We start from the raw sequence: 72,089 nt of genomic DNA, 5'->3' as shown, positions 1-72,089 counted from the left end.
AAGGTTATCGACAACAGTGGGACAAGCAGCGCATGGGTAATGGTGGATAACTCGCACCCTCTAAGGCCCCTGTTAACATAGGTGAAAGCTGCATTGGCACCCATGGGTGGTAACCTGCCAAGATCACCAGGACTCAGGGATATAAGAACAGAAGAAAGAAAGAGGACACTTTTCTCCTCTCCCTCATGTACCTCAGGTATTTACTAGGAAAAAGAAGAAACTAGGGATGCCTTGCTCCCCTCTTCTTAGGTGGGTAACCAATCATCTGCAGCCCATATTTCTCTTGATTGCCTCCTGAATCACTAGGACTCCTCTGAAAAAACACCTCCTTTCTCCTTTTTCCTCCTCTGTCCTCTCTTTGTGGGTGGGTCATTGTGTCTCTGTACCACAGGACACTCCCTTCGGATGCATCCCTTAAACTGGGAAAAGTTAATTTCCCCAAACCTTAAACTGCTTGGCTCAAAACTGAGCATGAAAAAGGGCAACTCAGAAGCCTGGTACGCCAGCAAAAGGGTAAAAGTTCTTACCAGGTCCGGGTGCAGTGGCTCACGCCTGTAATCCCAGCACTTTGGGAGGCCAAGGCAGGCGGATCACGAGGTCGGGAGATGGAGACCATCCTGGCTGACACGGTGAAACCCCGTCTCTAATAAAAATAACAACGACAACAACAACAACAACAACAACAAAATTAGCCGGGCGTGGTAGCAGGCACCTGTAGTCCCAGCTACTCCGGAGGCTGACGCAGGAGAATGGCGTGAGCCTGGGAGATGGAGCTTGCAGTGAGCAGAGATCACACCACTGCACTCCAGCCTGGGGACAGAGGGAGAGTCTGTCTCAAAAAAAAAAAAAAAAAAAAGTTCTTACCAGTCAGACCTCTGGCCTCCCTCTCCCTGTGCAAACCAGTTGAATAAATGATAAAATCTCTGTTTAAATCACTGTTTATATCCTCTCTGAAGTTCTGATAAATAGAAAAAAAGGATTTATGAGGCTAGTCTTAAGCTGTAGCCAATGTAGTGTGCTTTGTGTGTCTTTCTGTATAGTTCTATCATAAAGAGGGGTACCTTAGGATAGAATGTAGGCCTAGGACCCCAAAAGTTTGCTGATCAAGCCAGCCTGGCAAACTGGTCAGTAACAAACCTTGCTGCAGTTCTTCATCTTGTTTTATGTCCTTAGGAGCTTGACCTTGTAACCACTTGATAATATAGGGAATGAGTATATTTTGGCTATTATCTGTGTGACTTTTACCATTTGCTGATTCTCTTCCCCTCTACAAACAACTTCTAGCTTCCTTTCTTAAATCTTCCTTTGTCTGAACCAACTTTAAAGATCTTAGATTCTGTAAAAACTGCTTAGCACCTCTTTGAAAATAACTTTTACACTTACAGTTAAGTCATAACCTTAGTTGAGGCTTGTTGGTTTCACCTGTGAGGTTATTTTTAATAAAGTTCAAAAGCCAGAAATATTGGCTGCTCGGCATGGCTAAAGTTGGGTAATAGATTTGAAACGATTTTCTTAGAGCACAGCTGAATTAAAAGTGGATATCCAAGTTATAGGTATATTTAAAGGCCTTTAAATTTTTCTCTGCATGGATCTTGTTTTTCTGGAAAAAGGTTCTTTCTCTGTTGAATGATTTTTTTTCCCCATTTTGTCTTGTCATTCAGTGCACACATGAGAGGCTCTAAGATAACTTCTGATAGCCTGGGGCTCCTGGGAAAAAACAAAGAAGGTGCCGCAGACCCCATTTTGGGGAAAAAAACACCCTCTGTTTTCCTCATGAAACCCCAGGAATTAAAAGTGGATAGATCCTTCTCAAAATCTATCTCTGTCTTCCAGCTATGCCTGTTTATTAGGCCCTAGAAACTGTATGCTGTCCTAGGCCCTGCTCTTGAAGGGCTTCACCCAGAGGCCAATAATCTATTCAGGAGATTGGCAAACGAAAAATCTTACAAGTACTGAATTTGCTTTTGTTCATCTGTGTAATTTTATATTTCTTATGGGCATGATGTTTATATAAAAAAGCTCTAGGAAAATAAGCACTTAGATCAAATATTTTTTGAAGAAAAATAAAAGCTGTAATGCCTTTCGAGTTCACATGATTATAATCTTTAAAAAATAAAGGCAGTTTTAAAAATAATTGGTAAAATACAAATGTCTTTAAAACGTAAATATGTGGGCTGAATCATGTAGGTCAGACACTAGGTTAGCTAAATGCTTCAAAGTTATTAACTGCTTCTTTGGCTTTTAAGAACTATTTGATAAAGTTTGGCTCTGTGTCCCCACCCAAATCTCATCTTGTAGCTCCCGTAATTTCCATGTGTTGTGGCAGGGACCCAGTGGGAGATGATTGAATCATGAGGGTGGGTCTTTTTATGCTGTTCTCGTGACAGTAATGGGTTTCATGATCTGATGGTTTAAAAATGAGAGTTTCTCTGCACAAGCTCTCTTTTTTGGTTTGCTACCATCCACATAAGATGTCACTTGCTCCCCCTTACCTTCTGCCATGATTGTGAGGCCTCCTCAGCCATGTGGAACTGTAAGTCCAATTAAATCTCTTTCTTTTGTAAATTGCCCAGTCTCAAGATTGTCTTTATCAGCAGCATGAAAATTGACTAATACACTATTCAATTTTCCTGCTTCACAATTAATAAGTCCATGGACATATGGAATTAACCACACCCTTAATTATGCAGGAAGGAATCAGACTTTATTTATGCCTACTACATAATTAAAGCAACTTGCCAGGTTTTACATTAAAGTTAAAAATTGCTAAGAGTTACCATAATAACCTGTAATCGAGATAATGAAAATAGATTTACATATAACGTAAGTAAGGAAAGTAAAATATATTTTTAGTAAAAGATTATAAGAATACATGAAAATGTAAATTTTTGCCTTGGGTTAAAGGATTGTTTTGAATTAGATAAGATAAAGCTGAAGGTTTAAACAAATGGTGAAATGTTTGTAAAAATCAATCTTGCAAAAGAAATTGTGTGAACATATTGACTAATTTCAAAAAAGTATTTTGTTTTTGTAAATTGAGCATTGAAATAAAAGCACAACAAGGTTTTCTAAAGGCACTGATACGCTCTTTAACAACAATTTGTAAAGGGTTATAAAAGTTTAAAAAAAATCTCACCTCATGGTCAACCTAGATAAGATTAGATATAATTGTCTATAAGTTTTCATTAAAAAAATTGGGGTTGATATCAGCAGTAGACTAATGCAAGGATGAAATTAGGCTTTCACTTGAACAGGATTTCCCTGTAAAATTAATGACAGATTGTTTGGAAAGCTAAGTTTTCCCTCTTACTGTGAATATGCTTTTGCGTTGTTTTAAAATGTTTGAGTCATCATTTTGGCTAAAATAAATGACATATGGTAACTTGGAATTCATTTTATAATATCAAGTGCTTTGAACCTCTAACGTATTTAACAGGCTTCCCAAAATCAAACTTCAGTTTCAAAACTGTCTTTCCTGGTCCCTGGAACATCCAAAAGAGAAGAAAACTGGATTTTTTGAAATGTTTAGTTATATGGTATTTCCAAAGTTATATTTAATCTGCTTTAGGTTATATTTTAGTGAATAATATTAATATGTTTCAAAATTATATGAGATTTCTAAAATTCTAATGTCTGAGTATATGCTATCAATCATAATTAAGGTTATTATGTTTCGTTATTGTAAACCCTAGAAATAACTAAATTTCTTTGTCAATTGTATTCTTGACAGTAACTACCCTGGACATTTCATCATTCACAGACAAATGACTTGTTTTGATCCTACTCAAAAGATGATTTATAATCAGCTATAGGATTTTGACAAGTGTTCTCAAATGCAAGATTCCATTAACTCTGGAGATTATGACATTGAAAAAAATACAGTACTCATGAAGAACTGAAATGTTCATGAATATCAAGCAGAACAAGAGAACAGAATGGACTGAACTAATAGAAAACAAGTATTATTTTTAACCTTTTTGCTTAAAACTTTGGTGATCCTTGCTTTGTTTTTCTGAGTCAAGGATACTTATTTTGAACTATTTAAAGCCTTTAATAATTGAGTAAACTATATGCCTGTGAACAAAATTTGAAGGACGTTTGTTTCTCTCTGCCTGGCTTTGCCAGAATTTGGAAACTATTTGTGAGAATATTTAATTTATGGCAATACAGTTATTTTCATCAGTGCAATAAGAATACATTTTCTTTTGCAACAGGACACGATTGAAGAAACTGGTGGTTTTACCAAGGCTTTTACTGGAAGGGTATATGTTCCTTTAAGTAATTAAGCTGGACTTGCCAATAAAAGTCCCTTGGGAAAACTGGCTACATACCTTGTCAACACAGTCCTTGTACAAGGTTCCTAACCCGTGGGGAGTAAAGCATGTCACTTTTTAACAGGCCTAGGAGCCTGTTAAAAAGCTCCTGGGCCTGTTAAAAAGCTTGTTCTTGGGACATCAAGAAGAGAATGATTTACCAAACTCGTAGATATTTGAGGATGGAAACCCAAGGCTGGGCTTGGCCTTAAAAGGTCTTAACTGAGATTCCTTATGGAACAGAGTTCCATCAAAGCCAATTTAAAAGCCTATGGGAAAAATAATTATTCTTGTTGCACTTTATGCAATAAGACAAGTATAAGGCTAAAGGTTATTTTTCAAACAACTGAGTCCTATCATGATTTGTTTTTGACAAAAATGAGGACTGGAGAGAGAGAAATTATGTTTCAAAACTTATTCTACATTTGTCATTACATTATAATCCCATTAGTTGTTTTTAAGTTTTTGCCTACTTTTTAGACTACCCTGCTTATTCCTGTGGACCAACCAGCAATGTATGGCTGCAGCTCAAAAGAACCAAAGAGATGAGTAATATAAAAAATCTGGATCAATATTTTAATTCTGAACAATTATCCTGCAAATCCTTCCAGGTGATAGGAGTAAATACGTGCCCATAACCCGGAGGTTTCTTTGTTTGGGAAAATAAGACCAAGGGAGCTAATCAAAGCCAAGCCCCATGAATACAAACCTTAGCAGGCATAACTATAGCCACGAGTTATCTGGCTGTATTGGCAGCCTTGAGATTTTTTTTTTTGTTTTATTTTGAGCTGTCCTTATCCCTTTGTTTCATTTTGAATATGTCTTCTAATAACCCAAATTGTTTCTTCTCACTTAAAGGCCATTCAATTTCAAATGGTGATGCAAACAGAACCACTCATGAACACACCGTTCTCTTTGGGGATCCTTAAACTGACCTCAGGAGGAGCCTTAACTGCCAGTTTCCCAAAACAGCACCCCTTGTCGGCAGGAAGCAGTTAAGAGCAGTCGTTGTACACTTTCCCCAACAGAATTTGGGGTCTCCACTCCTGAAGGGAGGAATGAAAGGAGTCAGCCAACTTGCTTTAGGGAGACAGTCAGGAAAGGGTCCCCTGGAGAACCTCCTACCCACCCCCTAGGTGCTTATACCAAATATTTTGTGCGGATAAGGGTACTTGCTAAGGGAGCTTGCCTAAACATGCCCATAGTGGAAAATTTCGTTCCTTAACATATGTGCATTAAGGGAAATAAATCAATATGGAGCGGCACAGACTAAGGGCCCACATAACTCACCGGAAAGATGGAGTGGAGCAACCAGGAATTCACGTCTCATACAACCAGGAATTCACAGCCCGATCAGCTTGTATAAAAATGTCCTTGTTGCCAGGTGCGGTAGCTCACACCTGTAATCCAAACACTTCGGGAGGCGGAGGCGGGCAGATCACTAGATCAGGAGTTGGAGACCAGCCTGACCAACATGGTAAATCCCATCTCTACTAAAAATACAAAAATTATCCGGGCCTGGTGACGTGTGCCAGTAATCCCAGCTACTCAGGAGGCTGATGCAGGAGAATTGCTTGAACCTGGAAGGCAGAGGTTATAGTGAGCCGAGATCACGTCATTGCACTCCAGCCTCGGCAACAGAGTGAGTTTCTGTCTCAAGAAAAAAAAAAATGCCCTTGTATTCAACCATTAAGGGGGCAACAAAGAACTTGACATCAGGACCCCTCTCTTTGCTGAGAGCTTTCCTTTCACTAAATAAATTCTACTACACTTACTCTTTGAGTGTCCATGTGCCTACTTCTTCAGAACTTAGGCCTAGCTGGGCTAAGGATCAAAAAACCCTGCATCATATCTCAAACTCAACCTTTAAGTTTTTGTCCCACTAGTCTCCTTAACATTTTGCAATACATTAAAATTGCTTCAAGGTTTTTTCAAAATGTGTTTTTGGTAATTCTGCTAATGTATGCTGTTTAAAACATCCTGGCTGAATGATTTCAAATAAATTTTATAACATCTATTTCCATTTTTTTTCCACTCAGTACATATGAATCCACTGTTTAATCCAAATTTAAAGTAACAATCATTAAAGTAAATTAAAATGGAGTCCAGGCCTGAAGAATTTCTGAGCAGACAAAAGCAGTTAGGCATCATAAGTGATCTAAACCTTGATTGATCTACAGATATAAGGGAAACTTGAGCTATTCTTATCAATTTCTATGTTAAAGAAAAACAGAACTTAAGTTCAATCAATCAGAAGTAGCCAACACACCTAATCATATAACTGAAGACTTTCCAATGGGATAGACCTAGTAAGGTACAACTTTGGTACCAAATAAGGTACAAATAACTGTACAACTATAAATAGTCAAACATTATCTTTAGTTTTCTTCTGTGCCTGTCCTCTAAAAGCCTCCCCCTGTGCTCCCTCAGTGGAGCTCTTAAGCCACTTTTATGGTTTGGAGCTGCCTGAGTCATAAATCATTGTGTAAATAACATATTTAAACTTTTATTGTGCCTTAGTTTATCTTTTAACACAGTGGTCCTCAACCCTTGGTAATGAGCTATGGCTAGTTAGGAATCAGATCATACAGCAGGAGGTGAGTGGCAGGTGAGTGAGCATTACCACCTAAGCTCTGCCTTCTGTCGAATCAGCTACAGAATTAGATTCTTATAGTAATGTGAACCCTATTATGAACTGAGCATGCAAGGGATCTAGGTTGTGCATACCTCATGAGAATCTAATGCCCGATGATCTGAGGTGGAACGGTTTCATCCCTGTATTAGTCAGGGTTCTCCAGAGGGACAGAACTTATAAGATATATGTATATATGAAAAGGAGTTTATTAACGAGAATTGACTTGATACTTGAGCCCAGGGGTCTGAGACTAGCCTGGGTAATATGGCAAGACCATGTCTCTACAAAAAGTAAAGAAAAGTAGCTGGGCCTGGTGGCACACACCTGTCATCAAAGCTACTCTGGAGGCTGAAGTGTGAGTATCACTTGAATTCAAGAGGTCGAGGCTGTAGGGAGCTGTGTTCCAGCCCCCTCACTCCAGCCTGGGTGAGAGCACAAGACCCTGACTAAAAAGAAGAAAAAGAAAAAAGAAACATTATTGAGGAGAAGAGATAAATAGAGTCTTAGAAATTTGAATTGATACATGAGTAAAGAATGACCCAATTATTTTATACTGGGAATGGGAAAATAAATTTTATACAAGTCCACAAAATAGTTTTTAAAGGATAGACAATATAATACAGGGGTTGGGGGCATGGTTACAACAATGTTAGAAATGCTGAAAGAGCAAAAGAGGCCTGCTACTCCAGATGATGAGCAAATGAAGGAAGCCACTTCCATCCTTAACTGTGAAAAATGAATAGGGGAAGGTGGTGCATTCTGGGTCCCATGATTCCAGACTGACCATTGGCCTTATTTGAGTGCAGCTGCTGTTAGGCAGAAACTCTGGACTCCAAACTCTCAGTAAAACTTCTGAAGACACTGCTGTTGCTATTGCAGCTGTCAGCACCATTGATTCAGCTGAGAAGCAGCCCAGAATATCACACTGACACCCACGCTGTTGGTTGTGTTTTTTGAACCAGATTGAAATTAATATCTATTGTATGGTTCAATTTCTATGAAGTTCAATGTCAAGCAAATGTAATTTATAAAGATAAAAGTAAGAACAGTGGTTGCCTATAGTAATGATTGGAGGTTCACAACAGAGACTCCTGGATTCTAGTAATACTCAATTCATATTCATGTAGGTTGTGATGACATTCTAAAAATGTTTAAAGCTATATGCTTAAGATCTGTGTCTTTCGCATGTTCATATCGTATTTCATATTCCAATTAATAAATCAGTAAAAAAAGTTCCAGTTCAGGATACAATACTGTAGAACAATCCAAATTATTAATTTATTCCTAAAGTTTTTAAAATATTAGAATAAATACACAGCATTTTGTTAAAACAATATGGTAAACCTAAATGTAAAAAAAAAAATTAAATTGAGTTAGGAGTTTCAAAAAGACATTTCATATGCCTTTTCAACTTTCAATTTCATATGAAAGTTGAAAAAACTTGAAATCAGTAAGTGTGCATGTGTATGTAAAACAAATTACTGCATATAAAAACTTCTTTGAGACATCTAGAAAATATTTAGCAGTGTGCCATAGTTTAGAGGCATTTTAAAATGCTTTTTAGTGGTACATAAAAAATTAATTAATGACAGAGTCTATGAAAAACAAGTAGAGCAGCTTGAAATAATTCACATATTTTTCACGTAAAACTTTTAGGAGAAGTCCAGTGATGTCACAATAGCTCTACAATGTTGATTTATTTTGTTGCTTTTATATGCTTATTTTATATATAAAATAGCTGAAAACAGCTATGAATTCTAAAGCATGGTAACAGGGGTAAAAGGTCACACACATTTCTTTTAGATGCTGCAAATATTGCTTCTGTTCACATGTTATGGTCCAAAAATTAGTTACATTGCCTCATCAAAGTGCAAGGAGGCTGGTAAATGTACTCTAATTTGCTAAATGCCTTGCAAGATATAGGGATGTATATTGAGAAGACAAAGAATGGAAGTGAGAATTACTTGTAATTTTGACTTCCAAGTATCGGAGAACATTCCCAAAGAAATATTATACTAAATTTCTGCCTGATTAATTATTTCAGCATCTCTTTCATGATCTTTGCTTAAGGGCAGTGCTTCCAGCTGAGGCTGCATAGAGTCTCATATTCCATAGACTAACTGTCTAGGGTAATTCAGACTTATAACCTAAGTTTATGTTACAACTTTTCTAACTTATGTTCCTTTGATGGAGTTTATCCTCATTGCCCCACCCCCCAACTGGTTTACTAATAAAGTATAGTCTAAAACAGAGACATTATTCTTTTTATGTTCTTTAATCTCCATTGAAATAAACATAATTTGTAGAATTATTAACTAATAGAAATTAATTGAAAAGAAGCATCTTTCTTTTATATGAACAATGACACAGTTCAAATTTATCTTGAAAACAGTTTTAAGCACAAGTAATTACCCTGAATATGTAAATAACCCATTTATAAGTAGGTCAATAGGAAAACCTTTCAACCAATTTCAAACATGGTATCATTTCTAGATCTTATGAAATAATGGAACATGTTTTGGAAGATAAGAGAAGTTTACTCAGCCAATAATAACAGGTCTCAATAAATTATTTTTTAACAGCTAGTTTATCCCTGGATATACCTTACTATATCCTATTTTTAGATATGGCATTTGAAAACCTCCAAGAATATAGAGATAATTTAAATTGAGCTATTATGGTTAGTATTTATTTTTAAAGTTCTGAATTTTCTTAAAAAATTCAATATTCTATGGTATATTAACAAGATTGATTGGAATAATGCATTTTTTAATGTAGTGGGTTGGTGATATGTTTTTCTGCTGAGAAAGAAGGCTGTTCATAATCTTAAATTATATTAGGTTTTAGAAACAATGAAAATTGTGGGATTCCCTTAATGGCTTTCTTACACTTGAGTTCTAAAATATTTATCAATCTGAAATATATTTTACATTATGTTGAAAAATGACTATTAATAGTTTTTGCTAAAAAAAATTATCAACTTTTTGTGCATCACCATTTCAGAGTTGGGCTTATAAAAATATCAGTATCTGTCCTACATATATACCAATGTTTTTCAATTTTTAGTCAATTAAATATGTTTCATTGATTTTCTGCTGTGTGCCTAAAACTGTGCATGATGATATTACAGAAGGTACTGTGAAAAGGCTTAAAGCAGTATATTTAACCACTGCCTACCAGAGTAGTACATAGAGAAGCAAACCTAATCTATAAGCAACAATGAGAGCATGCTACAGATAACTTTTAATATTGTAAATATATATGATACGGATGATAAAATCTTTATGAAATAATCTATAGGAGAGGTGAAATGGGTCTCTGCCAGGAGAATGCAAAGGCAGTAAAAAATTAAAAACCAAAATATTGAGAATTATTTTGAGGAAAGTGTTAGTAGAATTTAATAATACATTTAATAGAAACATAAGATTAAAAATGCAAAGATGAATTCAAACTTGCTTACATTCAAAAATAACTCATTAAATGTACAGTGTTTTAAGCACACTTTTGATCTATGAAGAGTATAAATATGAATAAGACATAGTTCTTTATGCTAGACATAGAGAATATTTTTTGTACAGAAATAAAATCTAGAGTATGTAATATTAGGGGAAAGAAAATGCCCATAGATGTCAATAAACCTTGTTCCCTCTATTTTTTTTTACTGGTTTCATTTCCTGTAATAATTGTGGTAACAGTAATACTGAAACAATTAAACCTCCAAATCTTAAAACAATAAAAGTTATTGCTTGCTTAAATAATAGGAATGCTATTTGTGATTTCCCGCAGGGTCATTCAAAGATTCATTATTTTCCCATCTGTGGTTTTGCCATCCTCAATACACAGCTCTTGGGGGTTTTCTGTGGATTGTTTTAATGTTAGCCAACCAGAGAGAATAAAAAGAGTATTAAAAATTATTACTTGTGGGTCTATGTGACCCTGTAAGAAGGCTATATCACTACTATATACTTAGAACCTAAATTTCTATGCCAAAATATAGGCAAATATAGCAAATATTGTCCAAATTTACAGGGAAAGAGAAAATGAATTGTGTCTTCATCTTACAGTTTCTAATAAAATCCCCAACATTGAACTTAAATGACTCTCCAGTTGTTCATTAGGAGCATATGCTGTTGGTTGACTGCCAGCATACATTATCTCACCTTTTCTTTCTAAGATAGAACATATTCAATATATCCAAGGCTTCCAAGGCTTCAGTACTTCTCTAAGTTTACTGTCTCGTCTTCAGATTCAGGTATGATGTGATTACTCTAAGTATAGCCTGATTCTTTGCCAAAAATAAGAACAAAAATAAACATATGACCCAATTCAGTACAAAGGCAAATCAGGGCAAATTACCTTAAGAGTTTTTAAAATAAATGTTTCTCTTGGTGTCTCTTTCTTGGTCTTCTGGGTAGAGTTGTATCTGAATATGATGACCCTAAATGTCTGCAGACATTTTTGCAGCAATGTTAAGGGTAAAAGTGACACAGCCAATAGCAAAGAAGTGCCAGAAAATACGTAAGAAACTGTGACCTATTTTTACCTCTTGATTGACTTTTATGTTAAATAATGAATTTACCTTATGCTTGAAAGAATTTGAAATAGTATTTGGCAGTGAAGAATTTACTTCTCCCATATTTTCATTCAAGAGAAATTTCCATGAGGAGGGTTGTTGGTGCGTTACCTCCAACTCAACCACTTCAGAGCTACTACAGTGGTAATGCATGTTGAAGAAAAGAGTCAAACTCCGTGAAATATTTGAAGAGATTTATTCTGAGGCAAATATGAGTGACCTCAGGAGATCCTGAGAACATGTGCCAAGGTTGTTGGGCTACAGCTTGGATTTATACATGTGAGGGAGACATAAGACATCAATCAGTACACCTAAGATATACATTGGTAAAATCGGGAAAGGTGAGACAACTCAAAGCAGGTGGGGGTGGGGTGGGTGAAGGCTTCCAGGTTAAAGGTGAATTCGAAGATTTTCTGATTGGCATTTGACAACTGGCTAAAATAATTTATCTAAAGACAGGAATCAATAGACAGGAGTGTATGGGTTAAGATAAGGTGTTTTAGAGACCGAGGTTCTTATGCAGATGAAGCTTGCAGGTAGCAGGCTTCACTGAGAATAGATTGTAAATGATTTTTATCAGACATAAAAAGGAAAAAGGACTTGGAATCAGGAAAAATCAGGAAAAAGACTTGGAAAGAGAACGGGATTCTCTACAAAATGGAGACTTTCCCCACAGAAACAGCTTTGTAGGGCCATTTCAAAATATGTCAAAGAAATGTATTTTTTTGGTGAAATACTTTGATTTCTTTCAAGGCCTGCTATCTGTCATGTTGATATCTTATTGCTACGAAGAGTCTATTTTGTCATTCTTAAGTCTCTACTTTAATGTTAACACTGTTCAGCTATGCATGAATTCCGAAAGGATGAAAGTAAATAACGAGGCATGTTCAACCACCCATTTCCATCATGGCCTCCATTACTGTTTCAGGTTTAGTTTAAAATGCCCTTGGCCAAGATAAAGGGCCCATTTAGTTGGTTAACGGACATTGAATTTTATTTTTGGTTTACATGCAGGTGCCATGCTCTCCTTAGGTTGCTCCCTGCCAATGCTGAGCAAGGAAGATATTACAGGGCTTTTCATTCTTGTCCCACATGGACTCATCTAAGGGTCAAAATTCACTTTGGTGCTCTTTCAGTCTGGCTGACAATTTCTCAGATCTGCACTCTTCTCTGAGGCTCCTCCTTTCCAATTATCTTTCATGCTCTCTCTTCTTTTGAGGTGCCAGGCTTGCATCATGATCTGGAGGCTCTTGCAGGCTCCTTTTGCTCTATCTTCTCTTTATTCTTCAAAGGCGTTTTCTCTGGTTACTCTCTTATATGTGTAATTCCATCTTGGTGTGTGATTCTTGGGAAACCCAAACTGGCTTATAATTTTTCTTACTTTCAGTAAAAGCTTATTTGCTGATGCATCATTCATTAATTCATTAAATGTATTGCGTTTTGTATGGGAAAACAATGATGCCAAAGTGTCTATAGCTATATAGTCTGATATGTGCTATAATAAGAATTTGGAAAAATTATTATTGGTTCACAAAGGCAGAAATTTAGGAGGTTAGATACATTTAAAGTAAAATTTCATTAAGAAGTGTGAACTTAAATAGATGAAGATAACATGGGGTGTTTGTAAAATATATTAGTAAAATACAATGACATACCCAAAGTCCTGTTAAATCAAATTAAATATGGCCTGAGAAAAACGCCATACTTCTATATTTCAGTCCTTGTGAGTGAACTGCAACCTAACTCAATAGGTACACAAGACTAAAACCTAACTTAGGAGTATGTGCCTGTAACAATCGCTGAGTCTTGGCCAAGTCCAGCAGCCATATTTCAACTAGTCGCATACAGCTGAGTGTTCAAATAAGGCAAGTGCCAAGCCGTAACCAATCCAGCTGTTTCTGTACCTCACTTCTGATTTCTATACGTCACTTTACTTTGTATTGTCTATAAATTCGTTCTGACCATGAGACACCGCTGGAGTCTCTCTGAATCTGCTGTGATTGTGGGGGCTTTCCAATTTATGAATCATTCATTACTCAATTAAACTGTAAATTTATTTTGGCTGAAGGTGTTTTTTTTTTTTTTCTTTTTTAGCAGTCCTCACCATGATGATCCATACATGTGTCTAATATAATCTTTCTAGCTTTCTTTTTTGGTTGTGTTTAGTCATACTGTTGCTGATTCAGCTTTGTACAAAATGTTGGAGCAAAATGACTATCAATAATATAGAGATCTGCAAGGATTCCCACACAAGTGAAATATGCATGGTGGAAAGAGGCAATTCTTAAGGCAAAGAGCCAAGCATGTACCAAACACCAATGCCCTTGCACACCAAAGCTAAAGATTCTACAATTTGCCAAAGATAAGAATGTACCTTTCACAACAGCAAGGACCTCATATATTGTCTTATTATATATCCCTAAAATCTAGCACAGTGTTGAATAAGAGGAAGTAGAAATAATTTTGAGAAGGAATTAAACATGAATTTGTAGAAGTCAAGTCTTACCCATTGAAAAAATATCTCCCCCATATTTGTAATTCATTAAATTGTTTGGAAGGGAAAAGAAACTAAAGGGAATACTCCATAGAGAAAGTTGTTTCAGAAATTATGCAAATTTATTCTAATAACTAAGAAATAGTGAAAATGTATTAGAAAGGTTAGGTAGAGGCACATTTCAGATTTAGACTAAGGTGCAAATGGCTTTCTACTTAATGATAGAGAAAAGCGTAAATAAAAGTACATTGTATACATGAAATGGTTTTGTTTGAATTGGGTATAGAATATCAAATGAGAAATATATAATAAAGAATTGAATATATGGAAATACAGATATAGACGGCCAGAGCACCTACTTGTAGCTCTTGATAGCAGAATTATCAGTCAACTGAAAAGATATTTTAAGACCTCCAAGAATAAGTAGATAATTTCTATTCTGTATTTTGTTAATGAAAGAAAACCAGGGTAATAACTGCTTGAATTTTCATCACTAGCATGTTTCCTACATACATAAACATAGTCAGTAGTGAGTATATTCACATATAAATTAACAAAGAATTCTAGTAAACCCCAACATCCAATCGGGAAAAATGTTGTAACTCTATATATTCATTAAATTGTTCACAAACTGACATCTTTTAGCATATAATATGGTTTCCTTTAGCTTGTTAAAGAGAATGGACTCATGACTAAAACATAAGAACACCCAATGAAGCTCAACTGAATCAATTCAACTATGAAAAATAAAATGACTAGTGATCATCTCTTTATTATTATTGAAAGAATAACTTACAAGTAAAAACATTTAATTTTTGAAAACAGCTTTATATTTATTGAATTTATGCATATAATGTTAGTTGCATTTCAAAATAAAATGGCTGCCTTAAAAGTGATGCAAAATTACATATTTATACGTTCTCTGAATTAAGCAGGATTAATTGAAAAGTGGTTATGAAGGCATGACTGCAAGCTACAAATTGAGCCTATTTTTAGTAACTTGCTCTAGCTGAGATGTTATATGTTCAGATTTGTTGACATGAAGCTTTATTGAGAAGCATTACTTATTCCCAATAACTCAAGGAGGAGCCTGTTTTGGGAGGAAAAACCACATCAAGTATGTTTTGTTGAATCAAGAGGATTTTATTTTTAGAAAACTACTAATGATTTTTTCTGAAAACGTGACTATTTTGAAATCTAAGAAAAGTCAAATATTTGATACTTAACGTAATTTGGAACTTGTCATAAAACTACTCAGTTTAGTTGGTCATAATATACTCATTCCTAACTTATTCCACTTTACAAAAAAAGTAAAAGAAAAGCATAAATAAATACATAAATAAATAAGGAAAGAGAAACAAACAAAAAAAACATTGGAAACTGACTAGGTAACAATTTATAGAATCAAGGATTAATTTCCACCAATTATGGCATGAATAAAATTAATCAACTAAAATATATTTTAAAAATCAAGAAGTTAGTAGGAAACCAGCTCCCTGAGGACCCCTGGAACAGTAATTAGGCTGGCACTCTGTGCCTGTTAGACATTACCATTTTCTTTAATGTTTGTATGAAACGACGCCAATTTATCTTTAAGCAATTTATCTTTAAGTTGCTAAAGTGATGCAAACAGCTGTCATGTAACAATCACCAAGAGAGGACCCATTCTAGTTCACAAACTGCCCTGATGCTTTTTATAAAAAACAATCCACTTCAGGATAATGTGTTGTTCCTGGTTTCTATGTCTCTTTAACTTCTTTAAATAAGGAGCATTCCATAGTCCTTCTTCAACCTTCACAGCATCCTAAACATTTTTTGAAGGTAATATTCCAATGGATTCTATTTTTAGAATGTCTCCCAATTTCGATTTGTCTGGTGTTTTCTCATAATGAGATGTCAAGACATGCATTATTGGCAATAAAATCACCAACATGATGCTATGCTCTTCTTATCATATTTCTTCAGGTTATATATGAAATTAATTTTTCCCATCAGTGGTGATTTTAATTTTGATCATTTGAAAGGTAATGTCTTCCAGGTTTCTCTACTGCAAAGGTACTCCTCATTATATTGATATAACATGACAAAAAATCATATTTTATATATAGACTATCTATTGTATACATGTATATATACATGTAATTAATCTAAAATTAAGTGTTTTGTGGAGAGATACTTTGAGACTGTGAAAATATCCCATTTCTTCTCCAACATTTACCCACTAGGTTTAGCATCCATTGATGCCTCAAGACTCAATCAAATACAATGTGAAGATTTTCAAATGATAATTTTTTAACATACAATATCAACCCTTTTCCTTTTATTGGTTGGCACTCTGTGGGAAAATAATAGTGCTTCCTTCTTTTATTCATTCATTAATTCATGGATTTATCTCAAGTGGACCCATGGATTCCTCTTTCTTTCAGTGGGCCATGATCTGTTCCTTTACTTATTTTATTGATTCAGTTTTGCTAATTTTGCTAGTAGGAACTATTCAAGTTTCTCAGCTCTTTTAATATGTCTTTCTTAGCATTTGAGCACTCCCTTATTTTCCTTGTTTTTTTTTATCTCAGATTATGAATGGTCATTGCAAATCTATCAAAATATACTGGATTTCTGTATATTATATCCTGTGATCTAGATAAACACACAATTTTACTAACTTTTTTGCAAATATCATTTTTATTTTCTGCACAGAATAATATCTGTGAAGAAAGACATCTTTCTTTCTAAATTGTATGTATTCTTACTTCTCTCATTGCATTGCTAAGACGCGTAGTATAAGCTTCAAAAGAATTTATCAGAGCAAGCATGCTTGTCTTTTTCTAGGTATCAGGGCAAAAATATTCAGTCACCTTAAAGTTATTGGAAAGTTAAGGTACATAGTATAAACCTTAGAGCACCCAACAGGACAAAATAAGCAAAAACATATGACTAATAATCTATTAGTTGAAATAAAATAAAATTCAAAATTAAACACTTAATCCAAGATAAAGCATCAAAAGTGGAAAACATTAATAAAGAACAGATTAAATTTTATGGAAAATAAATTTTATGATAGTAGATTTAAGGCCAAAATATACATAACAATATTAAATATAAGTAGTGTAAAACTACTATTTAAAATAAGAATTTTAAGACTAAATTTAAAAAGTAATGTTAAATCAATATAAAGACAAAGATTGGTCAGAAAAAATAGGTTGAAGACAGCTGTACTTCACCATGATACAGTAAGAGGAACTACACTAAATTCTTTACAAAACGAACAAACAAAAAACAAAAACACACACACACAAATAAAAACTAAGTGCAGACAAAATATAATCAACAGTGATTTTTTAACCATTGACAAGAAGCTGAGGATGCTGATCCCTGATAAAAGAAAAAATAAAATCTGACTTATCCCAAGTTTTCTCTCAGTTTCCAGAAGACACAGTGAAAGGATAATCCAAAGAAACTATAACTCTCCCTGTATATTGAGAAATTGGAGATTGGGGCTTAGAAAGGAAAATTTAGCTAGAATTGCAGAGCTAAATAGAAGAGAGAGAGCATTTGCACAGAGATGGTGATATGGTATGGCTTTGTCCCCACCCACATCTCATCTTGAATTCCCATGTGTTGTGGGAGGGACCAGGTGGGAGATAATTGAATCATGGTGGCATGCCATCCCATTCTCATGATAGTGAGTAAGTCCCACAAGATCTTATGGTTAAATAAGAGGGAATTTTTCTGAACAAGCTCTCTCTTTGCCTGCCGCCATCCATGTAAGATGTGACTTGCTCTTCCTGGCCATCTGCCATGATTGTGAGGTTTCCCCAGCCATGTGGAACCATAAGTCCATTAAACCTCTTTCTTTCGTAAATTTCCCAGGCTGGGGTATGTCTTTATCAGTAGCATAAAAATGGATGAATACAGGAATATAGGAAGTGTCTGCTTTGTCCTGGCTTTTACCTTTGCCTGTAACATTCCACCCCAGAGGCTCACATGGCTTCTCCTTTCTCTTCAAGTCTTGCTAATCATTCCTTGTTGATTCCTTAAAATCAACACATAAATATGTGTATCCCTTTCTTAAGCAAGTGATCCCTTTCATCCTTTACCTTTCTGTATTTGTTAGTAGAATTAACCATCTGCTAGCATACTATAAAATTTACTTATGTATTGTATATATTATCTATTCTAGTGATATGATTTGGCTCTGTTCCCACACAAAATCTCATCTTAAATTATAATCAGATTTATAATCCCCATGTTTTGGGGGAGGCACCTCCGGGAGGTGATTAGATCATGGGGTGGTTCTCACATGTTGTTCTCGTGATAGTGAGTGAGTTCTCATGAGATTTGGTGGTTTTATAAAAAGCTTTTACCCCCTGCACTCTGCAGTTTTCCTTCCTGCCACAATGTGCAGAAGGACATGGTTTGCTTCCCCTTCTGGCATGATTGTAAGTTTTCTGAGGCCTCCCCAGACCTGTAGAATTTTGAGTCAATTAAGCCTCTTTCCTTTATATATTAACCAGCATCTAGCAGCTCTTTATAGCAGTGTGAGAACAGACTAATACAACAAGTGAACAGGTATTTTTGCTTATTGTCCATTGTCAAAACCACTTATTGATTTTTACATTGACTATTGTCTATCTTCTATGGTTTGTTACCTCCAACAATAAGGTAATCAAGGGTCAAAATTTTTTGTTTATTCAGTAAAATGCTCTCAGTGAATTGGGCATTGGGTGGCACAGAGTAAGTATTTAATGTATCTATTAATGTATATAAATGAATAAATTTTCTAAATTTTGCTAATAATGTTAACAGAAGACCCAAAAAGTATAATCAGTAAATTAGTTGTATTTTGAAGAAAAAAATTAATCTATGTAACAAATTAATGTAAAAATTCTCAGTATATACACTTGAGTAATAATCACTGTAACATTTACCTATTTAAAAAGAATAAAATTTAACAGTGAATGCGCCTGAGTCTGGAATTTGTTTCCCCTAAGAAGGTATTAAATTAAAATTCAGTATCTTTAATAAATCTAAAGATATGAAGAAATTTTATTTATTCTTGAGTAATTGTAAAGATTATTTTGCTAACCATAGAATTTATTCAACCATTATCAAATTTATTGGCATAAAGTTTTTATAATTTAAGTCATTATCATTTTGATATTTGTAGTATCTTTACAACACCCACCATCTTCCCAACCTTGCCCACTTTATTTCCTGAAAGTGGTAGCTGACAGATTTCTGTCTTTGTATCTTTCTCAGACTATCTAGAATTTAATTCATTTCATTCCTTTTATCAAAGAATCAGTTTTAAATTTCATCTTTTCCTTTTGTATTTCTGTTATGTCTTTATAAAATTTTAGTTTTTCTCTATATTTACTTTCTACTTCTTCTTGTTTAATTTGGTTTTCTTTTCACTTTTTCAGGTAGACATTTGTGTCATTAATTTTAGACATTTCTCCTTTTTCTAATACATACATTAAAAACTTCGTATTTCTCCAAAGGAATCCTGAAGTTGTAGTGTTTTTATTTTTATCCAGACCAAAATACTTTCTAATTTATCTTTTGATTTACTATTTGCTACAAGGCATCATTAGAAGTTTATTATATCTAAATATTTGGGGATTCCATTGTAGTTTTGGTTTTGTTTTTTATTTTAAATTTAATTCCATTGGGTGAGAGAACATACTCTCCATGATCTAATCCTGTTAAATTTGTTGAAACTTTATTATTTGTTGCCTAACATGTGATGAATGTCAGTGCACTTGGAAAATAAAATGAGTTTTTGCTGGTGATGAGTATAATATTCTATGCATCCTAGAACTTGTTAGGTTATAATGTCATTAAATTTGTAGATATTTTCTTTAAAATTTTTTATTTACTTGTTTAATAATATCAGAAAATAGTTTTCAAATCTTTAAATATATTGTGGATTTGTATATTTTTTTGTTCAATTCTGTAAGTTTTTGGCTTGAGTATTTTAAATGCAGAATTGTTTGTTAATGTGTGAAAAAACATTTTGCATTATCAGGTTCTCCTGATGAATTGGACCAATTATATTGATCTTTATCCTGCTAAAAATGTTTCTTGATTTGTGGCCCATTTTGTCTGATATTAATAGAAGTCTTCAGTTTTTATATACTTAGTGTTTATACCATAGAACTACTGCCAACCTCTTATCTTAAAAGGCTCCAGAAATTTGAACTTTCATGTAAAATATTTTCAATATTAATTTATAATATTTTATAACATTACATAGTAATTTTGAAAAAATATTTGTTATTTACATAAAAAGCCTACTGAGGTTTTGACTGATATTGCAATTAATCTAGAAATCAATTTAGTAGAACTACCTTCTTAACACTATAAAGCATTCAAATTATTGAACTTGGTTTCTCTCTCCATTTATTTAGGTCTGCCTTAATGTCTCTCAGCACTGCATTGTAGTTTTCTAAGTATCGAACAGAATGGTTCATAGTGGATATTTCTGCATTCTTTCTTATAGTAGGAGGAACCATTTGGTATTTCACTATATTAACTATATTTTTAGATATGTTTATTACTTTTGAAATAATTTGTTTCTCTTGACTACTTTTCTGTAAGTCTTTATTATGAATACATGTAAAATGTCATCAAATGCTTTCCTACTTTTAATAAAATAATCCTATACAAATTTTTTAAATCAAAATGTAGGTCTGTAGTTTTCTGTTAATCTCTACCTATTTTTTTCCTTTAAGGGTAATCTGTACCTCATATAATGTGCTGTTAGGGTTGCTTCCTCTTTTATTTCTGTTTTATTTTTATTTTATTTATTTGCATAGAATTGTTACCATTTATTCTTTAAAGATTGTGAGAATACAAGAGTGAAACCTTCCTGACCTGGAATTATTTTGTGTGTGAGTTTCAAATTATAGATTTAATGTATTTAATAGTTGCAGGATTATTCATGGTGTCTCTTTATTTTTAAGTGAATTTTGTAAACTCTTTTCTCTAAAGTAATGTGTCCGTTTACCAAACTTTTAAAATGTATTTGCATAAAGTTTAAACATTGTGTGCTTACTATCGTTTTATAACCTATAGTATAATTAGTGACAGTCTTTCTTTCATTACTGGCTTTAGTATTTAGTATTTTTTCTCTTTTTTGTTGAGCATAGCTAGAATTTTTTCATTTTTTAATAAATTAGCTTTTTATTTTATTGATATTCCATTTTAGTGTTCTTTCAATTTTTATTGATTTTTGTTCTTATATGTATTTTATTATTTCTTTGTACCTTAGTACATTTCGACTGCAATAGAAAAAATACCTTTTTGTTGTGGCTTATAAACAACATAATTTTATAATTTATAATAATATAAACTTATAAATTTACCTCTCACAGTTCTGGAGGCTGAGAGGTCAGAAATCAAGGCACTCAAAGATTTGATGTCTGGTGAGGGCCCATTTCCTGGTCCATAGATGTTTCCTTCTCTCTGCATCCTCACGTAATGGAAAGAGCAAGGTAGCTCTCTGGGGTCTCTTTTGTAAGAAAACTACTCATTTACTATCCTTAATGTAGTACTAATTTAGTACCCTTATAAAAGAGCCCCAGATCTCTACTTTCAGGATCTAAGCACCTCCCAAAAGACCCCATCTCCTAATACCATAAATTTGGGAGTTAGGATTTCTACATAGGAAATTCGAGGAGACACAAACATTCAGACAACAGCATTCTGTTTTGTTTGGGTTTAATTTGCTTTAGGAACTGATTAGATTCTTTTGTCTTTTCTAATGTAAACACATGGCACTATTACATTTATCTAATTTTTTATTTCTAAAAAATTTTTAATTATTATGGATACATAATACTTGCACGTATGTATGGGGTACATACGGATACAAGCATACAATGTACAATTATCAAATCAGGATTCTGATATTCATCACCTTAACATGTATAGTTTCTTTGTGTTAATATTGTTTAGTTATCTTAATAAATTGACCCCTTTATAATCAGTGAGTATATTTTCGATCACTGGTAATATATTTTGTTCTGAAATATATTTAGTTTGACATTAATATAGTAACTCTAGTTTTCTATAAATATTTTTTCATACTACACACACAGATATCTATGTATTTATATTTATAGTAGAATTTTAGTAGACAGAATTAGATTTCTGATTTCTCATTGATGTGTATGAATGATTTACATGTAATGTAATGTGATTATGAATAAGCTTAGTTTTAAATATACCTTCCTGCTATGTCTTCTATTTATCTTATATGCTCCTTGTTCAATTATTTATCCTTTTTTTTACATTTTGTAGATTAGTTAAATATGTACTTCATTATTTTTGTTATTTCTACTATTGGTTTACTAATGTACTTCTTTTTTAGGTTCTGCTTTAAGGTTTAAAATATAAATACTTCTGCTTTAAGGTTTAAAATATAAATACTTCTGTTTTAAGGTTTAAAATATAAATACTTCTACTTTAAGTTTTAAAATATAAATACTTAGCTCATCACAGCCTACTTTCAAATAATAGTATATCACTTGATATGCAGTATAATACATTGCCAGTTTTTTCTGCAGACACACATATACATCTCATAAAATTTTACTTCTGCCTTAGGAATCTTTCTTATAAATGACAATGGAAGATGGCTGACAATGAAATTCTTCAGATTTTGTTCAGTGCTGAGACAACATTGAGATGAGCAAATTACCTCTGGTGAAAAACTTAATGAGGCACTCTCTCAGGTCACACAAGGCACAAGTCTTGCACTCTCAATCTCAAATATATAACCCTGAAAGTGAGTAGCTCTTTAGGTTTTGGGACCTAGTTGTGTCATTTACTTTACCCTAGTTCCAAACCTATTTTTAATTTTCTAAAAATAAACGAGCCCTATTTTACTTTAGTGCTTAAAATTTTCTACTTGTTATAAAAATGTAGATTAAGCTGTTTTTTCTTAGTTATTTATGATTGCTCCATTGTCTCCAAGCTTTCATAGTTTCTGAAGAAAATTGCCCGTATTTGTGTGTGTGTGTGTGTTTCTTTTGATGTGGATTATTTTTTCATCTCTGATGCCTTTTAAGATTTTTCTCTTTATCACTGATTTTCAGAAATTAGACAATAGTTTACCTTGCCGTTTTGTCTTTATTTGTGATTCTAATAACATTTTGGCAATCATTTCTTCGAATTTTTGGTTTTATTCTTCTCTACCACATACTCACACACATACATCCACTCAGTCTTCTTCTGGGACTCCATCTCTTCTTGTATTATGCTGCTTGATATTGTCCAACACAGTGTGGTAGTATTTTCAAATGTGTCTATGTTTTCTGTTTTGGATAGCTTATATTGTTATGTTATCAAAATCACTGGTATTTTTTTCTACAATGGTTAAAGTGCTGTTAAATTTATTCATACATTTTTAATCTAGTCTACTTATTTTTTCTGTTTTAGGAGTCTGCTTGTTTGTTTTTATTTCTTCCATTTTTATTTTCTCATAATATACATATTTTCCCATCTTATTTGAAAAAATAAAGCATATTTTTAACACCTGAATTAACATGTTTCAACACTAATTATTATGTTCATCGAAACAAGATATTGTGAATTCTATATTGTTTTGTGATGGATTTTGTTGAATTCCTTTTGTATATTTGTATTTTGTTCTCAAACATAGTTAAATTATTTGGAATCAGTTTGATGCTTTTAGAGATTGCTATAAAATTTTCTTAGAGAAGATATAGAGTTGCTTTAGGTTTAGGAATGAGTGAGTTCCATCACAAAAGCAGGATTCTTCCAAAGATTCTCCCCAATAGCTCATATATTACCCTGTCTTCTACTTTGGTTTGTGGCAACAATAATATTTGCAGAGCTTTCTGAGCTTTGAGAATTGTTCTTCAGACCCTTTGTGTTGGCATTTTACCCCAGGCTTCAGTTATTTTCTCTCATGTATTCACAGTTTAGTATTCAATGAAGGACTCAATAATTTCCTAGGAAGGTCTGCAGGCACACGGTCATCTGTATTCATTAGCATGGGCTGCTATAACAAAATGCCATAGACTGAGCAGCTTATAAACCACAGAGATGTATTTCTCAGTCTAACCTCACATGGTGGAAGAGGGAGGGGTCTCCCTGTGGCACCTTTCATAAGGGCTCCACTCCCATGATCCAGTCATCTATCAAATGGCCCATTTTTTAATATTATCACCTTGGTGGTGAGAATTTTAATATACAAATTTGGGGAGGTCAATTAGACTACAGCATAATTCTTGGCAGATAAAAGAAGCCATAAGAAAGCTGGTGTGATCAGACCAGAATGAGCCAGAGGAAAGTTTTAAGATACAATAAAATATTAGGCTAGACTATCACAGTACTTTGTCATTACAAATTATATCTTTCAGGTGAAATCTACCCAGTCCTTGCTTGTACATCTTGCTAAAGTTTTAATTTTTCCATTGATTTCATTATATTTTTCATGTCTTTCCTATCAATTTAATTTTCAATTATCTTCACTTCTTATACATACTGCTATATATTATTTAATCATTCTGCCTTAAATTCTTCTGTGTACAGTTATAATACTTCAGCCTAGTTTACTAGGAACTCATTATAGTTGTTCCTCTGTATTTGTGGGGTACTGGTTCTAGGAACCCTCAGACACAAAAATCTACAGATGCTCAAGACCCTTCTATAAAATGATGTATAATAGTATTTTATACACCTACATCCACACTGTCACATACTTTAAATCATCTCTAGATTTCTTATGATACCAAGTACGATGTAAATGTGATGTAGATAGTTATACTGTGTTCTTTAGGGGATAATGACAAGGCAAAATTCCATATGTGTTCATATTGTCATAAATGTTTTTCCAAATATTTTTGATCCATGGATGGTTGAATCCACACATGCAGAACCTATGGATATGGAGGTTCCACTGTACTTTTTTCTGTCCTCCTAACTACATATTGGTTTCCATTTTTGTCTTTATTAAATCTTAAATTGTAGTCGTATTACAAATTTGATCTTTTCTATTGTTTCATTTTTTTCTATTTCTTGAACAGTACTCTGTTTCTGTTTCAATGCATTAGTATCCACTTATTTATGTTTACCAAAATATTATACAGTCAAATAATTCAGGAAGACTTTGAAAATTTAAAGTCAGCAGATTTGTATTAGCTTTAATTATATCATCTGTAATAAATCAGGTTATCCTGTCATTAGGATTAAATATTAAAATCTGTTTAAGACATCTTAAAGAATATTTGAGATATTATATATACTTAATATGGATATTTGTTTTCTTCCCTTCATTTTCTGATTTATTTTAGCCTTTTCATTTGTGTGGTTTTATGTATCTTACAGTTACATAAACTCCTTAGTATCTGGAAACTTGTCTTATTTTAATGTACCATTCATCTCCTTAGCACAATTTCTTACACATATATGTTCTACAAATGTTTATTAAATGAATTAGTGTCAACTACATGCATGCTTTATTCATTAAACTGTCAAAGGATTGATCTGCTTTACGGCTTTGTCAAACTATAGAACTTTAATTCTTTTGCCATATTTTAAAAATAATACATGTTTAGGTAATAAAATCAATATTCATACTCATAAAATAACAGATTGTAAAAGCATTGCAGGCTAACCACATACATTTTGGAAAAGAAACTGAAATTAATTCTTAAATTCTTTCAAATTCTTCATCTTATTTACTCTTTTTATAAAGTAAATGTTTATCTTGTATTTTAGTTTTAAGCTCTTAGAATCTTCAACAATATAGTTTTTTGTACATAAAATATTTAAATCAACTTAATCTATGTACATGTTTCAAGTAAAATTACATAAAATGCAACAATGCATTTATTTTTCTATTCATATTTTTCTAATAAATCTTGTAAATTTAAATAATTATTTTAGTTAAGGCTATGAAATTCTACCTAGGCAGGTTAGGGGTTAATTTCCCAATTTATATGCAAACTGAACAATTTTCTCTGGGCTCTTTATCATTTCATCTTTCCACTTAACTTTCTCTATTATAACCAAATAATATTTATTGTATTTTGCCCCATTTAAACTAATGAATAAAAAATTCCCTCAGTGTAAACTCTATGTTGATGTTTCAAATAGAATATTTTATTCCCTGTGTGTTTTGAGTAGTAGCACCTTTAATGTTTTATCTATTTATATTTGTACAAGGCATATTAAACATCTGAAATGAACACAGTACTAATTAGCATAAAGTCAATGTTAGCCTTAGACTTTACAGGTAAGTCTACAGAATACAGAAAGAAAAAATATAATGTCATATGTACTTCTTAAACAGTTGTATCAGTGGAAAAACTGATGATGCATTCATGTTTTCCTCAATATTTAGTGAGGAGAGCAAAAATGAGTAATAGGAAGGCAAGAAAAAATATTAACTGTGTCACTGTAACAGGCACTAGACGATGAGGTCATAGAATGTATTTATCTTTATTTATTCAGAAATTAGCTCCATACCTAGCACATAAACACTCCCATCTCAGGTCTCAGTTCACTTGTGCTTCTGTAACAAAATAGCTGAGAATGATAAAAACAGAAACTTGTTTCTCACAGTCCAGGAGGCTGAAAAGTTCAAGACCATGGTTCTGGCAGGTTTGGCACCAAGTGAGGTCCCAGTTTCTGCTTCTAAAATGGTAACTTGAATGCTGTGGCCTTACATTAGCTAGTTCCCTTCAGCCCTTTTGTAATGCACTAATCCCATCTATGAGTACAGAGTCCTCATGGCCTAATTACTCCTAAAAGCCTGACTTCTTAATACTATTGCATTGAGGATTAAGTTTCAAAATGGCTTTTAGAGGGGAGACAAACATTCAAGCTAAAGTATAATAATCCATAATTTTAGAATGAATGAACAAAAAGTCACTTGCATTTAAATGTGAAAAGGTAGATACTTTCGGTGTCAGTTATTTTCTGTACAATTGTCATTATTCCTCATAAAAATTCAGGGCAATCAGTTGGCTTTCAATTAAATTTACACATTAGTTATAAACATTTTAAATGTTAACTCTGTTTCTACCCATTTTAAATGTTAACTCTGTTTCTACCCTTCATGATATTTAATATGTATATTAATTTTACAAGAATTACTTAAATAGTTTTCTTCCAACTTTCTAATTCTCTTTCCCTTGTTGAAATGAGCAAACACACAAAATATCAAGTGACAGACAATGCATTGCTAATGTCTTACTTTGGTAAGATACTTTCATTAGTATTTCGAATAGAACTGAGATTTTTATTTTTATATATTTTTTAACCAAACCTCACTCATATTATAGATGATCTAAAGTATTAATGTAATACAAAACCATTGTATTTCTTGGCACAAGGAAAAAATGTGGGTCATGTCAAACACCTGCAATGACAGTAAAATCATGTCACAAATAGATAAGCTAATTATGTTGAAAAATGATTATGCACACACTATGTAAAGCATTGTCCTTTTCCTCTGTTGGAGGGCATTTATTCATAGACATCATGTGTACTTTCTTCCCAAAGGGTAAGGTTGACCTAGAACCCTATGGACGACCCTTTATAGTTAAGCTTGCCAACTACTTGTCAGAAATGATTAGTGAGAAATGTTGGAAAGAAAATCTCCCCTGTTGATAACAGGGGGCAAATAGAAGATGCCCTGAAGTTGTCATAAGTAATCACATTTTTTTCAATAAGAATATTTTTTATTTGATAATATCTAATATCACAGATCAACCTTTATTTATACATATTCTAGACATGTATTGAACTTGACAGGTTTCAGTAATAGAAAATTCTGTGGCAACTCACAAAAGAGTATGTGTGCATTGTAATCATTTTTATTATAAATAACTGTGTCTTTTCTTGATAAAATGAAGATATAATAAATCATGATTTCCCCTCAATCATATCTTTTAGAAACTGAGTTTATGTGTCTTTGGATTTATAATAATCCTAAACTCACATTTTATGTTAAAATACTCATTAAAATGCGATAATTTATTACAACTTTATTTTGGATTATATTCTGAATGTCTTACAACATAAGAGCTAAAGAATGCTATACATTTTTTGAAACAGATTTATATAAGCCTCACAGTCTGTATTATGAAATCAATATTAATGTTGGAGTAACATTTTGATCTACTAGATTCATAAAATTAGTGAGAATTCTTCAGTATTATTTTGAATCCTCTCTTTATATCTCTTAATAATACAGATAACACCGATTTGAGCTACAGGAAAATGTAATATGCATTGTGTTTGAACAAAGTGTGTTATAATTTTGGATATACATCAACCTATACTGCATCCCTATGTTGTGTAAGACTGAATATCCTAGATCATATTGGATTATTACAGTCAATAATATTTTACATTAAACATCAAAAAATAATATGGCATTCATTTATAACCCAGAAAAATGAGTAACTCCCTGGAGAAATTTAGTTTTCATTGCTCCTTATGCTAATAACTTTAAAGTTCAAATGCTAACTTTCTATCTCCATTTTATTTAGAATGTATAATAAATCTTTCATGAAAAAAGATGGATTTCTATTTTTTTTCTTTTTTTTTTTGAGATGGAGTCTCTCTCTGTTGCCCAGGCTGGAGTCCTGTGGCGCGATCTTGGCTCACCACAAGCTCCACCTCGTGGGTTCACACCATTCTCCTGCCTCAGCCTCCCGAGTAGCTGGGACTACAGGCACCCGACACCACGCCTGGCTAATTTTTTTTGTATTTTTAGTAGAGGCGGGGTTTCACCGTGTTAGCCAGGATAGTCTCAATTTCCTGACCTCGTGATCTGCCCGCCTTGGCCTCCCAAAGTGCTGGGATTACAGGCATGAGCCACCACGCCTGGCCTCTATTTTTGAAAGTTACCTTTTGTCGTTTTTTTATCTGCAGTAGTGTGGATTAGAAACCTGGCTCAGTCCTACCACTAAAATAATTCTTAAAAGTTGGATGAAACATTAAAAAAATCTTGCTTTAGTGTCACAACGATCAGGCAAGAAGACAACAATTTTACGAAAATTAAGATTTTACCTTGAGAGCATTCTCTGGTCCTGATAAGGATGAGCCCATGTTTCTTGGGATTGTAAAAAGCAGGGGACCAGAGACAAAGCTCAAAGTCCAGCCAAACTGGAAGTGTAGTAAGAGAACACTCTTACACTATTGGTGGGAGTGTAAATTAGTTCAACCATTGTGGAAGACAGTATGGTGATTCCTCAAGGATCTAGAACTAGAAATACCATTTGAGCCAGCAATCTTATTACTGGGTATATACTCAAAGGATTATAAATTATTCTACTATAAAGACACAGGCACACGTATGTTTATTGCAGCACTATTTACAATAGCAAAGACTTGGAACCAACCCAAATGTCCATCAATGATAGACCGGATAAAGAAAATGCGGCATATATACACCATGGAGTACTATGCAGCCATAAAAAGGATGGGTTTGTGTCCTTTGCAGGGACGTGGTTGAAGCTGGAAGCCATCATTCTCAGCAGACTAACACAGGAACAGAAAACCAAACACCACATGTTTTCATAAGTGGGAGCTGAACAATGAGAACACATGGTCACAGGGAGGGGATCATCAGGGAGGGGCTGTAGGGGGTGGGGGCCTAGGGGAAGGATAACATTAGGAGAAATACCTAATGTAGGTGACGAGTTGAAGGGTGAAGCAAACCACCATGGCACATGTATACCTATGTAACAAAACTGCAGGTTTTGCACATGGACACAGGGAGAGGAACATTACACACCAGGGCCTGTTGGGGGTGGAGGGCAAGGGGAGGGAGAGCATTAAGACAAATACCTGCATGTGGGGCTTAAAACCTAGATGACGGGTTGATAGGTGCAGCAAACAACCATGGCACATGTATACCTATGTAACAAATCTGTATGTTCTGCACATGTATTCCAGGACGTAAAGTGAAATATAAAAAAAAAAAGAATGCCCTTTTCTGGGGTTCTCACTAATATGACCTGGGTAACTTGAAAATCCTCAAGACAGAAATTTAAAGTGATCTCATTCTGTTTATAACCCTGGGCCCTTGGTACAAACAAATTTATATAATCCTTTTGGGAACCCTATTTCAATTCTATCCTAAAATTATTTGCATAAATATACTTCCATTAGTTAGGAATTGACAGTAAAACAAAACAAAACACACAGAGAAAGACGGTGCATGAAAAGAATATAGGAGGAAAACAGGGAGATAAAAGAATCACATGAAGAAAGACTCCACATACTGGAATTATAAGAATGTATAACAAGTTTGAATTAAGTAAGAATTAAAATGAATGATTTAAAAGTTTAATTCAAACAATAGTAAACACACAACTGACACATTCATAATATATTAGAGATAGCTAAAGTGAGAATAACCACATAATGTAAAACATAGTTAAATTCACTGTGACTATTAAGAGATGTATAAAAATGAACAATAAAGAGAAAGGATTAAGTGATATGAAAGACAGAATGAAAATGACTATCATATATTAAACTGGAATCTAAGATATTCATTAGTGAAATTCACTGACATACCTAATGAAAGACATCAAATTCTCAGATTCAGGAGAAATAAGACATTACACTCAAGATACATAAGATGAATTCATTCCTCGGCACACCTAAGTTTTCATCATAACCTGTACCTTCAATCATCTTCATTCTTCCTGACCTGATCTATTTTTCTCATCGTATTTACCACCTTCAAACATATGGTACATATCCTATTTACTTTGGGTATCTTATATTACAATATAATCTCAAAACAGATTTTGTTGATTTTATTTACGAGATGTAACCAAAGGGCCTAGATTATCTTTATAGCATAGTATATGTTCAAAATTTATTACCAAATAAAGTACATTTATGAAAGGTGAAGGAGAATATAAAACAGAGGGAAGATCTTCAGAACTACCACAACAAAATGACACATAACTTAAATGTCAAAATACCAACACTGATTTCTTATCAACAGCAATAAAAAGTAGGAAAAAATTTGGAAAATATCCTCAATGAGTTTAGACACACTTCTATACATTAGAGGTTTATAAAACACAAAAACTCCTTTTATAAATGAGTCAAAATAATGACATTTTAGACAAAGAATAACAGAAAATTTATCATCCAAAAGCACCTTCTAAAGAAATCTCAAAAGACAAATTTCAAACAAAGGAAAATGATCACAGATAAAAGATTTGGGATAAATAAATAATGAGAAAAATAGAATATATACGGGAGGTATAAAAAAGAAAATAAAATTTACTTCAATACAAAATTGAAATGTGTAAAGATGTTTTGGTGGGGGTCTCCATTGCTCTTCAGCTTTGATTATTTATTTAAAAAACTCTCAGAGCTCAGAGAAGCAATTATACTCATGTTTATCATTTATTAAAACAAAAAGATGCAGATTCATATCAACAAAGGAAAAAGATTCTCAGGGCAAATTCCAGGAGACTCCAGGCACAAATTTACAAGTGTCCATCACAGTAGAATCACATGCAGATATACTTCAATCTCCCAGTAATGCTGCATACAACCACATGTGAATTCTTGGCAATTAAAGCAGCTTATTTATTTTTTGATGTCCCAGGTTTTTATTGGTGGTTAATCACATAGGCATGCAATGCCCACGTGGCAAAACTCAGCAAATTCAGCTTCCTTTCCATGATCCCTCTAGAACAAAAGCAGGCATTCGGCATAAATCATATCTTAGAATAAACGTATCTGGTTAAATTGATACCACATGGTTCAAATAAATACAGCATGACTCAGGGCCTCAGGCATATAAAGTCAGTCATTCACCATAAACCCAAGGCCTCAGATATAAAAAACACTCTTCATGGTAAGACTGTTTCCAGAACTCAGAGGCTAGCTAGTCCTAAAAACAAACCTTACCTTTGAATGTGCGGGGTTGAAGAAACCCTGGCCTGCTGAGTTAACACATTCTTCCCTAATCCATATTTATTGTCCCTGGTCTAATCTCTCCTGTAGCAAAACAAGCATATTTTTCTGAGCATCTACATTGAATACAGCATTTATATGACAGTAACAACAGTAATATTAACATGAATATGCCTAGCATTTTATGGACACAGTGTAGAGTAAAGATTGATTTTTAAAAATTACTAATGCATCCTACAAGGCCATTACATACACTTTAATATTTTGTACAAACCAAATTACTCATTCCTCCTCTCAATCTGCTTTTATTTTTACCTTTTGATAAATCTGTGCAGAACTATTTAGCATTGAAATTAGATAATGGTTAGCTAAATTCTGTTTTCTCAGGCCATTTATTATTCACCCAGATTACATTCTGAAGAGGCTTTAACTCAATATCTTAATATATTTGATTATCAATATAAGCATTATATAACTTATCTACATAAGATAGTTGAATCTTACCAACAATACCAGTGTAATGTCATATTGCAGTATGGTCATGTTACAATTCAGTTTTATTACAGAAAAAGTTATTAAGAACGATAGAGCTATTTGCTACAGCTACTCAACATAATTGGTTCTTGTCTTTATACTGTATAGTATTATAAATAAGTGTTATTGCTACTCACCATGATTTGATTATTTCTGGGTTTCTAATGGGTTGTGGACTTAGCCAGTCACCCTGTCTCAGTTCACAGGCCCTAATTGACAATGGTCTCTACTATATGCGGTCATACACCAGGATACACTCCCTTCCTATAGACAAGACACAAGAATAAGAATAGTTTATATCTCTGCTACCTATACTACAGGATGTCTTATCCTTATCTATTCTTGGGGCAATGGCAATAACAATGAATTAATATAAATTATGAGTGACCTCAGAGATGGGGTCCCTAAGATTATATAAATGTGTCCTTCTGCATCTAAGAAGAACCATTGCCCTATGGTTATTTAGGCCTCAATCTGTGTTAAAGTGATAAAGTGATGCTATTGAGTCATAATACAAGCTCATTACCGGTGCCGGGTCCTAGCATTATCCATCATTAATTGTTGAGTCTACCTTACCCAGTTCACTGAAACTTCATCATTTTTTCCAGGTTGAATCCCATCCCTTCCTCTCTCATAGATGAGAATTCCCTCTAATCTATTTATTTTAGTTAATAAGTCTTCTTTCCTTAAAAGCCATTCATGATTAAAAATGAATTCAGCTTTTCTCACAATGCCTAGATCAGCATCTATCTCCCTGAAGGTTTTTTTCTGTTTGTAGGCCAATGCTTAACCCAAGATGGTTGTTGTCATTGTGTACTAGATTTAACTGGAATGAGGAACCATGTTTTACACTCCAGACTGTTTGGTTCTCAGTATGAGGATAAAAATAAGAAAAAACAAAATAACAAACAAACAACAACAAAAAACAAGAGTTCTCTACAATTTTCAAGAAACAGAAGAGGAAGAAATGCTTCTCAATTCATTTTATGAAGCAAGCATGACACTTAAACAGAATAAGACAAAGATGATAAAAAAAAGAAAAGGAAAAAAACACACAAAACTTTAGACCAACGTAACCTAGATGCAAATCTACAAATATACCCTAGATGCAAAATCCTCAATAACTTGAATACGACACTATGTAAAAAAGTGACACACATGATCAAGCCATGTTTATTCCAGAAATGCAAGACAGTTTCAATATTTAAAAAAATCTAATAATATAGTTCATCATATTAATATTCTAAAATAGGAAAACGCATGATCATTTCAATAAATGCAGAGGAAAAAGACAATATTCAACAGTTACTTGTGATAAAAATTCAGCAAACCAGAAATAGCAGAAAATTCCTTCATCTTGATAAAGAGCATACAAAAAATCCATCATATTTAGCTGTGAAACACTGAATGTTTTCCTCATGTATGCTCAGGAATAAAGCAAAGATGTTTGCTTTTATCACTCTTTTTCAACATAATACTTAGAGTTCTATCCAGTTTGTAAGGAAAAAAAGGGAGAATAAAATAAATGCAGATTGGAAAGAAATAAGTAAAACTGTTCCTATTTGTAAATATGATTATACATGTAGAAATTTATACAGCATTTAGGAGAGAGAACGAATGTAGAAAAGCGAGAGGAAGGGGGAGGCAAAAACAAAGGGGAAGGAGAAAGTAAAAGAACAGTGGAAGGAGAAGCAGTGTCTCACAAAATTAAGAAGGATTTAGCAAGATCAGGACAAAAGGAAAAAACAGGTTTCCCGATATTTTTAACTGCATTTCAATAGCTTTCCAAACATAAATATTTCTCAGGTAGTTGAATGCTTTGGTCAATTTCGAGAGTGATGGAAGGCTGTTTTAATGAATTTATAGTGGCCTTTTGTGTAGAGGATTTGCTGGTCTTTTCAAGTGACCATAGTCCACATTGATGGGTTGATTGAATATGGAAACCATCTTGAACTCCCAAGATAAATGCCAATTAGTAATGATATATTTTACAAACACACATGCATGCACACACATACACACACAGACATGAGAGGATTTAATTGGATAATCGTTTGCTGAAGTTTTTGAAATCTAAATTCATCATCTAAATACATATTTGTCTACAGGACATTTTCTTGTAATGTCTTTTTTATGGTTTTGGTATGGGGATAATGGTAGACTCATAAAACATGTTGAAAAGTGTTTCCTCTTTTTTATTTCTTAAAGTTTTGTGTAAAGTATAAATTATATCTCCTTAAATATTAGTAAAATTTGTCAGTTAGTTTATCTAGGTGGGTATTAATAAATTTAAAACATATATATAGGAATGTTCATGTTATTGCTTTCTTTTTGAGTTTGCCTTAGTAGTTAGTCTCTTTTGAGGGATTTGTACATTTAATCTAAATTAACTAATTTACATTTATAAATTTCATCATGGTATTCATTTAGTTATCCTTAAACTGTTGTAGGACAATGGAAATGTTACTTCTATCATTCTTTTTTTTTTGTTGTTTATTTGTTTTGAGACAGAGTCCCGTTCTGTAGCCCGGGCTTGAGTGCAGTGGCCTGATCTCCACTCAATGCAAATTCCACCTCTCAGCTTCAAGCAATTCTTGTGCCTCAGCCTCTCGAGTAGCTGGGAATACAGGCATGCACCATCACGCTCAGCTAATTTTTGTATTTTTAGTAGAGACAGGGTTTCACTATGTTGGCCAGGCTGGTCTGGAACTCCTGACCTCAAACGATCCGCCTGCCTTGGCCTCCCAAAGTGCTGGGATTACAGGCATGAGCCACCACCCCCAGCCACTTCTATCATTCTTAAAATTTGTAAATTATTTATTTCCTATTATTTTCTCTTTAGTCTGGCCAGAGATTTAACAATTTTATTGACCCCTTCAAAGATCTAAGTTTAGTTTAATTTACTTAGCTATATAATTTTTCTCCATTTAATGTTGTTTATTTCTTCATTAACCTTTATTATTTTCTTCCTTCTGATTGCTTCAGAATTAATTTGTTCTCATTTTTATAATAACAAGTTGGAAGCTTTCATCATAATTTCAAGGTAATTTTTCTTTTCTAATGCAAGCTCTTAATGGGATAGATTTTTCCCTAAACACAGAAATTTCCACATTTTGATATGTTATACTTTTTAAAATTTCTCTTACTTTTGGCTAGGTTCATGTTTAAATATACATATGTGCAAGTATATTTTCCCTTGATTTATATGGATTTAGAGGTTAAAAAAAGGCAAAAAAATTATTTTGGAAATTTCTAGGAGACTTAGTTCACCATAATTGTTACATAATTGTGCACATGTTGCAAGTAATGTATTAAGAAAAGTATTTATATCTGTATACGTTTGGTACTTAAAGATGAAATTAATGCGCAGTTGTCTAACTATAATAATTTCCTTATAATCACACTAGTTTTCCTTTGGTTCCACAAGATGATGAACCTCACTGTAGTGTGACCAAGCAAAATGAGGTACAAAAACAGTCCAATTAATGTGAAAATATCTCAAATTCATATGAATTTTTAAAATATTTTATATGTAAATTAAATTAGAAATTAAATATATAATATATTTTACTTCAGAAATATTTGCTTGCCTTTTGGGACTCAAAGTTCAAAACCTTCTATTGTCATCTTTAAATAACTAATTTTTAAGTTAATTTCTACTTGGTTCTATGAAAATACTACCACACAATGTGGACATAAAGAAAACATTTACAGAAAAATTGTCCATATGGACACATTTTAAACAGATGATCTAATTAGCATAGTAGCCACCAAACTGGTAAATAAACAGTTTTGTTGATTTGCTGCTTAATCAGCATCTACTCAGAATTCTGTAATATTGTTTAGTAAAACAGTTTATTTCAATCCATGAATGTATTTTATAAATTTATGCCCGGTAAACTTCCAGGTAAACCATCGAAATATTAACTGTTTTCTACAAGTGATGGTCTTTTTTTTTTTTTTAAGATGCTTTCTATAGTGAATTGATGAGAGTTAATGAAGACTAAAATGCTTATTCTGTAATAAAAGCCAATGCTGGCATGCTGATATATAATCTCTATAGATCAAAAAATATTCAGGCCTTATTCTCAGATTTTTAATAGTGGCACTAAGTGGTCTTAAAAATTTATTATTTAGACACTTTATCCTATATTTTAAAAACATTTTCTTAGTATACTGTGGATGTTATACAAGTCATATAATGGATAGATAATTTCTTACGTAAATTTACAATATAATTTTTTTAAATAAAACTTTTGTGAAATTATTTTCAAATGTTATAAATGTTAATCAGTTTTGTTATATTGGTTCCAATATTTCTCATATATGGAAAATGTCATTTTCTCTGGGAATTAATATTTGGAGCTGCTGTTTAAGAAAAACCATGTTTGATGTTGGAAAATGCTATGTCCGGTATAACTATAGATGTTTGGAAAGCAGCTCAGTTATGCTAAAGATAAAGAAAGGAGAGAAAAATGACAGAAGGGGAGGTTTGAACAAAACAAAATAATACCTGAAAATGTTGAATGGATATGTAATATTTGTGAATGTTTATGTTCTCTATTTCACCATTATTTAAACATTTATATTCTCAAAGGGAGACAATAATTATATTTTGAAATCATTTTATTTTTTTACAGAGTGCTGCATTTTTTCTTTTCAATTTCAATTTGGTGAGCAAGCAAAATCGGTCAGAATATTATACATAATTAGGTTTCCTTTTCGAGATTTGTTGAAACTCTTTATCCTTTATGTATGTATTTCAAGTAGTATAATAAAAAAGAAATATAAAATGATTAGATATACATAAAAGTATTGTAGATTATGTTTTTGATATTTTCTTTCTTTTAATATATTTTGCAGATATAGCCATTCCAGATTATGATTTCACAAACTAAGATGATTCTCAGTAGGGAAGTGTTACTGCATGTCGTTTTCATCAAAGGGAGCTTAGTTTATTTGCCTGTCTGAATATTGACATTATATTACTAATTTACACATTGGGGAAAGGGTCAAGAGAACTCCAAATTTTTGTTGACTTGATATTAACCTGAAAGGGGAATGTTAATAACTGACAAAATATTTCCACAGTAGTTAGACATCAAGATAAAGTTGTGTTTTTTAATCTACTGCATATTGTTGAATTATTTAAATAGATAGATTGATTGATTGATTTATTAGATGTACAGGAAATAGAATTCATTGGTGGGCTGAGTAAAGAGGGGGCAGCTCTTTTCTAATGCAGGGCTAGCTGCTTGTCCAGGGGCCCATGATTCCAGGGCTATATCTAGCCCCACAGCCATCCAGGATGAGTTGTTTCTCAGCCAACAAGTCTTAAAATGTATATGCATTAAACTTAGTAAAATCGCACTTGTTTGAGATGTGGCTTTTTGGGCATTCACTGAACTTGAACTTGGCCCTAAATAAGGCCTCAGTCACATGCTCCAGGTTTTGCAGCTTGGTATGGATGAACATGGCCAATGTGAACTCTGACCTCTGGGTCCTGAGGCTTTCCAAAGGCATACTACATCCGGTCTTAAACCTAGACTAGGGAAAGCACTAGATCCAAGACATAAATGTCCAATGGCTGTTGTACACAAGGAACAGGCTGCTGTACACTACCTAGGATGCTGCTGTTTGCAGCCCTTGCACACCAGGCCCCATGAGAAAAAGAGCTGCATGGCTTAATTGATTGTAGAAATTATTTTATATACTAAGTTTTTGGGGATTAGTATCTTTTATTCAAGATAGCTAAATGTAATTTATATTAGACCATATACAGTAAGTTGTAAATTATAGAAGTTGTGCATATCAAAATCATATTCAGTGGGCAATATGGCCTTTAATATAATAAAGTTTATTGATAAAAATTAAAATAAAATAATGTGGTTTTGTAGTGCTCTTGTATGTTAACTAAAACAAATTAATAAAATCTATGAAACCCATAATCATTTAAACTATCTACTTACACTTTGGGAGGCCAAGGTGGGCAGATCACCTGAGGTCAGGAGTTCAAGACCAGCCTGGCCAACCTAATGACATCCCATCTTTACTAAAAACACAAAAATTAAACAGGCGTGGTGGTGCATGCCTGTAATTTCAGCTACTCAGGAAGCTGAAGCAGGGAGAACTGCTTGAACTCGGGAAGGGGAGGTTACGGTGAGCCAAGACTGGGCCACTGAACTCCAACCTGGGCGACAGAGGGAGACTCCATCTCAAAAAAAAAAAAAAAAAAAACCACAACAAAAAAACTATCTACTTAAATACCATTTTATTAAAATAAATATTTTTCTGTGATCTTAGGTTTGTTTTGTCTCAACACTATAAATAGTGTATTGGTTGTCTCAAAGTGTTAAATAGAAGCATATTTTAGGGCATTGCTGAAATATCTACCAACTTTTCTTACTCTAAGTTATGCAATGGTGTATTGATTATTGCATTGGAACTTGTTAAGCAGTTTGTATGTCTGAAAAACCAAGGTTCAGAGGTATGTAGGTTAAATCCGGCAATCAAATATCACAGAGATATTTCAGAATATTATTTTTGTATACCAGAAAATACTTTTCAAAAAAAAAAAAGTAAGGTCATTAGGAAGGCATTGTAAAGTTAATCTTTTCCAGCAAAGCTATTACATTTATTTTTCTGGAGTTCTTTAGTTATAAAAAGCAGAATGTAGTTATAGGATCTAGTCAGCATTAACTTGATTAAAAAAATGAAAAACACTTTCATCTTTAAATAGATTAACAATTAAGCATGTTGTTTATGTTGTCCCACTGATATACTAGAATATGCTACATTCTTTGGGGCATCTTTTAGACCATAGGGCTAAAATTTTGAGAATCACAGAGAGACAATTAGGAGCTCAGCACAAAGCAAAATGTTATGAATCAGGAAAATAAATAGAACAGAGATCAAAATTAGATAGATGCAGAATTGGAATGATACTGAAAACAAGAGAGGGAACTGCAGAAAATACTATGGCAGATCATTCATTCCTTTGAATGGTGAAAGTAGTTAATACAATGGCTGACAATTGAAATGAAAAACCAGACCCAGATGAAAAAACGCAAACCAGTAAACTTGCCTAGTACCATTATTTTACTCAATTGTAGGAAATACATGGAAAAAAAGTTGTTCATTATGAATCCTTTTTTCTAACGTAGGAAGAAGGCACCACTACATCTTTCTCATTTTTTTACTCAAATGTTTGTGTTTTCTCATAGAACTTACAATTTTAATTTATTTTTCAATATATGGTGCCCGTACAGTCTAGTTAGATTCATAGTTGCAATGTTTCATGTGGTATATTTGCTCCCTATGGAATAGAACATAACATTAATCTCTAGATGTGTCACTAGAGAGATTTGTATATATCCACATAAATCTACAGTTGCAACAAGAAAAATTATCCAGTGAAAATTTTGTGACATGAATGTCTTTCAACTTTTTAAAAAGTAAAGAGAAAATGATGAAAAAATATGAGTTGGAAATCAGAATGAACAAATCATGAAAACATAGTGTACCCCTTCAAAAAGTTTGAAAATTAGGAGAAATTGGTAGAACAGCTGTATTATCATTTACAAAAATGTTTCTCTACCTATAGAACAAACAATTACTTTGTCCTCTAATTTCCAAATAACTTACAGAACATTTCTTTCCTACTGTCATTGGAAAGGCAGGCTGGCAGGCTGAGTTCATAGCCCAATTGGTTCCTCACATCAAATGATTCCCTTTATTATTTCCTTATTTTCTCTTTAATTCTGGCACTCCTTCATGATTGAACTTACAGATGTTCTTTTGTCTACTAATCTTCGAGTAAGCCTGTGCTCTCTATAACTTTCAGTCTCAATTTCCTTCTACCATCAGCCTTTTGTCTAAACATTCTTATTCTGGTTTGTTTCCCTGAACTCTTGACATCAATCTCTGTTCCTTCAATATTATGCTTCTTCTACTAGAAGCACTCTTTCCCAGATTTCACCCATTTTCCATTTTACTCTTCTCAATCTCTGTGTCTGAGTTAATTGCTTCCTTAGGTTTCTATGTAGGATTGTCTCTCCATCTGTAATTTTTCTATATCTCTCATGTTAATATACCTATATCGTTTACTGAAAAATTTCTCCCTTAAAAAAAATCAATGTGTTGGTTTACTTTCTTAAAATGCCCTCTTAAACTGCAAGGTCAAAGAAGGTAAGTATGATATTCGGATATTAATATCTACCACTTAATACAGAAAATATTCCAGCACTTGTATAGGTAGTATAAGACATAATTTTAGAACTCTAAAATAAAAACTCACAAATTGAATTTAAATATCCATTTCCTACTGCTATCTCCTTTTCCTTTTAACACACTAATATCATTTGGATCTGTGTCCCCACCCAAATCTCATGTCAAACTATAAGTCCCACTGTTGGAGGTGGGTCGTGTTTGGAGGCAATTAGATCATCGAGTGGTTTCTCTTAAATGGATTGGCACCATCTCCTTGGTGCTGTTCTTGTGATAGTGAGTGAGTTAGTGTCAGTCTGGTTGTTAAAAGTGTATAGCACCTCCTCAACTCTCACTCTTCTTCCTGCTTCCAGCCATGTGAAGTGCTAGCTCTCCCTTCACCTTCTGCCATGATTGTAAGCTTACTGAGGCCCACACCCAGGCAGCCCCAGAACCAGCCGGGTTCTGCTCTCCGCGACTACCAAGCCACCGGTGAGAGAGCAGCCCACGGACACACAGGCAGATCTGTCCTCGACATCACCAGGGCGCCACTTTTGGGGAGACTCACCCGCAGAGCGTCCGCTCACGCCTGAGGCTGGGATCCCGCGCTGTCTCTCCTGCGATCTGTCTGAGGTTTCTTCCTCCTGAGGTGTCTTCCTGCTGGTTGACCCTCCGCGAATCCCGGCCTCCGGAGACCGTCCTGGTAACTGCCCTGGCCAGGACTGGTCTCAGCCCCGACTCTGAACAAGCTCACACAAGGCTCCTGCTTAGCCAAGTCTCAGGGACCCATACCCAAGCAACGGTGGCGGTCACTGTGACCCAAGCGGCGGCTCGAGCCTCGCGCATGCGCACTGGCAAGGCCGACTCACCCGCCACACACCCTTACTCCGAAGAGTCAGGCTGCGGACCCTTTAAAACATGGCGGCGGGTGGGAAGAGGACTACCAGAGGGGCCTGCGGGAGACCCAGGGTCGGACCCACAGGAGTCCTGTCGTCAGGACCTCCTTGATCGGTCTTCTGCTTCGGTTCCCGGTGAAGGAGGAGCTTCGGGGTGCTGGCTGGGCTGCGCGGACTCCTCTTGGGCTTCGATGATGGATCCCACCGGGTGATCGGGAATGGGGTCACAATGCAGTGAGGCGGAAAGGGTCTCGCCGGGGCACGGAAAGATCCCCAGGGCCGCAAGGCGTGCTGTCGTCTGCAACGGCACTGACCCATGAGCCCACTGCCTCCCTCCTTCCTGGGTGGAGCAGGGGCCTGCCTTCATCTCCAAGGCCCGGGGGCTCCGGCATCCCGACGCGGCTTCCGGCCACACGGGCAAAGACAGACAGAGGCGAGTGCGAGCTGGAGCCCGTGTGACCACACGTGGCACTGACATCCCCCAAGAGCACATGCAGTGAGCGTGTGTCTTTGAGGCCGTAGGGGGCGACGACGAGACGGACAGTGATGTCCAGGCGTGCGCCCGGGGGCCACTGGAGACCTGCCCCCACAAAGCGGAGGAAAAGCCAAGCGCACCTGCAGACCTGCGAGACAGGGCCTGCGCGCGAGTCCAGGCCACATTCAGGGAGGCCCGCCAGAGGAGCCGAGAGCTTTGGACCGAGTACACCCCACCCCCACGCCGCCACCGCCTAGGTACCCCTGACGCAACCTCCCCTGCACCCAGCCAAAACCCAGTCCCGTTGGCTCCCTGACATCCGTGGCAGCCAAAAGATTCAGTGCCAGAGGGCGCTTTCCCCAGGAGCGGAGCAACCGGTTGGCCCTCAAGGATCAGACAGGAAGTGCAGGTGGGATGCAACACCGCCTTTCCTGGAAGGCCAATGTGGGGAACGCTGGGCTTGCCTCCCCCTCTTCCTGGACCGAGCGCGCAGCCATCACTTGGGCCATGGAGACCAAGAGAGCTTCCCTGTCCCACACAGGTATGGAAGCCCAGAGCTCCAGGATCACCACACCTGCCCAATCATCCAGAAAGAGGTGTGGAGAGGGAGACGATCATGACACGGAAGCCCACGGGGTTTCTCCCTGATGGACTGGGAAGTCTTCTTTGTTGAAGACATTGAGCCAGACTAAGAAGCCGCCAGGCTTCTCAGAGACGGGGCAGACACAGCAAGAGGGAGGACAGAGCAGAGGCCAGAGCCCAGGCAGGATACGGGGCCATGCCACCACCACGGGCATCCGGGGAGGAGTGTCAAACGGGTGACTCGGCCAGGAAGGCCAGCCTTTGAGTGACAGAGATGCTTGCCCCATCCCCTTGCCGGCTTCCTTCTCCGTCCCTGCGTCGAGCTGTGGCCACATTTCTCCATGAGGGAGAGGGCGAGAGGCGTGAGAACCATCTTCTTGAAGGTCTGCGGGCACCCTCCTGCGGGTGGACAGTGAGCGCCTGGGAGGCCGTTGTCCTCGGTTGGAGAGCGGTCGTCTGCATCTAGCCTAGCAAAGAGGCTGCTCCGGATGGGGAGGGGACGAAAACCCCTGCGGTTCCGACGCAGATGCCCGCGTTGCCCAGGCCTTCACAGACCCCCAAACCGGAACCGCCGGGAAACCGACTGCCAACCGGCCACACGACCCAGGCAGAGACGCGGGGAGAGGCTGACCAGAAGAAAGGCCGACCTGCAAGAAACCCACCCTCCGGCGCACAGGGCACATGTGTCCCGAGGCACACGCACACACAGACGGACAGAGATAGAAAGAGAGGGCGACCGGAAGAGCGAGGAGGGAGGGAGGGAGAGAGAGAGAGGGAGACGTAAGAGAGAGACAGAAGTGGGCACACAGACACGCACGCGCGCACGCACGCACACAGACACACACACACAGACACACACACACACACACACACACACACACACACACACACACACACACACACACACACCCAGGACGCACACAGACATACAGCAGGTAACACCCACCCCCAGGCAGCCCCTGAAGCTGCCGGGTTCTGCTCTCCGCGACTACGAAGCCACCGGTGAGACAGCAGCCCACGGACACCCAGGCAGACCTGTCCTCGACATCACAAGGGCGCCACTGTTGGGGAGACTCACCCGCACACCGTCCGCGCACGCCTGAGGCTGGGATCCCGCGCTGCCTCCCCGGCGATCTGTCTGAGATTTCTTCCTCCTGGGGTTTCTTCCTGCTGGTGGACCCTCCGCGAATCCCGGCCTCCGGAGACCGTCCTGGTAACTGCCCTGGCCAGGACTGGTCTCAGCCCCGACTCTGAGGCACGATCACACAGGGCTCCTACTTCGCCAAGTCTCAGGGACCCATCCCCAGGCAACGGTGGCGGTCACTGTGACCCAAGCGGCGGCTCGGGCCTCGCGCATGCGCACTGGCGAGGCCGACTCACCCGCCCCACTCCCCCCCCCGCCCCCCTTACTCGGCAGAGTCAGGCTGCGGACCCTTTAAAACATGGCGGCGACGCGGCGGCTGCGGGGACTGGGGCGGCGGTGCTGGAGGTTGCGGCGGCGGCTGCGGCGCAGCCCGAGGCGGCGGGTGGGAAGAGGACTACCAGAGGGGCCTGCGGGAGACCCAGGGTCGGACCCACAGGAGTCCTGTCGTCAGGACCTCCTTGATCGGTCTTCTGCTTCGGTTCCCGGTGAAGGAGGAGCTTCGGGGTGCTGGCTGGGCTGCGCGGACTCCTCTTGGGCTTCGATGATGGATCCCACCGGGTGATCGGGAATGGGGTCACAATGCAGTGAGGCGGAAAGGGTCTCGCCGGGGCACGGAAAGATCCCCAGGGCCGCAAGGCGTGCTGTCGTCTGCAACGGCACTGACCCATGAGCCCACTGCCTCCCTCCTTCCTGGGTGGAGCAGGGGCCTGCCTTCATCTCCAAGGCCCGGGGGCTCCGGCATCCCGACGCGGCTTCCGGCCACACGGGCAAAGACAGACAGAGGCGAGTGCGAGCTGGAGCCCGTGTGACCACACGTGGCACTGACGTCCCCCAAGAGCACATGCAGTGAGCGTGTGTCTTTGAGGCCGTAGGGGGCGACGACGAGACGGACAGTGATGTCCAGGCGTGCGCCCGGGGGCCACTGGAGACCTGCCCCCACAAAGCGGAGGAAAAGCCAAGCGCACCTGCAGACCTGCGAGACAGGGCCTGCGCGCGAGTCCAGGCCACATTCAGGGAGGCCCGCCAGAGGAGCCGAGAGCTTTGGACCGAGTACACCCCACCCCCACGCCGCCACCGCCTAGGTACCCCTGACGCAACCTCCCCTGCACCCAGCCAAAACCCAGTCCCGTTGGCTCCCTGACATCCGTGGCAGCCAAAAGATTCAGTGCCAGAGGGCGCTTTCCCCAGGAGCGGAGCAACCGGTTGGCCCTCAAGGATCAGACAGGAAGTGCAGGTGGGATGCAACACCGCCTTTCCTGGAAGGCCAATGTGGGGAACGCTGGGCTTGCCTCCCCCTCTTCCTGGACCGAGCGCGCAGCCATCACTTGGGCCATGGAGACCAAGAGAGCTTCCCTGTCCCACACAGGTATGGAAGCCCAGAGCTCCAGGATCACCACACCTGCCCAATCATCCAGAAAGAGGTGTGGAGAGGGAGACGATCATGACACGGAAGCCCACGGGGTTTCTCCCTGATGGACTGGGAAGTCTTCTTTGTTGAAGACATTGAGCCAGACTAAGAAACCGCCAGGCTTCTCAGAGACGGGGCAGACACAGCAAGAGGGAGGACAGAGCAGAGGCCAGAGCCCAGGCAGGATACGGGGCCATGCCACCACCACGGGCATCCGGGGAGGAGTGTCAAACGGGTGACTCGGCCAGGAAGGCCAGCCTTTGAGTGACAGAGATGCTTGCCCCATCCCCTTGCCGGCTTCCTTCTCCGTCCCTGCGTCGAGCTGTGGCCACATTTCTCGATGAGGGAGAGGGCGAGAGGCGTGAGAACCATCTTCTTGAAGGTCTGCGGGCACCCTCCTGCGGGTGGACAGTGAGCGCCTGGGAGGCCGTTGTCCTCGGTTGGAGAGCGGTCGTCTGCATCTAGCCTAGCAAAGAGGCTGCTCCGGATGGGGAGGGGACGAAAACCCCTGCGGTTCCGACGCAGATGCCCGCGTTGCCCAGGCCTTCACAGACCCCCAAACCGGAACCGCCGGGAAACCGACTGCCAACCGGCCACACGACCCAGGCAGAGACGCGGGGAGAGGCTGACCAGAAGAAAGGCCGACCTGCAAGAAACCCACCCTCCGGCGCACAGGGCACATGTGTCCCGAGGCACACGCACACACAGACGGACAGAGATAGAAAGAGAGGGCGACCGGAAGAGCGAGGAGGGAGGGAGGGAGAGAGAGAGAGGGAGACGTAAGAGAGAGACAGAAGTGGGCACACAGACACGCACGCGCGCACGCACGCACACAGACACACACACACAGACACACACACACAGACACACACACACACACACACACACACACACACACCCAGGACGCACACAGACATACAGCAGGTAACACCCACCCCCAGGCAGCCCCTGAAGCTGCCGGGTTCTGCTCTCCGCGACTACGAAGCCACCGGTGAGACAGCAGCCCACGGACACCCAGGCAGACCTGTCCTCGACATCACAAGGGCGCCACTGTTGGGGAGACTCACCCGCACACCGTCCGCGCACGCCTGAGGCTGGGATCCCGCGCTGCCTCCCCGGCGATCTGTCTGAGATTTCTTCCTCCTGGGGTTTCTTCCTGCTGGTGGACCCTCCGCGAATCCCGGCCTCCGGAGACCGTCCTGGTAACTGCCCTGGCCAGGACTGGTCTCAGCCCCGACTCTGAGGCACGATCACACAGGGCTCCTACTTCGCCAAGTCTCAGGGACCCATCCCCAGGCAACGGTGGCGGTCACTGTGACCCAAGCGGCGGCTCGGGCCTCGCGCATGCGCACTGGCGAGGCCGACTCACCCGCCCCACTCCCCCCCCCGCCCCCCTTACTCGGCAGAGTCAGGCTGCGGACCCTTTAAAACATGGCGGCGACGCGGCGGCTGCGGGGACTGGGGCGGCGGTGCTGGAGGTTGCGGCGGCGGCTGCGGCGCAGCCCGAGGCGGCGGGTGGGAAGAGGACTACCAGAGGGGCCTGCGGGAGACCCAGGGTCGGACCCACAGGAGTCCTGTCGTCAGGACCTCCTTGATCGGTCTTCTGCTTCGGTTCCCGGTGAAGGAGGAGCTTCGGGGTGCTGGCTGGGCTGCGCGGACTCCTCTTGGGCTTCGATGATGGATCCCACCGGGTGATCGGGAATGGGGTCACAATGCAGTGAGGCGGAAAGGGTCTCGCCGGGGCACGGAAAGATCCCCAGGGCCGCAAGGCGTGCTGTCGTCTGCAACGGCACTGACCCATGAGCCCACTGCCTCCCTCCTTCCTGGGTGGAGCAGGGGCCTGCCTTCATCTCCAAGGCCCGGGGGCTCCGGCATCCCGACGCGGCTTCCGGCCACACGGGCAAAGACAGACAGAGGCGAGTGCGAGCTGGAGCCCGTGTGACCACACGTGGCACTGACGTCCCCCAAGAGCACATGCAGTGAGCGTGTGTCTTTGAGGCCGTAGGGGGCGACGACGAGACGGACAGTGATGTCCAGGCGTGCGCCCGGGGGCCACTGGAGACCTGCCCCCACAAAGCGGAGGAAAAGCCAAGCGCACCTGCAGACCTGCGAGACAGGGCCTGCGCGCGAGTCCAGGCCACATTCAGGGAGGCCCGCCAGAGGAGCCGAGAGCTTTGGACCGAGTACACCCCACCCCCACGCCGCCACCGCCTAGGTACCCCTGACGCAACCTCCCCTGCACCCAGCCAAAACCCAGTCCCGTTGGCTCCCTGACATCCGTGGCAGCCAAAAGATTCAGTGCCAGAGGGCGCTTTCCCCAGGAGCGGAGCAACCGGTTGGCCCTCAAGGATCAGACAGGAAGTGCAGGTGGGATGCAACACCGCCTTTCCTGGAAGGCCAATGTGGGGAACGCTGGGCTTGCCTCCCCCTCTTCCTGGACCGAGCGCGCAGCCATCACTTGGGCCATGGAGACCAAGAGAGCTTCCCTGTCCCACACAGGTATGGAAGCCCAGAGCTCCAGGATCACCACACCTGCCCAATCATCCAGAAAGAGGTGTGGAGAGGGAGACGATCATGACACGGAAGCCCACGGGGTTTCTCCCTGATGGACTGGGAAGTCTTCTTTGTTGAAGACATTGAGCCAGACTAAGAAACCGCCAGGCTTCTCAGAGACGGGGCAGACACAGCAAGAGGGAGGACAGAGCAGAGGCCAGAGCCCAGGCAGGATACGGGGCCATGCCACCACCACGGGCATCCGGGGAGGAGTGTCAAACAGGTGACTCGGCCAGGAAGGCCAGCCTTTGAGTGACAGAGATGCTTGCCCCATCCCCTTGCCGGCTTCCTTCTCCGTCCCTGCGTCGAGCTGTGGCCACATTTCTCGATGAGGGAGAGGGCGAGAGGCGTGAGAACCATCTTCTTGAAGGTCTGCGGGCACCCTCCTGCGGGTGGACAGTGAGCGCCTGGGAGGCCGTTGTCCTCGGTTGGAGAGCGGTCGTCTGCATCTAGCCTAGCAAAGAGGCTGCTCCGGATGGGGAGGGGACGAAAACCCCTGCGGTTCCGACGCAGATGCCCGCGTTGCCCAGGCCTTCACAGACCCCCAAACCGGAACCGCCGGGAAACCGACTGCCAACCGGCCACACGACCCAGGCAGAGACGCGGGGAGAGGCTGACCAGAAGAAAGGCCGACCTGCAAGAAACCCACCCTCCGGCGCACAGGGCACATGTGTCCCGAGGCACACGCACACACAGACGGACAGAGATAGAAAGAGAGGGCGACCGGAAGAGCGAGGAGGGAGGGAGGGAGAGAGAGAGAGGGAGACGTAAGAGAGAGACAGAAGTGGGCACACAGACACGCACGCGCGCACGCACGCACACAGACACACACACACAGACACACACACACAGACACACACACACACACACACACACACACACACACACCCAGGACGCACACAGACATACAGCAGGTAACACCCACCCCCAGGCAGCCCCTGAAGCTGCCGGGTTCTGCTCTCCGCGACTACGAAGCCACCGGTGAGACAGCAGCCCACGGACACCCAGGCAGACCTGTCCTCGACATCACAAGGGCGCCACTGTTGGGGAGACTCACCCGCACACCGTCCGCGCACGCCTGAGGCTGGGATCCCGCGCTGCCTCCCCGGCGATCTGTCTGAGATTTCTTCCTCCTGGGGTTTCTTCCTGCTGGTGGACCCTCCGCGAATCCCGGCCTCCGGAGACCGTCCTGGTAACTGCCCTGGCCAGGACTGGTCTCAGCCCCGACTCTGAGGCACGATCACACAGGGCTCCTACTTCGCCAAGTCTCAGGGACCCATCCCCAGGCAACGGTGGCGGTCACTGTGACCCAAGCGGCGGCTCGGGCCTCGCGCATGCGCACTGGCGAGGCCGACTCACCCGCCCCACTCCCCCCCCCCGCCCCCCTTACTCGGCAGAGTCAGGCTGCGGACCCTTTAAAACATGGCGGCGACGCGGCGGCTGCGGGGACTGGGGCGGCGGTGCTGGAGGTTGCGGCGGCGGCTGCGGCGCAGCCCGAGGCGGCGGGTGGGAAGAGGACTACCAGAGGGGCCTGCGGGAGACCCAGGGTCGGACCCACAGGAGTCCTGTCGTCAGGACCTCCTTGATCGGTCTTCTGCTTCGGTTCCCGGTGAAGGAGGAGCTTCGGGGTGCTGGCTGGGCTGCGCGGACTCCTCTTGGGCTTCGATGATGGATCCCACCGGGTGATCGGGAATGGGGTCACAATGCAGTGAGGCGGAAAGGGTCTCGCCGGGGCACGGAAAGATCCCCAGGGCCGCAAGGCGTGCTGTCGTCTGCAACGGCACTGACCCATGAGCCCACTGCCTCCCTCCTTCCTGGGTGGAGCAGGGGCCTGCCTTCATCTCCAAGGCCCGGGGGCTCCGGCATCCCGACGCGGCTTCCGGCCACACGGGCAAAGACAGACAGAGGCGAGTGCGAGCTGGAGCCCGTGTGACCACACGTGGCACTGACGTCCCCCAAGAGCACATGCAGTGAGCGTGTGTCTTTGAGGCCGTAGGGGGCGACGACGAGACGGACAGTGATGTCCAGGCGTGCGCCCGGGGGCCACTGGAGACCTGCCCCCACAAAGCGGAGGAAAAGCCAAGCGCACCTGCAGACCTGCGAGACAGGGCCTGCGCGCGAGTCCAGGCCACATTCAGGGAGGCCCGCCAGAGGAGCCGAGAGCTTTGGACCGAGTACACCCCACCCCCACGCCGCCACCGCCTAGGTACCCCTGACGCAACCTCCCCTGCACCCAGCCAAAACCCAGTCCCGTTGGCTCCCTGACATCCGTGGCAGCCAAAAGATTCAGTGCCAGAGGGCGCTTTCCCCAGGAGCGGAGCAACCGGTTGGCCCTCAAGGATCAGACAGGAAGTGCAGGTGGGATGCAACACCGCCTTTCCTGGAAGGCCAATGTGGGGAACGCTGGGCTTGCCTCCCCCTCTTCCTGGACCGAGCGCGCAGCCATCACTTGGGCCATGGAGACCAAGAGAGCTTCCCTGTCCCACACAGGTATGGAAGCCCAGAGCTCCAGGATCACCACACCTGCCCAATCATCCAGAAAGAGGTGTGGAGAGGGAGACGATCATGACACGGAAGCCCACGGGGTTTCTCCCTGATGGACTGGGAAGTCTTCTTTGTTGAAGACATTGAGCCAGACTAAGAAACCGCCAGGCTTCTCAGAGACGGGGCAGACACAGCAAGAGGGAGGACAGAGCAGAGGCCAGAGCCCAGGCAGGATACGGGGCCATGCCACCACCACGGGCATCCGGGGAGGAGTGTCAAACGGGTGACTCGGCCAGGAAGGCCAGCCTTTGAGTGACAGAGATGCTTGCCCCATCCCCTTGCCGGCTTCCTTCTCCGTCCCTGCGTCGAGCTGTGGCCACATTTCTCGATGAGGGAGAGGGCGAGAGGCGTGAGAACCATCTTCTTGAAGGTCTGCGGGCACCCTCCTGCGGGTGGACAGTGAGCGCCTGGGAGGCCGTTGTCCTCGGTTGGAGAGCGGTCGTCTGCATCTAGCCTAGCAAAGAGGCTGCTCCGGATGGGGAGGGGACGAAAACCCCTGCGGTTCCGACGCAGATGCCCGCGTTGCCCAGGCCTTCACAGACCCCCAAACCGGAACCGCCGGGAAACCGACTGCCAACCGGCCACACGACCCAGGCAGAGACGCGGGGAGAGGCTGACCAGAAGAAAGGCCGACCTGCAAGAAACCCACCCTCCGGCGCACAGGGCACATGTGTCCCGAGGCACACGCACACACAGACGGACAGAGATAGAAAGAGAGGGCGACCGGAAGAGCGAGGAGGGAGGGAGGGAGAGAGAGAGAGGGAGACGTAAGAGAGAGACAGAAGTGGGCACACAGACACGCACGCGCGCACGCACGCACACAGACACACACACACAGACACACACACACAGACACACACACACACACACACACACACACACACACCCAGGACGCACACAGACATACAGCAGGTAACACCCACCCCCAGGCAGCCCCTGAAGCTGCCGGGTTCTGCTCTCCGCGACTACGAAGCCACCGGTGAGACAGCAGCCCACGGACACCCAGGCAGACCTGTCCTCGACATCACAAGGGCGCCACTGTTGGGGAGACTCACCCGCACACCGTCCGCGCACGCCTGAGGCTGGGATCCCGCGCTGCCTCCCCGGCGATCTGTCTGAGATTTCTTCCTCCTGGGGTTTCTTCCTGCTGGTGGACCCTCCGCGAATCCCGGCCTCCGGAGACCGTCCTGGTAACTGCCCTGGCCAGGACTGGTCTCAGCCCCGACTCTGAGGCACGATCACACAGGGCTCCTACTTCGCCAAGTCTCAGGGACCCATCCCCAGGCAACGGTGGCGGTCACTGTGACCCAAGCGGCGGCTCGGGCCTCGCGCATGCGCACTGGCGAGGCCGACTCACCCGCCCCACTCCCCCCCCCCGCCCCCCTTACTCGGCAGAGTCAGGCTGCGGACCCTTTAAAACATGGCGGCGACGCGGCGGCTGCGGGGACTGGGGCGGCGGTGCTGGAGGTTGCGGCGGCGGCTGCGGCGCAGCCCGAGGCGGCGGGTGGGAAGAGGACTACCAGAGGGGCCTGCGGGAGACCCAGGGTCGGACCCACAGGAGTCCTGTCGTCAGGACCTCCTTGATCGGTCTTCTGCTTCGGTTCCCGGTGAAGGAGGAGCTTCGGGGTGCTGGCTGGGCTGCGCGGACTCCTCTTGGGCTTCGATGATGGATCCCACCGGGTGATCGGGAATGGGGTCACAATGCAGTGAGGCGGAAAGGGTCTCGCCGGGGCACGGAAAGATCCCCAGGGCCGCAAGGCGTGCTGTCGTCTGCAACGGCACTGACCCATGAGCCCACTGCCTCCCTCCTTCCTGGGTGGAGCAGGGGCCTGCCTTCATCTCCAAGGCCCGGGGGCTCCGGCATCCCGACGCGGCTTCCGGCCACACGGGCAAAGACAGACAGAGGCGAGTGCGAGCTGGAGCCCGTGTGACCACACGTGGCACTGACGTCCCCCAAGAGCACATGCAGTGAGCGTGTGTCTTTGAGGCCGTAGGGGGCGACGACGAGACGGACAGTGATGTCCAGGCGTGCGCCCGGGGGCCACTGGAGACCTGCCCCCACAAAGCGGAGGAAAAGCCAAGCGCACCTGCAGACCTGCGAGACAGGGCCTGCGCGCGAGTCCAGGCCACATTCAGGGAGGCCCGCCAGAGGAGCCGAGAGCTTTGGACCGAGTACACCCCACCCCCACGCCGCCACCGCCTAGGTACCCCTGACGCAACCTCCCCTGCACCCAGCCAAAACCCAGTCCCGTTGGCTCCCTGACATCCGTGGCAGCCAAAAGATTCAGTGCCAGAGGGCGCTTTCCCCAGGAGCGGAGCAACCGGTTGGCCCTCAAGGATCAGACAGGAAGTGCAGGTGGGATGCAACACCGCCTTTCCTGGAAGGCCAATGTGGGGAACGCTGGGCTTGCCTCCCCCTCTTCCTGGACCGAGCGCGCAGCCATCACTTGGGCCATGGAGACCAAGAGAGCTTCCCTGTCCCACACAGGTATGGAAGCCCAGAGCTCCAGGATCACCACACCTGCCCAATCATCCAGAAAGAGGTGTGGAGAGGGAGACGATCATGACACGGAAGCCCACGGGGTTTCTCCCTGATGGACTGGGAAGTCTTCTTTGTTGAAGACATTGAGCCAGACTAAGAAACCGCCAGGCTTCTCAGAGACGGGGCAGACACAGCAAGAGGGAGGACAGAGCAGAGGCCAGAGCCCAGGCAGGATACGGGGCCATGCCACCACCACGGGCATCCGGGGAGGAGTGTCAAACGGGTGACTCGGCCAGGAAGGCCAGCCTTTGAGTGACAGAGATGCTTGCCCCATCCCCTTGCCGGCTTCCTTCTCCGTCCCTGCGTCGAGCTGTGGCCACATTTCTCGATGAGGGAGAGGGCGAGAGGCGTGAGAACCATCTTCTTGAAGGTCTGCGGGCACCCTCCTGCGGGTGGACAGTGAGCGCCTGGGAGGCCGTTGTCCTCGGTTGGAGAGCGGTCGTCTGCATCTAGCCTAGCAAAGAGGCTGCTCCGGATGGGGAGGGGACGAAAACCCCTGCGGTTCCGACGCAGATGCCCGCGTTGCCCAGGCCTTCACAGACCCCCAAACCGGAACCGCCGGGAAACCGACTGCCAACCGGCCACACGACCCAGGCAGAGACGCGGGGAGAGGCTGACCAGAAGAAAGGCCGACCTGCAAGAAACCCACCCTCCGGCGCACAGGGCACATGTGTCCCGAGGCACACGCACACACAGACGGACAGAGATAGAAAGAGAGGGCGACCGGAAGAGCGAGGAGGGAGGGAGGGAGAGAGAGAGAGGGAGACGTAAGAGAGAGACAGAAGTGGGCACACAGACACGCACGCGCGCACGCACGCACACAGACACACACACACAGACACACACACACAGACACACACACACACACACACACACACACACACACACCCAGGACGCACACAGACATACAGCAGGTAACACCCACCCCCAGGCAGCCCCTGAAGCTGCCGGGTTCTGCTCTCCGCGACTACGAAGCCACCGGTGAGACAGCAGCCCACGGACACCCAGGCAGACCTGTCCTCGACATCACAAGGGCGCCACTGTTGGGGAGACTCACCCGCACACCGTCCGCGCACGCCTGAGGCTGGGATCCCGCGCTGCCTCCCCGGCGATCTGTCTGAGATTTCTTCCTCCTGGGGTTTCTTCCTGCTGGTGGACCCTCCGCGAATCCCGGCCTCCGGAGACCGTCCTGGTAACTGCCCTGGCCAGGACTGGTCTCAGCCCCGACTCTGAGGCACGATCACACAGGGCTCCTACTTCGCCAAGTCTCAGGGACCCATCCCCAGGCAACGGTGGCGGTCACTGTGACCCAAGCGGCGGCTCGGGCCTCGCGCATGCGCACTGGCGAGGCCGACTCACCCGCCCCACTCCCCCCCCCCGCCCCCCTTACTCGGCAGAGTCAGGCTGCGGACCCTTTAAAACATGGCGGCGACGCGGCGGCTGCGGGGACTGGGGCGGCGGTGCTGGAGGTTGCGGCGGCGGCTGCGGCGCAGCCCGAGGCGGCGGGTGGGAAGAGGACTACCAGAGGGGCCTGCGGGAGACCCAGGGTCGGACCCACAGGAGTCCTGTCGTCAGGACCTCCTTGATCGGTCTTCTGCTTCGGTTCCCGGTGAAGGAGGAGCTTCGGGGTGCTGGCTGGGCTGCGCGGACTCCTCTTGGGCTTCGATGATGGATCCCACCGGGTGATCGGGAATGGGGTCACAATGCAGTGAGGCGGAAAGGGTCTCGCCGGGGCACGGAAAGATCCCCAGGGCCGCAAGGCGTGCTGTCGTCTGCAACGGCACTGACCCATGAGCCCACTGCCTCCCTCCTTCCTGGGTGGAGCAGGGGCCTGCCTTCATCTCCAAGGCCCGGGGGCTCCGGCATCCCGACGCGGCTTCCGGCCACACGGGCAAAGACAGACAGAGGCGAGTGCGAGCTGGAGCCCGTGTGACCACACGTGGCACTGACGTCCCCCAAGAGCACATGCAGTGAGCGTGTGTCTTTGAGGCCGTAGGGGGCGACGACGAGACGGACAGTGATGTCCAGGCGTGCGCCCGGGGGCCACTGGAGACCTGCCCCCACAAAGCGGAGGAAAAGCCAAGCGCACCTGCAGACCTGCGAGACAGGGCCTGCGCGCGAGTCCAGGCCACATTCAGGGAGGCCCGCCAGAGGAGCCGAGAGCTTTGGACCGAGTACACCCCACCCCCACGCCGCCACCGCCTAGGTACCCCTGACGCAACCTCCCCTGCACCCAGCCAAAACCCAGTCCCGTTGGCTCCCTGACATCCGTGGCAGCCAAAAGATTCAGTGCCAGAGGGCGCTTTCCCCAGGAGCGGAGCAACCGGTTGGCCCTCAAGGATCAGACAGGAAGTGCAGGTGGGATGCAACACCGCCTTTCCTGGAAGGCCAATGTGGGGAACGCTGGGCTTGCCTCCCCCTCTTCCTGGACCGAGCGCGCAGCCATCACTTGGGCCATGGAGACCAAGAGAGCTTCCCTGTCCCACACAGGTATGGAAGCCCAGAGCTCCAGGATCACCACACCTGCCCAATCATCCAGAAAGAGGTGTGGAGAGGGAGACGATCATGACACGGAAGCCCACGGGGTTTCTCCCTGATGGACTGGGAAGTCTTCTTTGTTGAAGACATTGAGCCAGACTAAGAAACCGCCAGGCTTCTCAGAGACGGGGCAGACACAGCAAGAGGGAGGACAGAGCAGAGGCCAGAGCCCAGGCAGGATACGGGGCCATGCCACCACCACGGGCATCCGGGGAGGAGTGTCAAACGGGTGACTCGGCCAGGAAGGCCAGCCTTTGAGTGACAGAGATGCTTGCCCCATCCCCTTGCCGGCTTCCTTCTCCGTCCCTGCGTCGAGCTGTGGCCACATTTCTCGATGAGGGAGAGGGCGAGAGGCGTGAGAACCATCTTCTTGAAGGTCTGCGGGCACCCTCCTGCGGGTGGACAGTGAGCGCCTGGGAGGCCGTTGTCCTCGGTTGGAGAGCGGTCGTCTGCATCTAGCCTAGCAAAGAGGCTGCTCCGGATGGGGAGGGGACGAAAACCCCTGCGGTTCCGACGCAGATGCCCGCGTTGCCCAGGCCTTCACAGACCCCCAAACCGGAACCGCCGGGAAACCGACTGCCAACCGGCCACACGACCCAGGCAGAGACGCGGGGAGAGGCTGACCAGAAGAAAGGCCGACCTGCAAGAAACCCACCCTCCGGCGCACAGGGCACATGTGTCCCGAGGCACACGCACACACAGACGGACAGAGATAGAAAGAGAGGGCGACCGGAAGAGCGAGGAGGGAGGGAGGGAGAGAGAGAGAGGGAGACGTAAGAGAGAGACAGAAGTGGGCACACAGACACGCACGCGCGCACGCACGCACACAGACACACACACACAGACACACACACACACACACACACACACACACACACACACACACACACCCAGGACGCACACAGACATACAGCAGGTAACACCCACCCCCAGGCAGCCCCTGAAGCTGCCGGGTTCTGCTCTCCGCGACTACGAAGCCACCGGTGAGACAGCAGCCCACGGACACCCAGGCAGACCTGTCCTCGACATCACAAGGGCGCCACTGTTGGGGAGACTCACCCGCACACCGTCCGCGCACGCCTGAGGCTGGGATCCCGCGCTGCCTCCCCGGCGATCTGTCTGAGATTTCTTCCTCCTGGGGTTTCTTCCTGCTGGTGGACCCTCCGCGAATCCCGGCCTCCGGAGACCGTCCTGGTAACTGCCCTGGCCAGGACTGGTCTCAGCCCCGACTCTGAGGCACGATCACACAGGGCTCCTACTTCGCCAAGTCTCAGGGACCCATCCCCAGGCAACGGTGGCGGTCACTGTGACCCAAGCGGCGGCTCGGGCCTCGCGCATGCGCACTGGCGAGGCCGACTCACCCGCCCCACTCCCCCCCCCGCCCCCCTTACTCGGCAGAGTCAGGCTGCGGACCCTTTAAAACATGGCGGCGACGCGGCGGCTGCGGGGACTGGGGCGGCGGTGCTGGAGGTTGCGGCGGCGGCTGCGGCGCAGCCCGAGGCGGCGGGTGGGAAGAGGACTACCAGAGGGGCCTGCGGGAGACCCAGGGTCGGACCCACAGGAGTCCTGTCGTCAGGACCTCCTTGATCGGTCTTCTGCTTCGGTTCCCGGTGAAGGAGGAGCTTCGGGGTGCTGGCTGGGCTGCGCGGACTCCTCTTGGGCTTCGATGATGGATCCCACCGGGTGATCGGGAATGGGGTCACAATGCAGTGAGGCGGAAAGGGTCTCGCCGGGGCACGGAAAGATCCCCAGGGCCGCAAGGCGTGCTGTCGTCTGCAACGGCACTGACCCATGAGCCCACTGCCTCCCTCCTTCCTGGGTGGAGCAGGGGCCTGCCTTCATCTCCAAGGCCCGGGGGCTCCGGCATCCCGACGCGGCTTCCGGCCACACGGGCAAAGACAGACAGAGGCGAGTGCGAGCTGGAGCCCGTGTGACCACACGTGGCACTGACGTCCCCCAAGAGCACATGCAGTGAGCGTGTGTCTTTGAGGCCGTAGGGGGCGACGACGAGACGGACAGTGATGTCCAGGCGTGCGCCCGGGGGCCACTGGAGACCTGCCCCCACAAAGCGGAGGAAAAGCCAAGCGCACCTGCAGACCTGCGAGACAGGGCCTGCGCGCGAGTCCAGGCCACATTCAGGGAGGCCCGCCAGAGGAGCCGAGAGCTTTGGACCGAGTACACCCCACCCCCACGCCGCCACCGCCTAGGTACCCCTGACGCAACCTCCCCTGCACCCAGCCAAAACCCAGTCCCGTTGGCTCCCTGACATCCGTGGCAGCCAAAAGATTCAGTGCCAGAGGGCGCTTTCCCCAGGAGCGGAGCAACCGGTTGGCCCTCAAGGATCAGACAGGAAGTGCAGGTGGGATGCAACACCGCCTTTCCTGGAAGGCCAATGTGGGGAACGCTGGGCTTGCCTCCCCCTCTTCCTGGACCGAGCGCGCAGCCATCACTTGGGCCATGGAGACCAAGAGAGCTTCCCTGTCCCACACAGGTATGGAAGCCCAGAGCTCCAGGATCACCACACCTGCCCAATCATCCAGAAAGAGGTGTGGAGAGGGAGACGATCATGACACGGAAGCCCACGGGGTTTCTCCCTGATGGACTGGGAAGTCTTCTTTGTTGAAGACATTGAGCCAGACTAAGAAGCCGCCAGGCTTCTCAGAGACGGGGCAGACACAGCAAGAGGGAGGACAGAGCAGAGGCCAGAGCCCAGGCAGGATACGGGGCCATGCCACCACCACGGGCATCCGGGGAGGAGTGTCAAACGGGTGACTCGGCCAGGAAGGCCAGCCTTTGAGTGACAGAGATGCTTGCCCCATCCCCTTGCCGGCTTCCTTCTCCGTCCCTGCGTCGAGCTGTGGCCACATTTCTCGATGAGGGAGAGGGCGAGAGGCGTGAGAACCATCTTCTTGAAGGTCTGCGGGCACCCTCCTGCGGGTGGACAGTGAGCGCCTGGGAGGCCGTTGTCCTCGGTTGGAGAGCGGTCGTCTGCATCTAGCCTAGCAAAGAGGCTGCTCCGGATGGGGAGGGGACGAAAACCCCTGCGGTTCCGACGCAGATGCCCGCGTTGCCCAGGCCTTCACAGACCCCCAAACCGGAACCGCCGGGAAACCGACTGCCAACCGGCCACACGACCCAGGCAGAGACGCGGGGAGAGGCTGACCAGAAGAAAGGCCGACCTGCAAGAAACCCACCCTCCGGCGTACAGGGCACATGTGTCCCGAGGCACACGCACACACAGACGGACAGAGATAGAAAGAGAGGGCGACCGGAAGAGCGAGGAGGGAGGGAGGGAGAGAGAGAGAGGGAGACGTAAGAGAGAGACAGAAGTGGGCACACAGACACGCACGCGCGCACGCACGCACACAGACACACACACACAGACACACACACACACACACACACACACACACACACACACACACACACACACACACCCAGGACGCACACAGACATACAGCAGGTAACACCCACCCCCAGGCAGCCCCTGAAGCTGCCGGGTTCTGCTCTCCGCGACTACGAAGCCACCGGTGAGACAGCAGCCCACGGACACCCAGGCAGACCTGTCCTCGACATCACAAGGGCGCCACTGTTGGGGAGACTCACCCGCACACCGTCCGCGCACGCCTGAGGCTGGGATCCCGCGCTGCCTCCCCGGCGATCTGTCTGAGATTTCTTCCTCCTGGGGTTTCTTCCTGCTGGTGGACCCTCCGCGAATCCCGGCCTCCGGAGACCGTCCTGGTAACTGCCCTGGCCAGGACTGGTCTCAGCCCCGACTCTGAGGCACGATCACACAGGGCTCCTACTTCGCCAAGTCTCAGGGACCCATCCCCAGGCAACGGTGGCGGTCACTGTGACCCAAGCGGCGGCTCGGGCCTCGCGCATGCGCACTGGCGAGGCCGACTCACCCGCCCCACTCCCCCCCCCGCCCCCCTTACTCGGCAGAGTCAGGCTGCGGACCCTTTAAAACATGGCGGCGACGCGGCGGCTGCGGGGACTGGGGCGGCGGTGCTGGAGGTTGCGGCGGCGGCTGCGGCGCAGCCCGAGGCGGCGGGTGGGAAGAGGACTACCAGAGGGGCCTGCGGGAGACCCAGGGTCGGACCCACAGGAGTCCTGTCGTCAGGACCTCCTTGATCGGTCTTCTGCTTCGGTTCCCGGTGAAGGAGGAGCTTCGGGGTGCTGGCTGGGCTGCGCGGACTCCTCTTGGGCTTCGATGATGGATCCCACCGGGTGATCGGGAATGGGGTCACAATGCAGTGAGGCGGAAAGGGTCTCGCCGGGGCACGGAAAGATCCCCAGGGCCGCAAGGCGTGCTGTCGTCTGCAACGGCACTGACCCATGAGCCCACTGCCTCCCTCCTTCCTGGGTGGAGCAGGGGCCTGCCTTCATCTCCAAGGCCCGGGGGCTCCGGCATCCCGACGCGGCTTCCGGCCACACGGGCAAAGACAGACAGAGGCGAGTGCGAGCTGGAGCCCGTGTGACCACACGTGGCACTGACGTCCCCCAAGAGCACATGCAGTGAGCGTGTGTCTTTGAGGCCGTAGGGGGCGACGACGAGACGGACAGTGATGTCCAGGCGTGCGCCCGGGGGCCACTGGAGACCTGCCCCCACAAAGCGGAGGAAAAGCCAAGCGCACCTGCAGACCTGCGAGACAGGGCCTGCGCGCGAGTCCAGGCCACATTCAGGGAGGCCCGCCAGAGGAGCCGAGAGCTTTGGACCGAGTACACCCCACCCCCACGCCGCCACCGCCTAGGTACCCCTGACGCAACCTCCCCTGCACCCAGCCAAAACCCAGTCCCGTTGGCTCCCTGACATCCGTGGCAGCCAAAAGATTCAGTGCCAGAGGGCGCTTTCCCCAGGAGCGGAGCAACCGGTTGGCCCTCAAGGATCAGACAGGAAGTGCAGGTGGGATGCAACACCGCCTTTCCTGGAAGGCCAATGTGGGGAACGCTGGGCTTGCCTCCCCCTCTTCCTGGACCGAGCGCGCAGCCATCACTTGGGCCATGGAGACCAAGAGAGCTTCCCTGTCCCACACAGGTATGGAAGCCCAGAGCTCCAGGATCACCACACCTGCCCAATCATCCAGAAAGAGGTGTGGAGAGGGAGACGATCATGACACGGAAGCCCACGGGGTTTCTCCCTGATGGACTGGGAAGTCTTCTTTGTTGAAGACATTGAGCCAGACTAAGAAACCGCCAGGCTTCTCAGAGACGGGGCAGACACAGCAAGAGGGAGGACAGAGCAGAGGCCAGAGCCCAGGCAGGATACGGGGCCATGCCACCACCACGGGCATCCGGGGAGGAGTGTCAAACGGGTGACTCGGCCAGGAAGGCCAGCCTTTGAGTGACAGAGATGCTTGCCCCATCCCCTTGCCGGCTTCCTTCTCCGTCCCTGCGTCGAGCTGTGGCCACATTTCTCGATGAGGGAGAGGGCGAGAGGCGTGAGAACCATCTTCTTGAAGGTCTGCGGGCACCCTCCTGCGGGTGGACAGTGAGCGCCTGGGAGGCCGTTGTCCTCGGTTGGAGAGCGGTCGTCTGCATCTAGCCTAGCAAAGAGGCTGCTCCGGATGGGGAGGGGACGAAAACCCCTGCGGTTCCGACGCAGATGCCCGCGTTGCCCAGGCCTTCACAGACCCCCAAACCGGAACCGCCGGGAAACCGACTGCCAACCGGCCACACGACCCAGGCAGAGACGCGGGGAGAGGCTGACCAGAAGAAAGGCCGACCTGCAAGAAACCCACCCTCCGGCGCACAGGGCACATGTGTCCCGAGGCACACGCACACACAGACGGACAGAGATAGAAAGAGAGGGCGACCGGAAGAGCGAGGAGGGAGGGAGGGAGAGAGAGAGAGGGAGACGTAAGAGAGAGACAGAAGTGGGCACACAGACACGCACGCGCGCACGCACGCACACAGACACACACACACAGACACACACACACACACACACACACACACACACACACACACACACACACCCAGGACGCACACAGACATACAGCAGGTAACACCCACCCCCAGGCAGCCCCTGAAGCTGCCGGGTTCTGCTCTCCGCGACTACGAAGCCACCGGTGAGACAGCAGCCCACGGACACCCAGGCAGACCTGTCCTCGACATCACAAGGGCGCCACTGTTGGGGAGACTCACCCGCACACCGTCCGCGCACGCCTGAGGCTGGGATCCCGCGCTGCCTCCCCGGCGATCTGTCTGAGATTTCTTCCTCCTGGGGTTTCTTCCTGCTGGTGGACCCTCCGCGAATCCCGGCCTCCGGAGACCGTCCTGGTAACTGCCCTGGCCAGGACTGGTCTCAGCCCCGACTCTGAGGCACGATCACACAGGGCTCCTACTTCGCCAAGTCTCAGGGACCCATCCCCAGGCAACGGTGGCGGTCACTGTGACCCAAGCGGCGGCTCGGGCCTCGCGCATGCGCACTGGCGAGGCCGACTCACCCGCCCCACTCCCCCCCCCGCCCCCCTTACTCGGCAGAGTCAGGCTGCGGACCCTTTAAAACATGGCGGCGACGCGGCGGCTGCGGGGACTGGGGCGGCGGTGCTGGAGGTTGCGGCGGCGGCTGCGGCGCAGCCCGAGGCGGCGGGTGGGAAGAGGACTACCAGAGGGGCCTGCGGGAGACCCAGGGTCGGACCCACAGGAGTCCTGTCGTCAGGACCTCCTTGATCGGTCTTCTGCTTCGGTTCCCGGTGAAGGAGGAGCTTCGGGGTGCTGGCTGGGCTGCGCGGACTCCTCTTGGGCTTCGATGATGGATCCCACCGGGTGATCGGGAATGGGGTCACAATGCAGTGAGGCGGAAAGGGTCTCGCCGGGGCACGGAAAGATCCCCAGGGCCGCAAGGCGTGCTGTCGTCTGCAACGGCACTGACCCATGAGCCCACTGCCTCCCTCCTTCCTGGGTGGAGCAGGGGCCTGCCTTCATCTCCAAGGCCCGGGGGCTCCGGCATCCCGACGCGGCTTCCGGCCACACGGGCAAAGACAGACAGAGGCGAGTGCGAGCTGGAGCCCGTGTGACCACACGTGGCACTGACGTCCCCCAAGAGCACATGCAGTGAGCGTGTGTCTTTGAGGCCGTAGGGGGCGACGACGAGACGGACAGTGATGTCCAGGCGTGCGCCCGGGGGCCACTGGAGACCTGCCCCCACAAAGCGGAGGAAAAGCCAAGCGCACCTGCAGACCTGCGAGACAGGGCCTGCGCGCGAGTCCAGGCCACATTCAGGGAGGCCCGCCAGAGGAGCCGAGAGCTTTGGACCGAGTACACCCCACCCCCACGCCGCCACCGCCTAGGTACCCCTGACGCAACCTCCCCTGCACCCAGCCAAAACCCAGTCCCGTTGGCTCCCTGACATCCGTGGCAGCCAAAAGATTCAGTGCCAGAGGGCGCTTTCCCCAGGAGCGGAGCAACCGGTTGGCCCTCAAGGATCAGACAGGAAGTGCAGGTGGGATGCAACACCGCCTTTCCTGGAAGGCCAATGTGGGGAACGCTGGGCTTGCCTCCCCCTCTTCCTGGACCGAGCGCGCAGCCATCACTTGGGCCATGGAGACCAAGAGAGCTTCCCTGTCCCACACAGGTATGGAAGCCCAGAGCTCCAGGATCACCACACCTGCCCAATCATCCAGAAAGAGGTGTGGAGAGGGAGACGATCATGACACGGAAGCCCACGGGGTTTCTCCCTGATGGACTGGGAAGTCTTCTTTGTTGAAGACATTGAGCCAGACTAAGAAGCCGCCAGGCTTCTCAGAGACGGGGCAGACACAGCAAGAGGGAGGACAGAGCAGAGGCCAGAGCCCAGGCAGGATACGGGGCCATGCCACCACCACGGGCATCCGGGGAGGAGTGTCAAACGGGTGACTCGGCCAGGAAGGCCAGCCTTTGAGTGACAGAGATGCTTGCCCCATCCCCTTGCCGGCTTCCTTCTCCGTCCCTGCGTCGAGCTGTGGCCACATTTCTCGATGAGGGAGAGGGCGAGAGGCGTGAGAACCATCTTCTTGAAGGTCTGCGGGCACCCTCCTGCGGGTGGACAGTGAGCGCCTGGGAGGCCGTTGTCCTCGGTTGGAGAGCGGTCGTCTGCATCTAGCCTAGCAAAGAGGCTGCTCCGGATGGGGAGGGGACGAAAACCCCTGCGGTTCCGACGCAGATGCCCGCGTTGCCCAGGCCTTCACAGACCCCCAAACCGGAACCGCCGGGAAACCGACTGCCAACCGGCCACACGACCCAGGCAGAGACGCGGGGAGAGGCTGACCAGAAGAAAGGCCGACCTGCAAGAAACCCACCCTCCGGCGCACAGGGCACATGTGTCCCGAGGCACACGCACACACAGACGGACAGAGATAGAAAGAGAGGGCGACCGGAAGAGCGAGGAGGGAGGGAGGGAGAGAGAGAGAGGGAGACGTAAGAGAGAGACAGAAGTGGGCACACAGACACGCACGCGCGCACGCACGCACACAGACACACACACACAGACACACACACACACACACACACACACACACACACACACACACACACACACACACCCAGGACGCACACAGACATACAGCAGGTAACACCCACCCCCAGGCAGCCCCTGAAGCTGCCGGGTTCTGCTCTCCGCGACTACGAAGCCACCGGTGAGACAGCAGCCCACGGACACCCAGGCAGACCTGTCCTCGACATCACAAGGGCGCCACTGTTGGGGAGACTCACCCGCACACCGTCCGCGCACGCCTGAGGCTGGGATCCCGCGCTGCCTCCCCGGCGATCTGTCTGAGATTTCTTCCTCCTGGGGTTTCTTCCTGCTGGTGGACCCTCCGCGAATCCCGGCCTCCGGAGACCGTCCTGGTAACTGCCCTGGCCAGGACTGGTCTCAGCCCCGACTCTGAGGCACGATCACACAGGGCTCCTACTTCGCCAAGTCTCAGGGACCCATCCCCAGGCAACGGTGGCGGTCACTGTGACCCAAGCGGCGGCTCGGGCCTCGCGCATGCGCACTGGCGAGGCCGACTCACCCGCCCCACTCCCCCCCCCGCCCCCCTTACTCGGCAGAGTCAGGCTGCGGACCCTTTAAAACATGGCGGCGACGCGGCGGCTGCGGGGACTGGGGCGGCGGTGCTGGAGGTTGCGGCGGCGGCTGCGGCGCAGCCCGAGGCGGCGGGTGGGAAGAGGACTACCAGAGGGGCCTGCGGGAGACCCAGGGTCGGACCCACAGGAGTCCTGTCGTCAGGACCTCCTTGATCGGTCTTCTGCTTCGGTTCCCGGTGAAGGAGGAGCTTCGGGGTGCTGGCTGGGCTGCGCGGACTCCTCTTGGGCTTCGATGATGGATCCCACCGGGTGATCGGGAATGGGGTCACAATGCAGTGAGGCGGAAAGGGTCTCGCCGGGGCACGGAAAGATCCCCAGGGCCGCAAGGCGTGCTGTCGTCTGCAACGGCACTGACCCATGAGCCCACTGCCTCCCTCCTTCCTGGGTGGAGCAGGGGCCTGCCTTCATCTCCAAGGCCCGGGGGCTCCGGCATCCCGACGCGGCTTCCGGCCACACGGGCAAAGACAGACAGAGGCGAGTGCGAGCTGGAGCCCGTGTGACCACACGTGGCACTGACGTCCCCCAAGAGCACATGCAGTGAGCGTGTGTCTTTGAGGCCGTAGGGGGCGACGACGAGACGGACAGTGATGTCCAGGCGTGCGCCCGGGGGCCACTGGAGACCTGCCCCCACAAAGCGGAGGAAAAGCCAAGCGCACCTGCAGACCTGCGAGACAGGGCCTGCGCGCGAGTCCAGGCCACATTCAGGGAGGCCCGCCAGAGGAGCCGAGAGCTTTGGACCGAGTACACCCCACCCCCACGCCGCCACCGCCTAGGTACCCCTGACGCAACCTCCCCTGCACCCAGCCAAAACCCAGTCCCGTTGGCTCCCTGACATCCGTGGCAGCCAAAAGATTCAGTGCCAGAGGGCGCTTTCCCCAGGAGCGGAGCAACCGGTTGGCCCTCAAGGATCAGACAGGAAGTGCAGGTGGGATGCAACACCGCCTTTCCTGGAAGGCCAATGTGGGGAACGCTGGGCTTGCCTCCCCCTCTTCCTGGACCGAGCGCGCAGCCATCACTTGGGCCATGGAGACCAAGAGAGCTTCCCTGTCCCACACAGGTATGGAAGCCCAGAGCTCCAGGATCACCACACCTGCCCAATCATCCAGAAAGAGGTGTGGAGAGGGAGACGATCATGACACGGAAGCCCACGGGGTTTCTCCCTGATGGACTGGGAAGTCTTCTTTGTTGAAGACATTGAGCCAGACTAAGAAGCCGCCAGGCTTCTCAGAGACGGGGCAGACACAGCAAGAGGGAGGACAGAGCAGAGGCCAGAGCCCAGGCAGGATACGGGGCCATGCCACCACCACGGGCATCCGGGGAGGAGTGTCAAACGGGTGACTCGGCCAGGAAGGCCAGCCTTTGAGTGACAGAGATGCTTGCCCCATCCCCTTGCCGGCTTCCTTCTCCGTCCCTGCGTCGAGCTGTGGCCACATTTCTCGATGAGGGAGAGGGCGAGAGGCGTGAGAACCATCTTCTTGAAGGTCTGCGGGCACCCTCCTGCGGGTGGACAGTGAGCGCCTGGGAGGCCGTTGTCCTCGGTTGGAGAGCGGTCGTCTGCATCTAGCCTAGCAAAGAGGCTGCTCCGGATGGGGAGGGGACGAAAACCCCTGCGGTTCCGACGCAGATGCCCGCGTTGCCCAGGCCTTCACAGACCCCCAAACCGGAACCGCCGGGAAACCGACTGCCAACCGGCCACACGACCCAGGCAGAGACGCGGGGAGAGGCTGACCAGAAGAAAGGCCGACCTGCAAGAAACCCACCCTCCGGCGCACAGGGCACATGTGTCCCGAGGCACACGCACACACAGACGGACAGAGATAGAAAGAGAGGGCGACCGGAAGAGCGAGGAGGGAGGGAGGGAGAGAGAGAGAGGGAGACGTAAGAGAGAGACAGAAGTGGGCACACAGACACGCACGCGCGCACGCACGCACACAGACACACACACACAGACACACACACACAGACACACACACACACACACACACACACACACACACCCAGGACGCACACAGACATACAGCAGGTAACACCCACCCCCAGGCAGCCCCTGAAGCTGCCGGGTTCTGCTCTCCGCGACTACGAAGCCACCGGTGAGACAGCAGCCCACGGACACCCAGGCAGACCTGTCCTCGACATCACAAGGGCGCCACTGTTGGGGAGACTCACCCGCACACCGTCCGCGCACGCCTGAGGCTGGGATCCCGCGCTGCCTCCCCGGCGATCTGTCTGAGATTTCTTCCTCCTGGGGTTTCTTCCTGCTGGTGGACCCTCCGCGAATCCCGGCCTCCGGAGACCGTCCTGGTAACTGCCCTGGCCAGGACTGGTCTCAGCCCCGACTCTGAGGCACGATCACACAGGGCTCCTACTTCGCCAAGTCTCAGGGACCCATCCCCAGGCAACGGTGGCGGTCACTGTGACCCAAGCGGCGGCTCGGGCCTCGCGCATGCGCACTGGCGAGGCCGACTCACCCGCCCCACTCCCCCCCCCGCCCCCCTTACTCGGCAGAGTCAGGCTGCGGACCCTTTAAAACATGGCGGCGACGCGGCGGCTGCGGGGACTGGGGCGGCGGTGCTGGAGGTTGCGGCGGCGGCTGCGGCGCAGCCCGAGGCGGCGGGTGGGAAGAGGACTACCAGAGGGGCCTGCGGGAGACCCAGGGTCGGACCCACAGGAGTCCTGTCGTCAGGACCTCCTTGATCGGTCTTCTGCTTCGGTTCCCGGTGAAGGAGGAGCTTCGGGGTGCTGGCTGGGCTGCGCGGACTCCTCTTGGGCTTCGATGATGGATCCCACCGGGTGATCGGGAATGGGGTCACAATGCAGTGAGGCGGAAAGGGTCTCGCCGGGGCACGGAAAGATCCCCAGGGCCGCAAGGCGTGCTGTCGTCTGCAACGGCACTGACCCATGAGCCCACTGCCTCCCTCCTTCCTGGGTGGAGCAGGGGCCTGCCTTCATCTCCAAGGCCCGGGGGCTCCGGCATCCCGACGCGGCTTCCGGCCACACGGGCAAAGACAGACAGAGGCGAGTGCGAGCTGGAGCCCGTGTGACCACACGTGGCACTGACGTCCCCCAAGAGCACATGCAGTGAGCGTGTGTCTTTGAGGCCGTAGGGGGCGACGACGAGACGGACAGTGATGTCCAGGCGTGCGCCCGGGGGCCACTGGAGACCTGCCCCCACAAAGCGGAGGAAAAGCCAAGCGCACCTGCAGACCTGCGAGACAGGGCCTGCGCGCGAGTCCAGGCCACATTCAGGGAGGCCCGCCAGAGGAGCCGAGAGCTTTGGACCGAGTACACCCCACCCCCACGCCGCCACCGCCTAGGTACCCCTGACGCAACCTCCCCTGCACCCAGCCAAAACCCAGTCCCGTTGGCTCCCTGACATCCGTGGCAGCCAAAAGATTCAGTGCCAGAGGGCGCTTTCCCCAGGAGCGGAGCAACCGGTTGGCCCTCAAGGATCAGACAGGAAGTGCAGGTGGGATGCAACACCGCCTTTCCTGGAAGGCCAATGTGGGGAACGCTGGGCTTGCCTCCCCCTCTTCCTGGACCGAGCGCGCAGCCATCACTTGGGCCATGGAGACCAAGAGAGCTTCCCTGTCCCACACAGGTATGGAAGCCCAGAGCTCCAGGATCACCACACCTGCCCAATCATCCAGAAAGAGGTGTGGAGAGGGAGACGATCATGACACGGAAGCCCACGGGGTTTCTCCCTGATGGACTGGGAAGTCTTCTTTGTTGAAGACATTGAGCCAGACTAAGAAACCGCCAGGCTTCTCAGAGACGGGGCAGACACAGCAAGAGGGAGGACAGAGCAGAGGCCAGAGCCCAGGCAGGATACGGGGCCATGCCACCACCACGGGCATCCGGGGAGGAGTGTCAAACGGGTGACTCGGCCAGGAAGGCCAGCCTTTGAGTGACAGAGATGCTTGCCCCATCCCCTTGCCGGCTTCCTTCTCCGTCCCTGCGTCGAGCTGTGGCCACATTTCTCGATGAGGGAGAGGGCGAGAGGCGTGAGAACCATCTTCTTGAAGGTCTGCGGGCACCCTCCTGCGGGTGGACAGTGAGCGCCTGGGAGGCCGTTGTCCTCGGTTGGAGAGCGGTCGTCTGCATCTAGCCTAGCAAAGAGGCTGCTCCGGATGGGGAGGGGACGAAAACCCCTGCGGTTCCGACGCAGATGCCCGCGTTGCCCAGGCCTTCACAGACCCCCAAACCGGAACCGCCGGGAAACCGACTGCCAACCGGCCACACGACCCAGGCAGAGACGCGGGGAGAGGCTGACCAGAAGAAAGGCCGACCTGCAAGAAACCCACCCTCCGGCGCACAGGGCACATGTGTCCCGAGGCACACGCACACACAGACGGACAGAGATAGAAAGAGAGGGCGACCGGAAGAGCGAGGAGGGAGGGAGGGAGAGAGAGAGAGGGAGACGTAAGAGAGAGACAGAAGTGGGCACACAGACACGCACGCGCGCACGCACGCACACAGACACACACACACAGACACACACACACAGACACACACACACACACACACACACACACACACACCCAGGACGCACACAGACATACAGCAGGTAACACCCACCCCCAGGCAGCCCCTGAAGCTGCCGGGTTCTGCTCTCCGCGACTACGAAGCCACCGGTGAGACAGCAGCCCACGGACACCCAGGCAGACCTGTCCTCGACATCACAAGGGCGCCACTGTTGGGGAGACTCACCCGCACACCGTCCGCGCACGCCTGAGGCTGGGATCCCGCGCTGCCTCCCCGGCGATCTGTCTGAGATTTCTTCCTCCTGGGGTTTCTTCCTGCTGGTGGACCCTCCGCGAATCCCGGCCTCCGGAGACCGTCCTGGTAACTGCCCTGGCCAGGACTGGTCTCAGCCCCGACTCTGAGGCACGATCACACAGGGCTCCTACTTCGCCAAGTCTCAGGGACCCATCCCCAGGCAACGGTGGCGGTCACTGTGACCCAAGCGGCGGCTCGGGCCTCGCGCATGCGCACTGGCGAGGCCGACTCACCCGCCCCACTCCCCCCCCCGCCCCCCTTACTCGGCAGAGTCAGGCTGCGGACCCTTTAAAACATGGCGGCGACGCGGCGGCTGCGGGGACTGGGGCGGCGGTGCTGGAGGTTGCGGCGGCGGCTGCGGCGCAGCCCGAGGCGGCGGGTGGGAAGAGGACTACCAGAGGGGCCTGCGGGAGACCCAGGGTCGGACCCACAGGAGTCCTGTCGTCAGGACCTCCTTGATCGGTCTTCTGCTTCGGTTCCCGGTGAAGGAGGAGCTTCGGGGTGCTGGCTGGGCTGCGCGGACTCCTCTTGGGCTTCGATGATGGATCCCACCGGGTGATCGGGAATGGGGTCACAATGCAGTGAGGCGGAAAGGGTCTCGCCGGGGCACGGAAAGATCCCCAGGGCCGCAAGGCGTGCTGTCGTCTGCAACGGCACTGACCCATGAGCCCACTGCCTCCCTCCTTCCTGGGTGGAGCAGGGGCCTGCCTTCATCTCCAAGGCCCGGGGGCTCCGGCATCCCGACGCGGCTTCCGGCCACACGGGCAAAGACAGACAGAGGCGAGTGCGAGCTGGAGCCCGTGTGACCACACGTGGCACTGACGTCCCCCAAGAGCACATGCAGTGAGCGTGTGTCTTTGAGGCCGTAGGGGGCGACGACGAGACGGACAGTGATGTCCAGGCGTGCGCCCGGGGGCCACTGGAGACCTGCCCCCACAAAGCGGAGGAAAAGCCAAGCGCACCTGCAGACCTGCGAGACAGGGCCTGCGCGCGAGTCCAGGCCACATTCAGGGAGGCCCGCCAGAGGAGCCGAGAGCTTTGGACCGAGTACACCCCACCCCCACGCCGCCACCGCCTAGGTACCCCTGACGCAACCTCCCCTGCACCCAGCCAAAACCCAGTCCCGTTGGCTCCCTGACATCCGTGGCAGCCAAAAGATTCAGTGCCAGAGGGCGCTTTCCCCAGGAGCGGAGCAACCGGTTGGCCCTCAAGGATCAGACAGGAAGTGCAGGTGGGATGCAACACCGCCTTTCCTGGAAGGCCAATGTGGGGAACGCTGGGCTTGCCTCCCCCTCTTCCTGGACCGAGCGCGCAGCCATCACTTGGGCCATGGAGACCAAGAGAGCTTCCCTGTCCCACACAGGTATGGAAGCCCAGAGCTCCAGGATCACCACACCTGCCCAATCATCCAGAAAGAGGTGTGGAGAGGGAGACGATCATGACACGGAAGCCCACGGGGTTTCTCCCTGATGGACTGGGAAGTCTTCTTTGTTGAAGACATTGAGCCAGACTAAGAAGCCGCCAGGCTTCTCAGAGACGGGGCAGACACAGCAAGAGGGAGGACAGAGCAGAGGCCAGAGCCCAGGCAGGATACGGGGCCATGCCACCACCACGGGCATCCGGGGAGGAGTGTCAAACGGGTGACTCGGCCAGGAAGGCCAGCCTTTGAGTGACAGAGATGCTTGCCCCATCCCCTTGCCGGCTTCCTTCTCCGTCCCTGCGTCGAGCTGTGGCCACATTTCTCGATGAGGGAGAGGGCGAGAGGCGTGAGAACCATCTTCTTGAAGGTCTGCGGGCACCCTCCTGCGGGTGGACAGTGAGCGCCTGGGAGGCCGTTGTCCTCGGTTGGAGAGCGGTCGTCTGCATCTAGCCTAGCAAAGAGGCTGCTCCGGATGGGGAGGGGACGAAAACCCCTGCGGTTCCGACGCAGATGCCCGCGTTGCCCAGGCCTTCACAGACCCCCAAACCGGAACCGCCGGGAAACCGACTGCCAACCGGCCACACGACCCAGGCAGAGACGCGGGGAGAGGCTGACCAGAAGAAAGGCCGACCTGCAAGAAACCCACCCTCCGGCGCACAGGGCACATGTGTCCCGAGGCACACGCACACACAGACGGACAGAGATAGAAAGAGAGGGCGACCGGAAGAGCGAGGAGGGAGGGAGGGAGAGAGAGAGAGGGAGACGTAAGAGAGAGACAGAAGTGGGCACACAGACACGCACGCGCGCACGCACGCACACAGACACACACACACAGACACACACACACACACACACACACACACACACACACACACACACACACACACCCAGGACGCACACAGACATACAGCAGGTAACACCCACCCCCAGGCAGCCCCTGAAGCTGCCGGGTTCTGCTCTCCGCGACTACGAAGCCACCGGTGAGACAGCAGCCCACGGACACCCAGGCAGACCTGTCCTCGACATCACAAGGGCGCCACTGTTGGGGAGACTCACCCGCACACCGTCCGCGCACGCCTGAGGCTGGGATCCCGCGCTGCCTCCCCGGCGATCTGTCTGAGATTTCTTCCTCCTGGGGTTTCTTCCTGCTGGTGGACCCTCCGCGAATCCCGGCCTCCGGAGACCGTCCTGGTAACTGCCCTGGCCAGGACTGGTCTCAGCCCCGACTCTGAGGCACGATCACACAGGGCTCCTACTTCGCCAAGTCTCAGGGACCCATCCCCAGGCAACGGTGGCGGTCACTGTGACCCAAGCGGCGGCTCGGGCCTCGCGCATGCGCACTGGCGAGGCCGACTCACCCGCCCCACTCCCCCCCCCGCCCCCCTTACTCGGCAGAGTCAGGCTGCGGACCCTTTAAAACATGGCGGCGACGCGGCGGCTGCGGGGACTGGGGC

General features: G+C 46.7%; 1 long non-coding RNA gene and 1 pseudogene across 1 annotated transcript; both read right to left on the bottom strand.

The window, feature by feature from the left end:
• Positions 1-23,424: 23,424 nt before the first annotated feature.
• On the bottom strand, positions 23,425-46,480 carry LOC134730290 (uncharacterized). The gene is made up of 4 exons (XR_010112024.1): positions 41,257-46,480; positions 32,621-32,747; positions 31,944-32,033; positions 23,425-31,721 (listed from the first exon to the last, which is right to left on the bottom strand). It is a non-coding gene; the product is annotated as an uncharacterized LOC134730290 (long non-coding RNA).
• On the bottom strand, positions 38,072-38,181 carry LOC129397716 (small nucleolar RNA SNORA70; annotated as a pseudogene).
• Positions 46,481-72,089: the final 25,609 nt, after the last annotated feature.

Source organism: Pan paniscus, chromosome 3 (genome assembly GCF_029289425.2).
Source record: "Pan paniscus chromosome 3, NHGRI_mPanPan1-v2.0_pri, whole genome shotgun sequence".
Lineage (NCBI taxonomy): Eukaryota > Metazoa > Chordata > Mammalia > Primates > Hominidae > Pan > Pan paniscus.
Note: the sequence above shows the minus strand (reverse complement) of the source record. Positions and strands in the feature narration are given on the sequence as shown.